The sequence below is a fragment of the Symsagittifera roscoffensis genome, chromosome 3, assembly GCF_963678635.1.
Source record: "Symsagittifera roscoffensis chromosome 3, txSymRosc1.1, whole genome shotgun sequence".
NCBI classification, from domain to species: Eukaryota; Metazoa; Xenacoelomorpha; order Acoela; family Convolutidae; genus Symsagittifera; species Symsagittifera roscoffensis.
Genome location: NC_087064.1, coordinates 2,255,879 through 2,326,100, shown reverse-complemented (window position 1 = coordinate 2,326,100; position 70,222 = coordinate 2,255,879). Strand labels below are relative to the sequence as shown.

The following is a 70,222-nucleotide window of genomic DNA, read 5'->3' as shown; positions in this document are numbered from 1 at the left end:
AGACAAAAGAACATTAACCGGTTCCTTTTATTTCATTTTCTTTGGATCAAATAGAAATTTTTGAATGGAACTTCAATGTCAAATTGAAGACAGTTTTGTTGCCCGAAAAAGTTGTTTCATCAACTGAAATTTTTGGAATACTGAAAAAGATATCATTGTTATTCTTCAAAACTGGGTGCACTTCGCGCTTTGAAAGTGTTTACTTTTGAGCTATAAAAACAACCCATTACTTTCGTAAAATATTAGATTTTACACTCACGAGTGTTTATAGAATGAATGCAAATTTAATGTTGAAAAGATTTGGATTGCAAAAAGAATCATGCTTGAAATTATTAATTGTTTTTGCTTATGTTTTGAATGTTTACTATTTTTTCCCCTCCATCTTTGAGGTAGTCTGGTCGGCGATTACAAACAAAATTACATTTATACCTAGAAAAATAACCGAAGTTCATGGTTCGATCTATCCCCATGGATGACACTTCCTCAATTGTTTGTGTTTTAGAGTCTTCGTGGGACGTTCAAATGAGCTTAAAAGTTCCTGTGTGACTTTCAACCGAGCCTCTGAGTCACGTCTCTTTGCTGTTATTGTCGGTTTTCTAGCTTTTTCCGTCTTTTTGTGCATTATCTTCTACTGGCTTAGCTGGTCATCAAAACTGTATACCCCGTGTTGATGTTTTCGCTGGTGGCTGTCCTCCACTTTTGCTTCCGGTCTGTGGTTTTTCATTGGTTGGTTTGTCTGTCTTTTGTCTCCGTTTTTTCGTTTCTGGAGTTTTGCTATGTATGTTTGAGGTTTCATTCCTCGTGATTTTTCTAAGTAAGCCTGTTTTTTCATCCTTTTTAGAATCGACTCTTTCAGAGCGTTCCGCTGTTCTACAAGCCTAAACAAGGTCCTGTCCGTCTGGCTGATTTGTTGGAAACTTAATCATTTAGCCCCGAGGGTCTGCTTGGGCTGTAACTTCCCTGATGTGGACCAAAAATGAACCCGCTGTTTTTCAGACGTCTAGGTTGCTATTTGAGTTTGGACCAATACCGTGTGAATGTAAGTGTTTTCTTGTATTTCTAATCGAATGTTTCACTTTTGTAGTCACGTTTTTTAAATCAATTTGTCTCCGTTGGTGTTGAGTTAGTCGGCTGGGGTTCGGGTAATTCCTCCGTGGGTTTTCTTTTGATGATCGCCTCGTCCTCCGACCATTGTTGTAAGTCCCGCGCAACCTCTGCTGACAAGGGTGGAAGCTGTAGGTTGTTTTTATCTAAACAAGCGTGATTTGCATTTTCCCAATTCATGTTATTAGATGAGCTTTTCGTCGCTATGTTTGATCAGGTGGTATTCTGTTTTCGTTCCATATGTGCTTCAAAAGGTGATATTTTTGCTACTTCGTGTGGTGTTATTCTTGGCCTTTTCGCTGTTTTTACTTTTCCGATGCTACTTTGAGCGGTATGTTACCTGGGTCAATTCGCATCTTAAGTTTAAAAAATTGCAGCCTTAATCACAACCAGAGTATTAAGTTTGCACTGGGGTTGTAATAGGAAAGAGCCGAAATTATAGCTTACCTGATCTATAAGGCGCGGGAGTGGGGTGAGGGATTGACTTACTAGTGATTGAAATGCTAACACTTTATCGATGATAATGAAAATGGGTCTAGGACAACAGACTGTCGGGACTTCGAACCGAAGGGACTTCAAGCCGAAAATTGAGCTTTACAAGAACCTCAAACACTATTTTTTCATCTGTAAAACGTTGCTTTTCAAAACTTTAGGCAATTTTAGTCCATCAAATGCGTTATTCATGACAATGCACCACTTGGGATTGGCATCCGTTAATAACATCAGCCGGTTTTTGAAATGCATAAATTATAAACATGAAAAATGCCTTCAACCATGTTTTACTTTTCAATTTTCCAAAACATCCTTTGGTGGCTTAAATTTTATGAAAACGCCAATAACTAATGAAGAAAGATCATGAAATTCAGAGTTTTCAAAAGTTTTCTCATAAAAGTTTTCAAATTAATCTTATTTTATGACTTAATGAGAAAATTTTCGGCTTGAAGTCCCTCATTTTACGATTCGGCTTGAAGTCCCGTCGGCTTGATGTCCGGCACCCAATGAAAATACACTCCTCCATATAATAAAGCAAACAATTTGTTTAAAATTGTTTCCAATAAACCAAAAATTTATTTATGGAATTCTCCTCCAAGCTAGTTGCTAATAAGGCTCTTCATAATCGATTGTTCTGAAATTTGGCTCGGTGGTTATTGAAATTCTCCTCTGAAGTGTTCTCCAAGTTTGCTATTTGAAGCACGTGAACCAAATTGTATCTTGATTCTAGCTACAATGAGCTCTTCAGAAATTTACTGTGGTAGTCTACGAGTTTATGTGCTAGACTTTTGTTTCAACCAGTCAACCTTCAATGATCATAATTTTATTTTTAGCAAAATCTTTTATTTTAGCTTTAACAGACTGCTCAACTAATTTTGATAGTGAAAAGGCTGTTGATATGCGATGACAGAAAGTCGTGGATCTTTGCGAATTGCTTTCTTCAATTTATTGTTCCGACTTTCGATACGAAAGAAACGGAATATTTGTGCTCGGGGTAGGTTTTTTTTTCTTCAGACAAATTTTGACTTTATAACTAGCCATTTTTGACAAAACTTTTTTATATCACTCGAAAGGTATTGTTGTCCTGAGCTTAAATTTGAAAAGATATTTTACCTGTGCTCATTTTTCGTAAAGTTATGGGGGTTTAAAGATTGCCATTTTGGCCAATTTGGGACAATTAACGCGCGATATATTTCGCGCTATTAACGCTTAAGCGGAGAGTTAATCCGTCTTAGAAATCGTTCCAAGTTGGTTGAAAGAAGCTTATTTGCCATAACTGATTTGTTACAAGGAGCTAAATCTATCTTTTTGTACTTTATATGGCGTGTGGGGGGATGATTTTCATAAAAAAATTTCAAATTTTAGAAAAAAAAATTTTCATTTTATTTTATTACAATTATTTTTTTAAATGTTATTACTGCACCATAAAACCTTAAAAGGCAGTCGAAACCTTCAGGGCTTCGCCCTGAAAGGAGTAGTCTTGTTTCATATAAAATTATTTCAATTTTTCTCTGTGCACTATGTAACCACTGAAAGATTTTTCGCAAGCTTGTTTGTCGAAATGATTGAAAGAATCTACGAATACCAAAATTTTGCAGATTTTTTTGCGATAACTGTAATAATTACTATCACAATATCACAATAATAATTGCAGGGGCGGATCTGGATCAAGTTAACATCCTCCTCCCCCCTCCCTCCCCCAATAGACCAAGTTAACATCCTCCCCCCACCCAAATAGACCAAGTTAAGATCCTCCACCCCAGCGCTTAAATTAAATTAAATTTGCTAAGCGCTGCATGTAAAATGCTTGATTCTGATTGGCTGAAAATTCCCAACTTAGAAACAAGTTAACATCCTCCCCCCTAAACGTGTTTAGGGGGGAGGATGTTAACTTGGTCCGCGGATTAGAATTTTCCGAGGGCTTGGGGATTTCCAACAAAAATTGAATTATATATATTCTATTAAAAAAAAAATCTGGCCAAATAATTTCGGCCTATATTGTATGGTCTTAAAGTCCTCATATTGGTTCTTTTGACTGGAAAATAAAAGTACTTGAGGGTGAGGCAGACTTGTCAACTTTTCAGAAGTCTGAAGTCTTGTTGATTTTCTTCCGTTTCTGACAAGATATCTGCGGCCTTGTTACCACTGGGTACATTATCTTCCCATGCTTGTTTCACATTCTATTGTCTTGTCATGTGTTTGTTTCACAACTAGCCTTTTTCATTTTATTAGAATTAGTTTTTTCACCTTTTCGATTTTTTTTTAAATTTTTTTCTCCTTATTTTGTATCGCAAGTGGTGCGAAACTCAGCTTCGCCTCTGTAAAATTGTCATTTTTGGGCACTTAGGAAAATTTTATCAAAAAAAAACGTTTTTTTTTCTATGCGCGCTTTCTATCAAAATTAGTATTTATTGGCGCCCCTCTGCTTACTGAGGTCAAATCACTGAGAAGAGGTCAAATCCCTGAAAAAAGGCGTTCAACCTTCCGCCCCCCCCCCCTAAATCGCCCCTGATTAATTGTATCAATTAAAATATAATACACTTAAATTTAATTTTGCTTATCTTTCAAACTTTAGTAAATGATAAGAGCAGCTCCGAAAAACCCTTGTCTGAATAATAATTAAGCGCACTGTTTTTTCTAGTTTGTTATGACGGAATTTTGCTGAAGCAAGTTCGAAAATTGCATTCAAACCATACATGTAGTCAGACAGCTGCTGAATTTCAACTAATTGGCTCCATAGAAAATTGAAATAAGACTAACTATTATGTTTGAATGTGTTTTTTGCCTTAACAATTGAAGACATGTGTCAATTTATTATGCAGATTCGCATCATTTCTCCGTATTTCTGGGCTTGGAATTGAAATTCTGAGCTGCTAGTTTGCACTGTTGAAGAGGTCTCAAGCTATGACGTCAGTGGTAATGAAGTTGATTGAATTTTTCATCACAAAAAAGTCGATTTATCTTTTTTCATCTAATTTGAATGAAACGATTCAAAGTGAAACAAATAACGGTTTGCAATTTTTATTTTCAGTCCACAATAAGAGCGAATAAAGCCAGCGAGTAGAGCAAAAAGCTGGTAATTAAACTGCGAACTGAAAATTTAGTTTTAAATCGTTACTGTTGCGATAGATATATGTAAGCTATATATAAGCTATATATAAAATCTATATATAAATTTTTGTAAGCTATATATAAAAGCCTGAATTCTTCAGCAAAGAACACTGGAAAGGCCCATACGTCTAACAAATAATTTTTTTTGAAAATCGACCAGATCGAAAAATATTTAGTTTTGAGCCTACTTCAAATGGTGTACGTAATTAGTAATTGACATTTGTCCCCATGCCATATTTTTAAACGAAAACAATTTTTTTTGAACGTTTTGTAGAAAACTGCGAAAATGGTGCGAAATGTTTAATACCGCTTCAACCAGGTATGAAAGAAATAGAAATTAGTATATCGTTTGATCGCTCTTGAAATTTATTTTGTTTGGTGATTTGGTAGAAAAAAAACCGAATCGCACGAAAAAAGTTGCTAACGAGAAAGTTTCTATACAATGGACTGAAAACTACAGGAGGCTTTGCAATTATGAAAGAGTTAACCAAATACTGTTATCTTACCGAAAGTACCTAAAAATATATGAAAATTCATAAGATATATACATATTAACATATATATATTTAAAATGTTCCCGTTTGTTAAAAAAACTCCTGTTTGATAAATGAAATGCACGGGATTTTTTTTTTTTAATATATTTTTTGAAAAAGTTTTACGTGACGCTTTGAAAAATTTTTCTTTTTTCGTAAAAACAATTTTTTTTATAGCTATTTATCAATAATCAGAACAGTGGTACCGATCGAGTGACCGGATACTACTTTGCGTGCCTGCATAATTTCCTCGTCATTCGGAAACTTTAATAAAGGAAATTTTTTAAAGGTTTTCACAAAAAATTCCGAGCTGAAATTAATAATCTCCAAACAATTGGGCCAAATTTGAGATCAATGATACAATAGAGAGAATAGATAGAGGAACTTCCCCTGCATAAGCAGATGTGGTCTATTTTCTATAAAGAACAAAGTTATGGCCTCGAAGTTAGGACATATTTTGCTCGTTTTTTAACGATTTGCCTTTCTCAAAAAACACTTTACAAATTTAATATTAACGGTTTAATTTTTAATTTTGATTTTTTTCTATAGAAATTGGGACGTAGTTAGTTACGCAAGGAAACAATTAATAACAAATTTTTTCTTTATTGAACCGTTAACATTAAATTTGTAGGGTACTTTTCTGAGAAAGGCAAATCATTAAAAGAAATGAGCAAAATATGTCTTTGAGGCCATAACTTTGCTATTTATAAAAAAAATAGACCACCCCTGCGTATGCATGGGAAATTCCTCTATCTGTTCTCTCTATTGAATCATTGATCTCAAATTTGGCCCAATTGTTTGGAGATTATTAATTTCAGCTCGGAACTTTTCGAGAAAATCTTTAAAACTTTTCCATTTTTGAAATTTTCGAACGACGAGGAAAGTATGCAGGCACGCAAAGTAGTATCCGGTCACTCCATTTGTACCACTGTACTGATTATTGATAAATAGCTGTAAAAAATATTGTTTTTATGAAAATAAAAATTCCGAAGCGTCACGTAAAATTTGCTATACTATAATTTTAGATAAACTGGGGTTAAAGGATCAGTCGAGGGATCATATTGTGGAAACTCTCTCAGCGTAAGCAACTACACCCTCATTTTTGTACTAAAAATAATGTGGCCTTTAAAATGTCTACTTTCTTTTAATTTTTCTCGAAAACGAACCTTCCAAATCAAGGTTTCAGTCAAAACAACTGCTTATGGAAAACTTCCCTGGAAAAGCGGCTACCGTTTTTTGGTGCTCAAAATGTTGACAGTTTTTGGAAACTTTCCGTCTTTTCTCAAAAACTACCCTTCTACTTTTAGGTTCAAGATTTCAATCGAAAAACTTGGTTGTGTGAAAACCTTGGTTGCTTTTAAGTTTCGTCAAGGTGCATAAAAACTTGGCATAACAAAGTTTTATAGTGTTTTTTGAATCACCTCGGAAATTGAATTTGGTCGACCTTAAAAGAATTGTAAAAAATTTTTAATTTTTTTCTAAATACACTCAACTTGAGAAAACTTGACATTGGTTGGAAGAAAAAATGAAAACCTCTGACAAAGAAATGCTATCAGACAGTTTATATCGAGAAAATTATGACTAGCATTTTTTGCTTAAATTTTTAAATAAGTTTTGTAAAAAAAACATTAAAAACCTCTCAAAAAGCTTAAAATAATGTATTCTTTTAAGAGCTGTTTCGACAACTTGAAAATAATTCTTTTTATCATGTTTTTGTTTCTTCTAAATTTATTGTATAGCAAGTTTTACTTGACGCTTCGGAAACTTTTTTATTTTTTCCTAAAAACAATATCTTCACAGCTATTTATCAATTATCAGAACAGTGGTACCAATGGAGTGACCGGATACTACTTTGCGTGCCTGTATACTTTCCTCGTCATTCAAAAACTTTATTAATAAAAAAATAGTAAATAAAGATTTTCTCGAAAAGTTCCGAGCTGAAATTATTAATCTCCAAACAATTGGGCCAATTTTGAGATCAATGATTCAATAGAGAGGACAGATAGCGGAATTTTCCCTGCATTCGCAGGTGTTGTGTGTGTTTTTATAAAGAACAAAGTTATGGCCTCAAAGTTAAGGCATATTTTGCTCGTTTTTTTAACGATTTGCCTTTCTCAAAAAAGTACCCTACAAAATTAATATTAACGGTTCAATAAAAAAAATGAGTTGTTAATTGTTTCTTTGCGTAACTAGCTACGTCCCAATTTCTATAGAAAAAATTCTGGCCTCGGAAAGGCAATTTTACGACAATCTTACAGTTTTGTGATTTTTTTGACTTTTCTAAAATAAACTCTCTCTAAATTTGGAGTTAAAAGTTCAATCGAGCGATCATATTGGGGAAACTCTCTCGGCGTAAGCAACTACACCCTCATTTTTGTACTAAAAATAACTTGGCCTTTAAAATGTCTACTTTCTTTTAACTTTTCTCGAAAACTACCCTGCCAAATCAAGGTTTCAGTCAAAACAACTGCTTGTGGAAAACTTCCCTGTAAAAGCGGCTACCGTTTTTTGGTGCTCAAAATGTTGACAGTTTTTGGAAACTTTCCGTCTTTTCTCAAAAACTACCCTTCCACTTTTAAATTTAAGATTTCAATCGAAAAACTTGGTTGTGTGAAAACCTTGGTTGCTTTTAAGTTTCGCCAAGGTGCATAAAAATTTGGCATAAAAAAGATTTATAGTGCTTTTTGAATCACCTCGGAAATTGAATTTGGTCGACCTGAAAAGAATTGCAAAAAAAAATTTAATTTTTTTTTTACAAAATACACTCAGCTTGAGAAAACCTGACACTGTTCGGAAGAAAAAATGAAAGCATGTGACAAACAAATGCTATCAGACAATTTTTATCGAGAAAATTATGACTAGCATTTTTGTTTAAATTTTGTAATAAGTTTTGTAAACAAACATTAAAAACCTCTCAAAAAGCTTAAAATAATGTATTCACTTCTAATGTATTCTTTTAAGAGCTGTTTCGACAGCTTGAAAATATATCTTTTTATCATCGTTTTCTATCTAAAATTATTGTATAGCAAGTATTTTTCTTTCAAGGAGGACGACATGAAAATCAATTTTTTTCCTTTTGCGTCAGAACAAAAACATGCCTCATTCAGGGTTCATTGATTGCTTTTTTTCAAGGTGTAGTTAACTGTTTTTATTTAAAAACCATGGTGATGGCATGACGCAAGGGATTTAGTCTTCTGTTGAAAACGGTTCAATCTACAGTTTGTTGCGTTGAGCTCTGCGTGAAAAATGGCGCCTTATTTAAGTTTGTTCATTTTTCGAAAGGAAGAAATTTAATGAAAGTTACAGACACGGGAAATCCATTTAAATTAGACTAGATACCAACCCGGCACAGTCGGGCAAAATTGTGAGAGTAGTTCAGGTTTCACAAGAGATAAAATTAGATTGATGAGTATTGTACTTTTTCCCGTGAAGTGCCACCAAGAAAAGAAATGGTCGGGGAAAAAGACAATATCAAAGTGTCTTATCAAACAATTTCCCAAATGACAGGGTTACGGGGCCCTATTTTCACTGCCTTCAAACGAATAAAACTGAGAATTGAAAGTAATCTGTTTTTCCGCTTCCCGGAAATTGAAACTAGCCTCATTTCTAACTAGAATCCTGACGCTCGCTATTTAAGCTCAAAACAACTGAAAATGACTTTTTTGGGTTAAATAAAATGTAGCCGACAAAAAACGGCAGCCAAGTCATTATTTTTATTTTTTTATTAATAAGCGAAAAGGAAAAAGGCTCATTCTAACAGCGATTTGAATTATGCGCGCTCACAAAATTGCTACCATAAGCATTTTATATTTCTAGTGTATCATGTTTTTTTTCTGACTTAGAGAAAAAAATTGTTTTGGGCTTTATTGCCCAAGGGGTTTTGTTTGACAACATTGAAATTTTTACGGAGCGCGCTTTCAATATTATTGTATATTGGCAACTAAAAACCAAGCTAACGGCCAAGCAAAAAATATTTGCTACATTTTAGCAGCTACCTAGATTCTGTTTTTTTTTTAAATCTAGTTGCTTAAAGCATATCGCTGGATGGTTTCATTGCATTGCTATTTTTCTTCTCTAAAAGCTTTCGGCTAAATGGCCTGAACTGAGCTTTCTTTCCCACAACGCCGCGATATTTTGATGTTGCATTTTTGGTTGAAATATACATATGTTTGTATTGGTACACAAGTGGCAAGTATATTTTCATCGCCATTCTCCCCTTGTTAAAAAATATATATTTCCCTCTTTTTTCCCGAGGGTGGTAAAAGCGAGAGCACTGAGACATAAAACACTTAAACACTACTCTGCTTCTGTGTATATAACGGCAGAGCTTTTTATAGGAGGCAAGAGTCTTTTCTGCTGAAATGAAATAATCGAAGCTGAAGTAATTTCAAATCCATATCTGATCATTCGTGTTTTCACGTGGAGTTTGCCATTCATTGATGGACCAAAATATATAATTGAATAAACGCGACACAAGCCATGGCTGAAAAAACCTGAGCTACTGCATTTAGCTTCGTTAGTATATAGTACAGTATTTCTTTTTAACCTCCAAATACAAACCATGTATAGATAGGCAATCATGTATTTTTGGCCTACCTTTGAAACTGCTGCTACTATTACTATAGTAGAATAGTACCATCGCTTGATGGTATAACTTCAGCCAACCGCTGTTTCCAATCAACTCCCCTGCCTATTGAAGCCCTGCGATTACATTCCTGTCTTTACAGAAGCGTCATACAATTTTCAGCGCAAATCAATCTATTTGAGATGTAGATGTTGATTGAATTTCAATTTTTTTTTACGAAACTCCTAAAATAAGTCAAAACAAAACTTCAAATTTCAACACCACCTTTGAATGCCATTAAAAACCAATGCTATACAAATTTTCGATTCACTATAAAAAGGTGACTTTTTTAAATTTATGACGATTCTGTTTATATCGAGCAATTGTTGTTTCTTGTCAAATCGCCTTATAAGGAGATTGTGATAATTACCAAGTTTTCTAGTGCTATAACAGTTATTCAGCCGCATTCCTCTTAAGTTTGGCTGTCAATTTGCCCGCAACCAGCTTTTAATCACCATTATTCAATTACGTTGCGCCATTTTCAGTCCCCTCACTTCGAGCAGTTTGGTAATGTCTCTTTGAATCACCACACTAAAGCCATTATTCTTCAAAAGCTTCCATTTTTCTGAATTGGAAAGCAATTTAAGCATCTTTATCTTTGAACAGTCAAGTGGTTTTGTCTCCGCTTTTCACGCTCGAAATGGATTAAAACCCATAAGCAAATCACCACTGATTTCCCCCGCCCCTATGCATACTAAAAACCATTTTGCATATTGCTGAGAATCTGAATCTATCGCTTTTCAATTACCAAAATTCCATTATCATTCGTTCTTACGAGCCCCTATAAACACACCCAAAATCAAACGAAAAATTCCTACAAATTCTTTTGTTTTCGAAAAAAAATAAATTTAAACGTCACAAAATCAGCAAAAAGCTCCTTATTCAGGAAGCGTTGTTTTTAAATATAATATATCATTCATACTTGATGTTATTGTGTTTCATAAAAGCGCGTTTTCCTTCCATGTATCGACCGCAAACTGCAGCAATGGTTTTGACTGAAACTTACTCAATTTCGACTGTTATTGCAATTTCAATAGTTGAACTCTCTTCCTCTATATTACCTGTAAATTAGAGTTATTCCCCTGCAAGGAAGTTATAACAGAAGAGTTTGAAAGGGAAACTTAGAGTCCGATTTTTTTTTAAATAACAAATTTGCTCCTATGTTTGTTCATCCATTTCATCTAGCTTTAACTTGTTAACAGTCTTCATTATGTAAAATTCAAACAAATCGATAGCTGACAAACTGTTTTAAATCATCATTTACCCGTTATTTTGACACCAAACAAGCGTCTGGCAAAAATTAAAATCGTCTCTGGATTCAACCAAGAAAGGAGATGCCATTTAAAAAGAAGAAGAAGGGTTAGAAGACCTATCAAATTGATTTTTTAACAAACTGTTGTGACTGAAATCGACTTTTACTCTTTTTATATGTTAATTCAGCTAGGATAACCTCTAGTTCTGCAATTTTCTATCACAGTTGCTTTTTAAAAAACCAGCAAGAAATTTAGAACAAAATCGATAGTTATTTGAAGTTCAGTTTTTTGTAAAGATTTTTTATTTTGCGTCTTAGTTTTAAATTTTCAGTCTAAAACTATCATGATGTGAGCATTTTGTGTTACTTGCAGAGCAATAGACTGTTGCTTTGTGAGGCCTTTTGGTTACGGTAGATTTACCGTAAAAAAAAAAAGAAAACGAATTTTGGATAAAGTTTACAATCCTTCATATCAACTTTTTTGGGAAACTTTTTCAAACATTGGTAGACGCGATATTGTTCAAAAACTTTATAGATAATTTTAATGTTTTTCTTTCTGCATGCTTTTTTAAGCTTTAAACACTCTGGAGAAGTTTCTTTGTCAAAATATTGCAATAGTCAAGATTGCATTTTTTTCTGCATACTGAAAATTTTGAGAATCCCTATAATATCTGAAACTTTATGACAAAGTTTAATGATTGCATCGTATTCTTCATTTGCTACTTTACTTCAAAGGGAACGCAAGATTTGATCACCGTTTTGATTTCACTTAGCGTTTTAGGTAATATTGCTCGGTATATGTTGATTATCATTAATTTTTTTCTTGGTTTACTTCACGATGTCGACGAAATTAATTGTTTTTTGGTATTTTTTGTCTCTCGTGGCGAATTGTCCGAAAGTTTCTTACCATCACCTTGGTTTTGATTTTTTTGCCGTTTATAGAAGTTTTTGGCTAAATCTGTAAAAGCTTGTATGATTTCTGCTTCTTAGCACTTTCACATTTTTTTTTCAAACCTATTTCATGTTTACCCTTGCGATAGGCATGGGTATTGCATCAGACTAATTGGCTTTTTCCAGTATTTTTCTTTTATTTTGTGCCATTCATTTCATAATTTGGTTAGATTTTGTCAAAACTATTTTGAACTTAGTTTTTTTCTGCCAGCTGATATTGTTGAGAGTCCGTCGAAGCTGTGAGATTTATTGTGAAAATTTAATGCGTTCATTGTATTTTTTATTAGTTACTTCATAGAAAACGCCTTAATTGAACACAATTATCTTTTTTTGGAATTAAATTCCGTTCTTACTGTTTTAAATAACTTGGGCGCCAGGTAATTGTTTTTATTTAGCGTTTTCGGTGACATATTGCTTAGTATGTAATGATTGTCAATGTTTTTGATTTTGATTTTCTTCACGATGTTGACGAATTTATTCTTTTAATGTATTTTTTGTCTCTCGTGGCAAAATTTCAACAAGGTTCTTGCGATCCGTTTGATTTTGATTCGGTTGCCGTTAATACAAGTTTTTTGCTAAATCAGTAATTTTTTTTGCTTCTTAGCACTTTCACAATTTTTTTTTCAAGTCTATTTCATTTTTTTGTTTAATTTCGCGCCTTTCATCTCAAAATTGAAAAATTTTGGTAAAATTTCGTCAAGACTACTTCGAATTGGGCTTTTAAAATTAACAAGTTTTTGCTTTACTTTTAGCTATGTTTATTTTCCAATTCAAAACTATTTTGAGTTTTGATTTTTCTTCGCGACTTGCTGAACAGAGAAACTAATTTTTGCTAGTTCTTTAAGCAGTGTTTTATTCAAGATAACAAGGTTGTATTCAGTAATAGAAGTTTGTTTCATTAATACGTGTTTTGAATTTCATTGTTCCGACTTTCGATACGAAAGTAACGGAATATTTGTGCTCGGGGTGGGTTTTTTTTTCTTCAGACAAATTTCGACTTTTTAACTAGCCATTTTTGACGAAATTTTACGGGGGTTACGGGGGTTTAAGCATTGCCATTTTGGCCAGTTTGGGACAATTAAAGCGCGATTTATTTCGCGCTATTAACGCATTAGCGGAGATTTAATCCGTCTTATAAATCGTTCCAAATTGGTTGAAAGAAGCTTATTTGCCATAAATGGTTTGTTACAAGGAGTGAAATCTATCCTTTTGTACTTCATATGGCGTGTGGGGGGATGATTTTCATTATAAAATTTTAAATTTTAGAATTTTTTTTCTTTTTGTTTTATTACATTTTTAATTTTTAAATGTTACTACTGCTCCGTAAACCTTAAAAGGTAGTCGGAACATTCAGGGCTTCGCCCTGATACGAGCAGTCTTGTTTGATTTTATTGCCTTTGAATCTGAAATCATTGGTTGGTTTATTCGTAAGATTGCTTAGATGTGTTTCAAGTTCTCAACAAATCGTGTATATCTGTATCATAGAGTCATTTAGTTTCATGTATATTTAGCAATAATTTTTATTTTTCATGCAGCTTTTCGTTCAAAAAATTGATTGTAATTTCCTTCCGTGAAAAGGAAAACAATAGGGTTTAAAATTAGATAAAGCAATTAATTTTTTAAGTTCATTTCCTTAACAATTTTCTCATCAAAGCATAGATACGTTTGAACACAAACATGTATGAAAAACAAAAACCCTTTTTCTTATAAGCATTTTTTTTGTTTTTAGTGGAGTATGCATGCAATTTCAGTTTTTCCAACAGTTGAAAAAAATTGAATTACTGTAACATCAAAACGGTTTTGCAAAAACAATAAGAATTATTTAAGAATGTTCATTGTTCTTTTTGATGGGGTGAGCATGCAAATTAATTTCAGGTAACTTATGAAAGCTTATTAAAATACTTTTTCTGTTCTTAGTGTGACTTTAGCTGAAAAATTTGCCCGCGGAGCAGAAAGATTGGTCAAAAAAGTCTTTATAAGCATTTGGGAGAGCTCAGAGAATCAAATTGGTCGACTAAAAAATTCAAAATTGTTTGGAAAATCCCCCTTGAGAAACCCTAGATCTGCCCCCGCAAGCGCAATAAAAGAAACCTAGCCTTAAAACAGAGCAAAACCATAGACATTTTAACAATCAACTTTTTGTCGGAAAATTACGGGTAGTTTTGAAGAAGAATTTGCCGGTTCGAAGTCGAGTATTTAGGATAGCGGTGCTGATATCTTAGGCCGGGGTTAAATACCAGCCGAAGTCGGAACATAGTCAAAAGAAGTCCCAAACAAAGTTTGTTCATACCCGAAAGAAGTCTCAATCGAATTCCTAACATATGTGAACAACCAATTCTGAATACAAATAATCTTGGACAAAATTCATAGCAAAAAAGTGACATAAAGTTTATTTAAAACGCTATTTAATAAATTTTCAAAAATGTGTGACATAAAATGACCCCACTTTTGAACCAATAGACCATAGACCTTTACATAAGTCATTTAAAAAAATTGAGCAATATTTTGAACAATATTTAAATAGCGTTATTCAAAATGGCAAATTTGTTCAAAAAGATATGTTTTGGCTCAAACCTATTTTTGAACTCTTCGAATACTGTTGCAATAGCAATAAAAGAGTTTTTTCGAATTAAGGATTAAATTTCAGCCATTGTTGATACTGCCTGATAAAAACAAAAAAAATTTCGAATAATTTTTCTGGAAACTCCGAGAATTTTTTGAAATATATTCTCGGAAACCAAAGCAATACGGAAACAACTTTGATACAAGTTTTGCTTAAGGTGCGTCTCATCACATAGAAAAGCACCATGTGCGCAAGTTTTTTCCCAAGATAAAAATCAATGATTTTCGAAGAAAAGGTTTAGAAAACTTGAACGTTTGATTGAAAATGCGACCATTTGTGACATGTTTTGAAAGCTGATATTTCAAAATAATGAAACCTAATTTTTGAAGGGAAGTTTATAAAAAAATTGAAAGCTTGATTGAAAATTCGACTATTTGTGACATCTTTTGAGACTTGATAATTCAATGCTCGATACCCTTGGCTCTTTCAACAGTCAGGTACTTTAACACGATCTCACACTACTCGTTTGCTCGAAAACCCCACAATGTTTGCCAAAGTGTTTCTTATCGGCGCTGAAAACAGATGACGAGTTAATGACTTCATAACTTTTCGCAACAGTGCTCAAATCTATTTTCGAGTTAGAAAAAAGTTTGTTAATTTATCTGAAAAAGTGACATAAATGATTACTCAAAATTCTGATCCCAGATTAATTATTTGTACCTATGACATTTGAAAGCTGGTTGTGCAATTTGAATGTGCTGCTTTAAATATAGATCGTTCTAAATTGTGTCAAGAAAAATACTGAAAAACGGAAACAATCAGAGTTTTGGAATTATTTCTCGTAAGTTTCTTGAGAATGTATTTTTTATACTTTTCTGACACTTTTAGGTCTTGATTGTTCCAAATACCCCTTAACTGGTATCAAACTGTTGTTGGTAAATGTTTTTTTTTTTTAAAACATACGTTTTGGACAATATCATAAGTCCAATTTTTTATTGCGACCAAAATTAGTTTGCCTCAATTTATTTTGGAACAATTTCCTTATGCGGGGTAATTTGCTGCGCATAAATAAATCGCATTAGATTTTCTGCATCCTATTTGAAGTCTTCACAGCGCTTATAAATTAGTTCAACGCATGACCAAACTGACAATTTTTAGACCCCCAGAGATTTACAAAATCATGATCGGAGGCAAAACATCTTTTTACAGTTAAACTCAGAGAGTGGACATCTTCATTGGTGTAAAAAATATGTTTGTTAAAAAATATTATTTAGATAGGCAAAAATGTCTAAATGAAATACAACCACCCCAAGCATAAAAATTCCGCATTTCTTGGAAAGTCGGAACAATAAGCCTGAATAAAGATGAAATTAGTAGTAGAATTTGATTGTAAGCTGGAAATTGTAACAGGTGATTTTTCACTTTTGGCGAAAACTAAAAACAAATAGGCGAAAAATTGTAACCAGCGACAATTCGTAGCAAGGCATTAGCAAGTTGCAATCGATTGTTCCATTACGCTCCGCTGCGCTTACGTTCGACACGAAAGGCTCGTGATTCAGTTTTTGCACCTATTTTACTGTAAAAAATTTTTGCCTGGTACGAATTTTCGGTCAGGTGTTTATTGGGGTGGCGCAGTGCTGGAATAACGATTAGACCGAAATTACGTTTCCGGTTGCCACTTTTTGGTCAGTGAATGCCAGCTTTCGACTTTGTTGGGCTTTGCCGGTCATTGAAAAGAAACGTTGATCGATTTCGTTCTTTTTTCCTAGACGTCGTTCTACTTACAGGAGTTTTTTCAATTTTGTTCAGTTTAACTTGATTTACGGGACATCGATCTATTTTGCTGGACTATATTGTTTATAAATTATGCTTTCAATTGAAAGTGACAGATCCGATTTAGAAATTTTTTGAGTTTTCAATCATTTCGACCATTTTAGGTTTCTCCCACCGCAAGATATGCACATTTTTTCACGTTCTTAACTTAAATGATGAACTATTTTTCATCTACCACAAAAGTTTTTCCTGAGTTTGAATTGTTTTTTCTAAATTTCTCTATAACTCTTGTTCGAATGTTCCAAAAAGTGAAAAGATAATTTAAATTTTGAGATTTTGTTTTTAGAAATGTTTCAAATGATTTTTGAAATCAAGCGAAACCAAAAAAAATGGAGTAAGCTGGTGTAACCAGGTTGATCTAAGCTTGTCTATTTATGCCTCGATTTTGTTTGACCCATGGTTTGATTTTGTTCGACCCTTGATTAGACGCTGTTCGAGTCATGATTCGACCCTGTTTGACCCATGATTTCAATTTGATTTGACCGGAGCCTTCGTTCGACCGTTTCAATTTGAGTCGAAAACCAAACATCGTTTGACTGTTCCGGTCATCTCATGAGCTGAGCACCTCAGTCCTGCATAAAAAAAAAATTGAGCACCTCAGCGTAACAAAAGGAATAATTTTTTTTTGTAGGGCAACATGTGAAATTATTCTAAATAATACGCGTACAGACTGGTTTTTCTCGACAATGAGTATCTGATTGGATTACGGATTCCAATTCACGTCTGAAAAGCTTGTACAAGGATGCGTCATTTTCTCTCATGAATTTTTTTATTTTAGCGCCGGATTTTTCGTGGAAAAAAAAACACCCCAGGTCATACTTCCGGTTGCTAGATCCTTTCCACTTCAAGGTGAACACAAAATAGTGGAATATCTTTTTTTCATCATCTGCCTGAATTTTGTTTTAAAAACTACCTTCCAAAAATGTAATTTACTCATTTGACAACATCGGTTGAAAATAGTTAAGATACAAGAAGAATAAACTTTTGAAGCAAAAAAAAAGTTGAACAAGAATTTATGGAAAATCGGATCTTTTAAAATTAAAAATTACAGGAATAAATCGAAACTCTTTCGTAATTTAGTAAAAGTAACTTGAACTTGAATAAAGTTTATGCTGTGCAAACTAAGCTGACAAAAACTAAGCAGATGTATAAGAACGAAAATTGAACTTTTCCAAGAAAATCTTCAGTATCAAGAGTACCAGCGGGGGATATGGCGGGCGGACGCTTCCTCCCCTCAGGAATCGACCCCCTGCCGACCCAAATGGTCCCACTTTGTACTATTTTGAGATATCCTTTTTTGTCTGACGGAGCCTGAAAATTTGAGAGGGGGAGCGCGCGCCGAAAAAAACGCGGTTTTTTGGTCGAAGTTTTCCCAAAAGTGCCTAAAAACGCTATTATTGGCCTGTTTGTTCAAAATTTTGCCTGCGGCGCAGAAAATTTAGTCAAAATGGGGTATTTATTTATTCATTATGATTTGGGCGAGCTCAGAAAATCAATTTGGTCTACCTAAAAAAAAAGGTCGACAAAATTTTCAAACTTTTTTAGAGGCCCCTCCTTCTTCAAGAAAATCCTAGATCGGCCCCTGATCAAGAGTTTTGATATAAATTGTAAAGCGTTTTAATAACAAACGGTTTTTTCTCAACTTTCCCCGTGCATTCGATTTTCAGTTTTGAAAAACAAACTCAATACGTTGTCGAAATGTAATGAAAATTTGCATGATGAAGACACTAACTATTGTGAACAAATTTATTCTTCACATCTTTCATCCTAAAATCACGCATTCAGACATAAAAACACGTAAGACAACTGAAAAACTGAAAGTTTGAAATGTGGGGCAAGAGTGGAAAAAAGTCCAGCAGTTCAGTGGTCTTTTAGATTTAATTAAACTTTAAGGCATTTGAACATAACATCACGAGGTGCCCAATCATTCAAATGATATTTCAAATCAAGTTGTTAACCTGAAAAAAGTCTCTTTTTTTCTGATTTGCTAACGCTTGCTAATCGCGATGGTAGTTATAATGCGTAATATGTCACCAACTCTCCAGTCAAATGTACTTTTTTGAGCTCGTTTCCATAGTTTAGATTTATTCCAACTTTATACTAACTAAGGAACGTAAAATTCGTTTCAGAGGAGCCTCCCCCACCTTCTGTATCGGAGGTTCCGATTGCCCTGCAGCCTATAGACTCCCGCATACCCCTCACCCACGGGGAGAGATTCACCCTACAAAAGACGTGGAAGGCCATGAATAGGAGGGGAAATGAAGCCATGATCATGACCTTCGCCAAGTATGTACCAAGGGTATTCAAACTTCACTAATTGTAACGCTTATTCGGATCTCTCCAATCCAACCCTCGCATCTCAATCATGCCACATTTGACGTACCCTAGGGCAAAACCACCCTTTATTCTAGCGCAAAACCACCATTTGTTTGTCCAACTAATACTTAGATGTATATCAGCGCTATATTAAGTTTTTCGAGATAACATGATTTTTTTCTAAAATTCTAATATATAGTAGCCTTGTGATTTATTTGAGTTTAATTTGATCATTATGACTAGAAAAAATACTTCAAAGCTAAACTAAAATTCTATTGAGACGCATGAAAATTGTTGCAGTTTTCATTGCTCACTAAATTGCTTTCATAGATGTTCTGGAAATGGAAGGGAGAAAAGTTTGCGTGACTTAATTTGGGGCATCATTTTATTATTATAGTTTCATTAATAATATTCTTTAATTAGATGATTACAGTACATAGTTCTTCAGTAAAACCAGAAACTTTCATAATAGTTTTCTTTGAACACAAGATTGCCTGAACTGACAAGAAATGGAATGCAATCGATTTAAACAGATAATGTAAGCGAAGGCAAAAAAAATTGATTTGAATTTGATACAAAAATGTAGCTTAAAAATCAACTTCAACCCATTCTAAGTCGATTTAAATCTTTTTTGTCAACTCTTTGTGTTTCATTTTCGTATTTAGAAACAAAAAAATCTATTTAAATCGATTGAAATAAAACTTTTACGACTTTTTTTCTATAATCATTTTATACAGACTATATACAGATAATAATCAGATTTTCTAGACTATCAAAAAAGAGAGAAAGAGTGGAAATAAAATTTAACGTTTGCTTTTTAATCGACTTTTAATTTTGATGTTTGACCTGAAAATAAACTATGATGATAACAAAAGTCAAATTTGTGATAATATGATGATAACAAATTTTCTGCATCAAAAAATAAATTTCTATTTGAGTTTTTTTAATTATTTGTTACTTGCTTACCAAAATTTAGCCCAGAATGTTGATAGTGAAAATGAAATTTGAAAACATTTTGCCTTAGTCTTACTTCTCATTACTGCGGCAACTCTTAGTTAGCACAGTTTAAAGGGAATCCCATAAACGCAATAATTAGTGGTAAAAAACTCTCCTCGAGTGACTCTTGCTATCTGCAGTTCTGATGGAGACTTTCTTCAGTAAAAAAATTTGCTCAAGCTCAGAAAAAACAGCTAGAATGCTTAAGTTAAATCAGTTTTGTTGACAATTTGATGATTTTCACCATCTTGCGAGAATGCATTTAAGTCCATTTTTTATGCAATAAAATTTATTTTTTTCTACAGTAAAAATCCATTCTATCCATTCTAAATCGATTTACGTATCTAAATGAGCTACCGTAAACCGATTTCTATACAGTATATTAATCTGTATGAAAATCGATTTTAACTGATTTCGATTTCAAGTTTGTCAGTGCTGGTATGACAGGACAATTTATTTGAAACTGATTAAAAAAAAACAAATAACTCTAAAAGTTCGTTTGAACAGAGTGAAAAAAAGTATGAAAAAAAGAGCAACTAAATAACCGAAAAAGACCAAAAATTGATGGAACACTGATTTATTTACCCGCGGGGCAACTTCTTTCATAGAGTATTTTCGGCGCAAGTTTTTCTCCCGAACGAGCTTAGTAATTCGTATTTCGGTTTTGCATCAAAAATAAATTGCTCTTTTCCACTCTCTTTTTTTCAAAATATCAATTTGTTGGTTGTTTTACGTGTTATTATGGCTAAACACATGATGTTACAATGTCAAGTATTAAAAATAAGTTTGTTCATAGCTGTCAGTTTGTTCATCATGCCATAATTCAATTCATTATGACGTTGAATAACCAAACAAATGATTTTATGATGCTTATCGAAAACTATTTTAGAGGAGAAATCATTATCTTGAAGAAGTTACAAACAAGAATTACGTCAGAAAATTATCTTTCAAAAGAAACCAATTGCGATTAAAATTCTGGAAAAAATGCACAATCAGTAAGTTTGGCTATCGATTGAGCAAAAAAATGAGAAATGAATGCATTTGTTAAAGTTTTTGTGCAGATACACAAAAAATGTATTTCTATTTTGAACAATTTTTCTCCAGTATGAGGTTTAAAAAGAGCCTTTATTGCGTCAGGTTTTCAGTCAGTGCCATTTACTTGTTTCCATTTACAGTTTCTTTGAGCACAAGAATTTATCATTTTAAACAACAAGACTGCTCATATCAGAAAAAGTCCGTGAAATTTCCGACTATCTTTTAAGTTTGATGGAGTTGTCCTAATTTTTCAAAAAAATGATAAAATTTTCTGAAAAACATGAAAAAAATTTACTTTTTTTTGAAATCATCGCTCCACATGTTATGTTAAGTGTAAAGTGAGTTATTTAGCATTTAGCGAAATATAGAATACATCAAATGACATGCCTCAATTCAATTTGAAATGATTTCAAAGACGGATTAAATCTCTGGTTACGTGTTAAAACCATAAAATTTATCGCGCATTAATTGTCCCAATTGGTAATCGCTGAACTTTCCAAAAACTTTACGGAGTTGTCCTAATTTTTCAAAAAATGATAAAATTTTCTGAAAAACATGAAAAAAATTTACTTTTTTTGAAATCATCGCTCCACATGTTATGTTAAGTGTAAAGTGATTTATTTAGCATTTAGCGAAATATAGAATACATCAAATGGCATGCCTCAATTCAATTTGAAATGATTTCAAAGACGGATTAAATCTCTGGTTACGTGTTAAAACCATAAAATATATCGCGCATTAATTGTCCCAATTGGTAATCGCTGAACTTTCCAAAAACTTTACGAAAACAGATCAAAGTGAAATATCTTTTTAAGTTTGAGCTCAGGGCAATAATACTTTTGAATGATTTTTAAAAATCCGGTCAAAAGTTGTTATTTAATAAGTCAAAGAATGTCCGGAGAAAAAAATTATTCCGAGCACAAAATATATATTCCATCACTTATTTCAAAATTTGGAACAAGAATTCATATATAAAACGTATCTCAACCAAAATTAAACAATTTATAAGCACATTTCTACCTTCAGATTTGCATCTTTTGTCATCCTATTTTCAACACGAACAGAATTCATTTATCAGAGAAACAAGTGATGGCGGAGAAAAAAACGCAATTAAATTTAAAAAAAATTACTACTGCTCGTATCAAGGCGAAACCTTGAATGTTTCCTCTGCCCTTTAATGTGTTTAGTTGCTTGTTAAATGAACCAACTAACTTGCCGCAGTCCAATTAGGAAGACTTCTGAGTCGGGAACAGTGCGTTAATTTAAAACTGATAAATTGAGAAGCGCGTTAATTATTTCAAATTGGTCAAATTAATTTTTCTTCAAATCCCCGTAATTTTTCAAGATAAAACGCTAGTTAGGAAATCTATTTAATTCTGGAGTGTGAACTACTCAAGCTGTTGTTTTGTCGTTTTTTTTTGCCGGAAGTGTCCGCAATTTCCCCACTTTGTATCTCAAAAAAATATTTAAAATTTGAGTTGACCACTCTGTTCTTTTTTAACCTGAACATGTTTTTATCATGTTTTGTTTCATTTGATGCTTTTTTTCTGCTCACTGTTTTTTTGCCTCTCGCATTGTCAAGTAAAAAGTGATACTTTCTGTTCTTGTAACAAATTGATTGGAATAAAAAAAGCTGCCTTTATTCAGTTTGGGTCAGTTGATTTACTTCGCTGCACACGCTCCAAGTTGACGAAAAATGGGGTTAATTGTCAACTTAAATCCTTCATTTTCTTAAAATTGATCTCAGGTGGAATGGTTTTTTTAAATGTTGAGTTCAGGGCATCCAAATGTTTTCAATTGTCATTTTTGTCAAAATGGCAATCTGAAAATTCATGTTTTGCCTGGAGAAAAAAACAACCCAACCTCAAATACTCCGTCATTTTTTCGAAGTGTAAACAAAAGTACTTAATTATAATGCAAACACCTTTTTGATTTTTAAATTGACTGGGTGTTTACTGACTGGAATTTACTAAATTATCGTGCTAGCTTGAGTGTTGTACATAAATTGTCCTAAAAAAGAAATTAAATTCTCCTAGAGTACTTGGAAATTCATGACAAAATTAATGAAATTACTTTTTTTCTAGTGAACTGAGGTTTCAATTGATAATTTAATTTTGAACGCCAAAAAAAGTTTCATTGAGGTTAACTTATTATTCTCCTCTGAATAATTTTCTTTTGAGGAGGGGGATTGAGACAAAAAATTTTATTTAATCCAAAAAAATTCTACTCCAATGAAAATGATTTATGTGAATTTGGCGCCAATAACTTCTAACTTTGAGGGGGAGCGCGCGCCAAAAAACGCAATTTTTTTGTCAAAACTTTCCAAAAAGTGCACAAAAACGGCTTTTTTGATCTGTTTTTTTTTTTTTTTAAAACATGCGTGCGGAGCAGAAAATTTGGCCAGAATAGCGAGCGTCTTTATAGTGTTTTAGGAGAGCTCGGAAAATTAATCTGGTCGACCTAAAAAAAAGGTCGTCAAAAGGTTGTCAAAATCGCTTCTCGGCCTCTTGGCTAAGATCATGCTGACACAACTGATGCCACCCAAGACGAAGAGCCTTCTCTCCACTGCCTTCACTTCACTGTGCACACAATTGTCCCAGGAACGCACTCTTTTTCAAGAGTCATCAGTCGACCAATAAAGCCTAAATAAAGGTGCTATTTAAACCAAGTCCCAAACCGGCATTCGCAAACCTTTTCAGGGGCGCAGCCCGACCTGGGTTCTGGCTTGGATTGGTCGCAGTCCTGATTGGCTTTTGTCCCTCCAAGAAGACAAGATATCTGTGTTGGTGCCGGCTCTCGGGCAGGAGAGGGTGTCACGGCCGCAGATCTAGAAGTTGGTTGGTCCCAATAATACCCTAGTCTAAGCGACACATTGCGAAAGCGGTGCTAGCATTCTAGGAGGCAGAGATACGTTGGAACCGGGTCTGACTCGAACAACCTATACTCTGTCATTATTGATGGACCTACCAAGAGGCGAGCAGCCCCGCTCACATAGTGAGCGAAGACCGAAGACCGAAGACCCCGAGCCTGACTATCAGCCTCACCAAGAAAAGGAGACCACACAAGAGAACTGCTGCAGAGTGAGGAGCAAAGTAGAAGACAGCATAAGACAGCAAGAGACGAGCAACACTGCTCACATAGTGAGCGAAGAACGAAGAACGAAGACCCCGAGCCTGACCATCAGCCTGACCAAGAAGAGGAATCCACACAGGACAACTGCTGCAGAGTGAGGAGCAAAGTAGAAGACAGCATAATGCTCAAATTAAGTGGTACAACTGGAACAGTCCCTTTCCCTACAACTTGGCCTCTGAGGTGCAGCGACTGTGAGGCAACCATCAAAGAAGCTTCATTCAAGTGGGACATCATCCGTCACGCAAGGAAGAGGCACTCCATCGAGCTTGATAGTGTTCTCTTTGAATGCAAACTCTGTAAAGATACCTTTCCGGACCGGAGAAAAGCAACAACACACCAAGCAACGCATTTCAAGGACCCTCAGTTTGAGATCCAGACCTACCCCTGTAGCAACTGTAACCGGGCCTTTGCAACACAGAAAGCCTTGAGCAGTCACATCCGCCAATGTAAAGATGCTCCTTCAAACGATCCGGAACAAGAACCCCAGCTACTACCCAGCGATGATACAGGGACTGAGGTAACCAGCCCAATTGGACGACTAAAAAGGACTCCTGACCTACAGACCGCAGACGAGCGCCATCCAAATGTAGAAAACGACCAGGACGACCTCAACTGGTACCCGACACCAACAACACGAGATGAAGCTGTTCAGAGCGGAGCTACCACATTTAGCCCACCCATCGAGACTACTGATCCTGTAGACATGCCAAGCGCAAGCCACAACTACGACTGCCCAGATGAAATGAACAGAATTTTCAACGCTGACCAGTGGTTGACGTCCCTCATTCCAGCAAAGCCCAAGAAATAGAAGAAGGCGCCCTCACCACAAAACCCGTTGACGCCTGCCGAACTGCAGAAGTTGTACTCTCAAAACATGAAGAGAGCAATGGAATACATCGAAGGCCAGCAAACAATTTTCTGCAAAGTCAACCCGGACGAGCTAGAGACCCAGATGAGTTTCCAGGTGGGGTCCAAACCAGTACCCAATAGTCAACCGGACATCTGGAAAAGATGCTGGAAGGACAAGGACGCCCTCTCCAGACCATTCTCCGAAAAAGAAGTCAACGATGCTCTGGATCATGCATCATCCGCTCCTGGCCCCGATGGATGGACATACAGAGACTTGGCTCAACTGAGGGGATTTGTACCAGCTTTTACCTCCGGACTCCATCAGCTAGCAGCCTCCGGCACTACACCTGACTCCTGGCGGAACTATAAAAGCCTGCTCCTGTTCAAGAAGCCCAAGGAGTTCCAAGAGGGAATGGATATGGTTTTGAAGAACTTCCGTCCCATTGCCTTGTCTAACGTGACCTACAAGCTGCTCACCTCGATGCTCAGCAAACGGATGTCGTCATGGCTGGAAAAGAATGAGGGTGTCTCCCACGGACAACGAGCTGCTTTCTCCAGGAGAGGCATAGCAGAGAACACTTTGATTGTAGCGGAATCGCTACGCGCTAAGAAGGGAGTCCTGTACCTCGACCTCAGTGACGCCTTCAACGGTGTGGAGCATTCTGTCATCTTTGAAGCCCTCCGACAAAGCCAATATCCCGATTGCATCGTAGGAGTCATCATGTTGGTCTACACCAACTGCAGTACACAACCCACTGATTTGACTGGCAAACCACTCTGTGGTCCAGTAAAGGTCCCTAGAGGTGTCCGCCAAGGATGCCCACTTAGTTCTATACTCTTCAATTTGGTCCTGGACCCAGTTGTGAGAAGCGGCGAGACGACAACTTCTTTCTGCCTGGGCTACATGGACGACCTTGTGGTGGTGTTGGATGACCCCTCAGAGGCGCCTCAGATTCTCCAGAGCATAGTCAGCAGAGCACAATCACTGGGCTTCACCTTTAACCCAGACAAGTGCGGAGCAGCAAATATCCCTTCAACCCTCAGCATCGGAGTTGTGCCAGTTCCGGTGGTCACCGAGGAACGTGCTCACAAATACCTAGGAACACCAACCTTTCCGGGAATGATGGGCGGACTAGAGGCCTGCTTCTAGAGAGCATGGAACTTAGCAGAGCTTGTAGAAGACTCACATTTCTCTCCAATGCAGAAGCTACACGCCCTGAGGACAAAAAATTATCCCGATGTTGTACCACCTACGAGAGAACTCATACACAACACAGAGCCAACTTCAACGGATGAATCGAATCATAAGAAAGATGACGAAACGCATTCTGTGCCTGCCCGAGAAAGCAACGACAGCATATGTCAACCTGAACCGGATGTACGGCGGCCCTGGCATACCTGACTTAGTCCTGACAAAAGCAAAAATGACAATCAAGTCCTTTGTCAATGCCTACAACATCAAAGATGCCCTTGGGACACTGACCAGACGTTTGCTTCTTCGGGACTCAACTACCAATCAGGTGATACATGCAATCAACCAGAAGAAGAGAGCGGGACTATCGGAGATTGCAAAGGAAGCTTCAATGGCCTTAGATCGAGTACGCAAGTACCTCAAGATCAACATCAAGCTGGAGCTGCATGACGACACAATGAGCCTGCAACTAGACGGGATGAGCTATCGGAACCCATGGCCAATGCTGAACTCCGTTCTCACTAAAAGGAGTCTGGCCTTGCTACTTGAAGCGCGCGATCAAGGCCGTTTCTGGAAGAGCTTGAGTTCATCACCAGTCTCTACAAAAGCAATATACAGTTTCCACACAAAGTTCTGTGACTGGTGGTTCATCCACCGTGCGAGGCTGATCCTCACGCCCTTAAGAGGAGCAATATCTTGGTGTTCGAACAGGAACACGACCTGCCGCCGCTGCCAGCTGAACAAGGAAACTCTCAACCACGTCATCAATAATTGCCCAACCAGCCGGACAAGTGTGATCAGAAGGCATGACGACGCCAGAGACTTAATTTAAACAAGCTTACCCCCAAACTACACCATACTCAAGGAACAGCGTTTTGGCAATCTACAACCCGACTTGATTGTCCAAAACGAGGAAGAAAAGACCACCCGAATCCTTGACATCAAAGTTTCAGCAGAACTTGACAAAACCCATGTGCAACACGAAATGGCAATGGCGACAAAATATGAGGCGCTGAAATGTGCCTTCAACATATACGGCCACCAGACGTCTGTCCGTACAGTCCAACTCGGAGCACTGGGAGGAATACACAGAGATACACAAAACCTTCTCGAACGGTTGCTCAAATCAAGAAGAAAGAGCAACACTTGTGAGGAAACTGGCCAACCAAAACGTTCATCATGGAAGGAATATAGCAGTAGCCCACATCACAGGGAATATCCAGACTTATTGAAGCTTGACCTGCAACTACAAACACCCACAGCAAAATATCGGATACCACCAAAAGCAAAACTCGCTTCTACCACTTAAAACTCGACATGTCGTAAATTACATTTGATCTATTTGAGTGACTTAATAAATTATAATCCTTGTTTGTATATTTTGATTCTTCTGAATTAAATCTTTCATCTGTTCTTGTCAGCTTAATATCTGGTATGCTGGGCCTTGCCTGGCACAAATAATAAACTGATTTTCAATTCCAGAATTGACACCGAAGCTATTTCAGTTGACTCACGTTTAAAAAAAAAAATTTCGAATTTTTTTGAAAATCCGCCACCCCCTCGAAGAAATCCCAGATCTGCCCCTGATTGCAACTGTTATTTTCCAGACTTGATAGACATAGATGATTGAAAGATGCAGTAACGCCGTTGAGTCTGATTTAAGACAATTATTTTGCTCTTTCTCTAGGAATTTTTTTTTCTTTTTTGAGTCTCAAGTACTTTGAAATGAAACTGCGACAATCACTTTTACATGTGCAGTATGCATTTTGTGCCAAATGTAAGCGCAGCGAAGCCAAGCGTAGCAAGCGGTCTTTGAGTGCCAGTGCCGCGCTTGAGTAAATTAACGTTTCAAATGACTCATTGAACGTTATTTTTCGTCGCTCAGTTCCTTTTCGGAACTAAACGACGAAAATTCGGTCTGATAGAAAGTTTGTCTCTTAAAAGACCTGGTGTCGCTCAACAGTTGCTCTCTATTTTGCTCTGCATTTATTCAGCAACTGTTGAGCGACGCGTGGTATTTTAAGAGACCAACTTTCTAACAACAAGACTGCTCGTATCGGGACAAAGCCTGAATGCTGCGACTCCCCATTAACTGGTCTCAAATAGTTTTTGGCTAATAAAATATCGACAAACTATGAACTACAAACTAATAAAATCAAGTATTGTAAGGTGAATCGTGTTTGAAATTAATACGACCAATTAGCTTGCTTCAATCAAATTTGGAACAATTTTGTAGTGTGGGATAATTCGTCATGCGTAAATAAGTTGCGTACACTATCAGCATCAAAGTATAAAACGAGAAGTTCAGCAAGACTCGGTTCAAATTGCCCAAGCAGTCTGATATTGAAGCAACCCTCCAGCCCGAATCCCTAAATGATTATCGAAACCCTAAATGAGCTAAAATATATATTTTTAAATGGTCTCAATCAAAAAGCCACCCAAGGCATACGTTTTCCTCTCTTTAGTGCCACCCAAATCCAAATAAATTACCTACTTTGCTTGCTGCTTTCAACTTATTCTCTTCTATATAGTCTTTCAAAGGAAAAATTGGAACGAACTTATGTTGACACTGGTTTACCAATAAAGTACAAGAAAAAATAATTCATTTGACGGCTGGCGTCTTGTTTATTGAGCAAATTTCAATCAGGCGTGACAACTCGATTAAATTTTCAAAGATGTAAATTTTGCAATTTTGCAATGGAAAATGTTTGTTTAGTAAACGGTCACATTAAAACAAAAATTTTCATTTAACTGTTATCTAACTTTTAAGTAGTGATTGACAAAACTTCATCTAAAGCACTTAAAATCAATTTTAAGTTTTATCTCAAAAAATGTACCAAAAGTTTGCGGCATTGGATCTAACTCAGAAAAAAACATCACTTCCAAAATTAAAAAGAAAATGATATCGGTTGATGAAGGAAAATGAGCTTCATTTCATTAGTGTGCGACAGCTGACACCAAGCAATTATCCGTCGTTTCAATTTTTCAGCGAAAAACGAACTTGACAAGACTCAAACTAAATTGGCAAAAAGTATGACGCGCGTGGTTTTAAAAAATCAGACAAAATTAGTTGAAAATTGTCGTTGATATATACTAAAAAGTTTTTCAATATGACCTATTTTTGAAATAGTTGATAAAGCACTGAACAAAAAAATTGTTGGAAAATTAGACTGATAAGCTTTATTCGCTTGTCTTGCTAAGTTATAAAAGCGGTTTAATTAATCGGATCGGTTTTTCTAAAGGAAATTGGTGAAAAATTATGACGCGCGTAGTTTTAAAAAATCAGACAAAATTAGTTTAAGATTTCTGTTACTATATACGCCAAAGATTTTCAAGGTGACTTAATTTTGAAATAGTTAATAAAGCACTGAACAAAAGGAAATCGTCGGAAAATTAAATTGATAAGCTTTATTTGCTAAAATTTTTTCGATTTTTTTTTGAAAACTTATTTGATTTATTAAAACGCTTATATAACATTAGAAGCCACTAAGCAGACAGGTTTTCCGAATAGTATTTTGCAAAAAAAAAGTTTTCAGCCAAAAAAAAATGACAATTTGCTCTTCCGAAATTTTTAATTCATTTGTTGCTTCATAAAATATCTCAAAAATTATGCCATGTGTAACAATAAGTTTCCAAAAAAGTGTTGTAAAAGTATCATAAAAAATGCCGTAAAATGTTACAAAAACTATTTTTAACAAGAATTTTTGATTTTTGTGCCAATTGAAGGATAGAATTTTAACATATTAGGATTTTGTCATTTTAATTTTACCTAAATTACGTCTGATCTGAAACAATGTCAAAGAGAATATCTGAAGTTTGCCATAAATTATTCGATAGTGCTAGTAAACTGTGGCAAATTGTTCCTCCGGATTATTATTTTTTTTTTCGAATTATTTTATGGTTGAGTTAATTTGTCTGTTCATTGTTTTTTTTAATTACACAAAATAAACCTAGGAGAGCGTATTTATCAATATGCGATGTTTTTGCTCTCCATTATTTTTTGCGCAAGTCTAAAAACAATGAAAAAGTAAAGTAACTTAAAGTTTTTCAGCCAAAGTGTTGAAGTTTGTTCAGGCTCAAATTTACTCTTTTTTTGGCTTGATTTTTGATTTCTATATAAGTTTGCATCTTTTCTTTTGGTAAAAAGAACGCCAACTCAACATCAATAAAAAGTAAAAAAAAGTGCTAATTTTGAAGATGGAATTTAATTATCAGACCTCCCAGCTGGAATAAAATTTTACCTATTGATCTTGTTTTTTGTACAAATTAGAATAGTTTTATCAAAAACATGCAAATAACAAATTGTTCCTGAAATTCGAATAAGTTTAACGCTATCTTTTTGTGTATTTTGAAACTAGAACGTTTTTTTTTCTTCAAAAAACTCATGTTATTTTTTTTCTGTGTTCTTTGCGTTCATTGACTCTTTTCCAACTGTCCGTTGGCTATATTTTTTCAAGATTGGTTTTATAGCTGAGTTTGCTCGTCATTTTTTTGTTTCAAAAAATACTCAATATGAACTTATGAGAGTAAATATACCACAATTGCGACCTTTTTGCTCTTCTTTGTTTATATTGACTAATTTTAAAGAAAACAATGAAAAGGCAAAACTAACTCAGCTGCTAAAAATCAATAATCTAAGAAAAGTAAGATTCCATCCGGAATATGAACAAACAGGGTTGCTAACGGCTTAATGAATTCTCTGAAACTTTTCATTGCAAAAAGTCTAACAAGAAAAACTATCTTTTTGTTGAATTCCCTTTCACTTTGAATTCATAACCGGAACTTGCTATTTTCCTTATAAGAGAAAAAAAAATTGCTAAATTCGAAAGAAATTTTCTATTAAGTTGTTCAACACACGTTTTCAATCAATATGCAATACAGCACTTCACAAAACTTCAATTTTTATGCAAAAACGACCCGAAAAGAAAGCAAACAGTTTCAAATTTTAGTTTTTATAATTTTTCGTAAGTTTCCTTTCTTTCTACCGTGCAATTGAGCAAATTCAAATTAAACGCAAATACGTTAAGTAGACAGCTTGGAGCAACTAAATCATATTAAAAAAACAGTGAAACCAGACAAAATTATCAAGTTTACTTCTACCAAAATTAGGATTGTTACCGATTCTTTTTGTAGTTTAAAGTTTCAGATAAAACCGGGGGCAGAATGCTCCATTCATATTAATAAAAAAGTACAAAAATATGCAATTTTTCTTTTCTTCAAGTTGGTGCCGTTTTTCTTGCGTGGTCAAGAGAGAATTACTTAATGAAAATAGAAAGTTAGTAATTAGACATAAACGACAATACTTGTCTCAAAAATGAATAAATGTTTCTAATTGTTTGCACCATGATTTTTAAATTTTTTCTAAGAAAAAAAGTGTTGCCAAAGAAGCGCTGAATGATTATTCAAAAACTTGTTTTTGTTAAATAAAACCAACTTTTCTTAGCCTAAAATATCAATTTTTCTGTAACAAACAATCGAAATTACATTCGCTCGAAATTATATTTCACTCGCTTGCGTGAAATATAATTTGAATACTTCAAACAGGTTTTTCTCGACCTTGGGGTAGCGTTTCGACATTACTATTGTCATTCGAATCGAAAATTAAAGGGCTTTAATATGATATATCACTCGACTCATTCCGATCACTATTTGTGGTACCTGATTTTGCGTGGAAAACTAAAAAACTCGGTTACATTCAGAATGGTCCAACGCTTAAAATCTATGAAAAACATCAATAGTGGAATATCGTAAAAATTTCATCTAGAAGGCTGTTTTCACTGAATTATAAATTTACCTTAACCAGCACGGTTTTAATGCTAAAAATGGTTAAAAAAATCAATAGATTCTTTTTAATTTGAGTCGACTCAAAATCAATTGACTAGTCCTTACACCCCTCTATTATGGAAAATCAATGATAGCATCGTAAAATTAATATTTAATTCGCATGGGAGTGGGTTAATGTAGAAGAGCCAAGAAATAAGTTTACTGATTGCAATGATTGTTTCAGATTTTTTGCCAAATGCCCTTCATCAAGGCAGTACCTGTCCCGACATCTGCAGACACTATCCCCCAATGACGTCACAAACCAGGACAAACTGGCAGACAGTGACGATTTCAGCGCACATGCAGACACTGTATTTTCTGCACTGGACACGTGTGTGGAGTCCCTCACCGAACCGTGCAGCTTCCTGGAACACTGTCAGTCACTGAGGAACGAAGACCTCCTCATCCCAAAGGCAGGTCAAGGAGACCTTAAGGTAAGCAAGTCTGAGGAACGAAGACATCCTCATCCCATAGGCAGGTCCAGTAGACCTTAAGGTAAGCAAGTCTGAGGAACGAAGACATGCTCATCCCATAGGCAGGTCCAGGAGACCTTAAGGTAAGCAAGTCTGAGGAACGAAGACATCCTCATCCCATAGGCAGGTCCAGGAGACCTTAAGCTAAGCAAGTCTGAGGAACGAAGACATCCTCATCCCATAGGCAGGTCCAGGAGACCTTAAGGTAAGCAAGTCTGAGGAACGAAGACATCCTCATCCCATAGGCAGGTCCAGGAGACCTTAAAGTAAGCAAGTCTGAGGAACGAAGACCTCCTCATCCCATAGGCAGGTCCAGGAGACCTTAAGGTAAGCAAGTCTGCAGTGCGAAGACCTCCTCATCCCAAAGGCAGGTCCAGGAGACCTTAAGGTAAGCAAGTCTGAGGAATGAAGACATCCTCATCCCATAGGCAGGTCCAGCAGACCTTAAGGTAAGCAAGTCTGAGGAACGAAGACCTCCTCATCCCAAAGGCAGGTCCAGGAGATCTTAAGGTAAGGAAGTCTGAGGAACGAAGAACTCCGCGGCCCAAAGGCAGGTCCAGGAGATCTTAAGGTAAGGAATTCTGAGGAACGAATATCTCCTCATCCCAAAGGCAGTTCCAGGAGATCTTAAGGTAAGGAAGTCTGAGGAACGAAGAACTCCGCGGCCCAAAGGCAGGTACAGGAGATCTTAAGGTAAGGAATTCTGAGGAACGAATATCTCCTCATCCCAAAGGCAGGTCCAGGAGATCTTAAGGTAAGGAAGTCTGAGGAACGAAGAACTCCGCGGCCCAAAGGCAGGTCCAGGAGATCTTAAGGTAAGGAATTCTGAGGAACGAATATCTCCTCATCCCAAAGGCAGTTCCAGGAGATCTTAAGGTAAGGAAGTCTGAGGAACGAAGAACTCCGCGGCCCAAAGGCAGGTCCAGCAGACCTTAAGGTAAGCAAGTCTGAGGAACGAAGACATCCTCATCCCATAGGCAGGTCCAGGAGATCTTAAGGTAAGGAAGTCTGAGGAACGAAGAACTCCGCGGCCCAAAGGCAGGTCCAGGAGATCTTAAGGTAAGGAATTCTGAGGAACGAATATCTCCTCATCCCAAAGGCAGGTCCGGGGGGGAACTTATGGTAAGCAACTAAAGAGATCAGCCCAAAAGTAAAAAAAAGCAACTGAAGAGGTCATTCCGAAAGCCGGGGCCGGTCCAGGGAACCTCAAGGTAAGCAACTTAGGAGATCATCCCAAAAAGCCCATCCAGGGAACTTTAATGAAGCAACTAAAGAGATCAGCTCGAAAGTAAATTAAGCTAGTAATGAGATTATCCCAAAGGCCATCCCGTCCAGGGGACAGTAAGGTAAGCAAGTAGATATTTCAGCCCGAAAGTAAAATGCAACCAAAAAATCATCCCAAAGGCCGGTCGAGGGGACAGTAAGGTAAGCAACTAAAGAGATCATCCCGAATGCTGGTCCAGTGAACCATAAGCTAAGCAATTAAAGAGATCAGCCCGGATGTAAAGTAAACCACTAAAAGTGTTTTCCCAAAGGCCGGTCCAGGGGACTTTAAGGTAAGCATCTTAACAGATCAGTACAAAAGTAAAGTAAACAACTAAAGAGATCATCCCAAAGGCCGGTCCAGGAGACCATAAGGCAAGCAATTAAAGAGATCAGTCCAAAAGTAAAATAAACAACTAAAGAGATCATCCAAAAGGCAAGTCTATGGGACCTTAAGGTGAGCAACAAAAGAAATCAGCCCGAAATTATAGTTAATGCCAAATTGTTGGCAATTAATATCCTTTTCGGTCAACGTATCTGAACGAAGTTAACTAACCTAAAAATGCTCATGCCGATGTAGAATTTTAGTTCCTCGTTGATTTCCAAAAATTAATAAACATAAAATGGTATAGTTGTGCCCTATTTAATTTCCAAAGGTAATCGATATTGCCTGCAATGTGGCATTAAGTATAAATTATCGAGGCTTATCTGAGCTATAGCTGAATTACAGAGGTAGACATGACGGCTCACGTGCAATTTCGAGCTCGCAGTTATAAGATTACTAGGCAAGAATTTTTACCACTGCGCTAGAAATGCTAGAACCCCTGTCACTGTTTCAGTTTTTCAACTTTCTCAGTTTTTGGCTGGATGTTTTACTTTTTTATTAAATTTCTAGTCAACACGGTAAAATCTTCGATCAACTTTTGGTTGTTGTCCAAGAACACTAGTGGGAGTTCAAGCATAATCATTACGAGGGCAAACTGTAAATTGTGTGAATTGTATTTAAGACAATTTGTTGAACATATCTTAAAGGTCACTTTGTTGAAGTCAAATTTATTACTCATTAGTTCGGAACAAATCATGCTATTATTAAAAGATTTTACCGCATTTTTCTTTAATTCATGTGAGACAAATCATGTCATGAATATCCTCGGGGGAGGGAGATCTTATTTGGAACCGAAGGGGAAGGAGTTGAGTGGTTCCTCGGGTTGCGTCCATTTAGTCCTTCTGATGAGAGTCGGAGCGTACTCTTTAAGTAGACGCCTCCAGAAGCTGTCAAGTCTATCTTTTGCTCGCTTCCAGGACTTGTTGGACAGTTTATTTTTAGATGCTTCGTAGAAGGCTGCTGCTGGAGCGTAGACGAATGGACGACCCATTAAGAAGTGGTTGGGTGTCAGTGGAAGGTCGTCGTCAAGGTCGCTACTGACATGAGTTAGCGGACGTGATTTGAGGATTGCCTCGGTCTCGGCTACGATAGTAGCAAATAGATCTCTTGATAGTCGATCAGAACCGAGATTTAGTAAGAATGCTCGTTTTATCATTGAGACGAGTCACTCCCACACGCCGCCAAAATGGGGGGCAGGCGGAGGATTTAGGCGCCATTCAACATTGTGGATTTGTAGCGTTTCAGTTAGGGTGGTTTCGTTGAAGTTGATTGGTTCTGAGCGTAGTTTTTTACGCGCGCCGACGAAGTAAGTAGCGTTGTCAGAGATTAAAAGCTTAGGTGTGCCTCTCCTAGCAATAAAACGTCTAATTGCCGTTATACAGTTGTTCGTAGTAAGGTTGTCTGTCGATTCCAGGTGAACCGCGCGAGTAGAGAGGCTTGTGAAGAGGCAAATATAGCTTTTTTCAGTTGTATCCTTTGTTGCTATGTAGAATGGCCCGATATAGTCAATTCCTGTGTTTTTGAACGGAAATGGGTCGTCAGACGGATCGTCGAAACGAGTTGGCGGCAAGTCGGCCATGAGTGGATGTAGCCCTTTGCCTTGGAATCTTCTGCAGAGAAAGCAGTTATGTCTTATCTGTCTGAGTGTTTTTCGGAGCCCAATGATGACAAAACTTTGTTGCAGGTAGTTGCGAATGTACTCAGTGCCGTGGTGCATGCAGCGGCGATGAGCGCTCTCGATCATCATACGCACAATTAGGTCCTTTGCGTTAAGAATTATTGGATACTTTGTTGCGTCCGGTAAAGGTGAGTTTCGTAGTCGTCCTCGCTTGTGAATAACACCGTTGTCGAGAAAAGGTGACAGCTGTTGCAGTTTGTCTTTGTTTTCAACTTGTTGCTTGGTTCGTAGTTGATTGTAGGTGTCACCAAAGGTTTCTTGCTGGTACTGTTGATAAAGGAGGAGCTTAGCTTTTTCTAGGTCTTCCATAGTGGTAGTAGAACGTTTACTGTTTCCCTTAAGTGTATCGACAAAAACAATAGCCCGAGCTGTGACCCGAACTAATCGAAACCAATCTGAAAACCTGGAAGAATCGATTAAGGGTGTAGTTGAGGGGCTAACCGTTGTTGCATTACTTTGTTCCATTATTTCATTGGTCCCCCAAATAAGCCCATTGTTGAGTAGAAATTGTGGTGCATCCAACCAGAGCTTTGCTACGTCTTTAAGTTCAATTCTTCGTGTAGCACTGTCTGCTGGGTTGAGTGTACCAGGGATGTGTTTCCATTGTTCGGCTTTGCATCAAGTAAGTATTTCACCAACTCTGTTTGCGCAGTAAGTTTTCAGTTTACCAGGTGAAGCGATCCAGGACAAAACAGTAGTGCTATCCGTCCAAAAGTGAGTGGAGTGGGGCTTTAATCGCATTTCATCAGTAGCGAACTTGCATAGCCGAGCATCCATAAGGGCGGCTTGTAATTCCAGTTTAGGAATGCTCTCTTGGTTCAGTGGTGCTACCTTTGTTACGCCAATCAAGAAAATAGCGTGTATGCCAGAGCTACAAGCAGTTCGGAAGTAGATGCACGTAGCCATTGCGTCTTGCGACGCGTCGCAGAAAACATGAAGCTGTATATCACTAGGTGACAGCTGTGGACCAACTAAGCGCGCAGTCTAACAGGGGGTACTTGTTTGCATCGGTCAACCCATTTGTCAATTATCGGAACAAAGTCACTGGGCACGGTTTTGTCCCAAGAGATACGAGACTTCCACAAGTTTTGCAGAAGAATTTTGAGTTTTATGACAAACGGCGCTAGGATGCCTATGGGCTTGAAAACCCCTGCTACTGTAGAGAGAGCTGTTCGGAGTGTAGATGTTGTAGTATGATTTAGCTTGGTTGTTGGTTGCACGAATATCGTATCGTCAGTTGTGTCCTATTTGACACCCAGAACACGATGCACTGTAGCATTAGTAGAAACTTCGCCTCCATCAATGGAGTAGATCGCGTCATTAGTGTTAGATACGAACTTAGTTAGGTTGAATCCCCCCTGTCTTTGGGAGGATTTTAGTTGCGTAGTAGAGTCTCTAGCCTCGTGTGTCGTGTTGAACGAGTGAACAAAGTCGTCCATTTAAAAGCTTTTGTGAAGCAGTTGAGCAATAATGGGTTTGGTTACGCAGTAATCGGCAGCTGTTTGATGAAGCGCAAAGATGGCAATGGATGGTGAGCATTTTGCACCAAAGATAAGTCGCGTGTATTGGTATTGTTTGCTACCATTTTTAGTAGGCCAAAGGAAGCGAAGCGCATTTTAATCTTCATCTTTAATACCTATTTGCATAAACATACCTTCAATATCCGCCGATACAGCCACAGGTTTTTCCCGGAATCGTAGTAGAAGTCCAAACATGTTGTTCAGGAGGTCAGGTCCAGTTTCGAGGCAAGAGTTCAGCGAGACGCCCTTGTAGGTTGAGGCAGCGTTGGCAACTCTGCGTACCTTTCCGGGCTTGTTTGGATTAGTTACAGGGTGATGTGGGAGGTACCAAAGTAATTCAGGTTGTGGGTATTGGAAAGTAACGGGCTTGACGTAGTTATTTTCCAGGTCGGTAGTAAGCGATTTCTCATAGAGTTGCATGGTTTCAGGGTCTTTTCTGAGCCGTTTTTGTAGCGATAGCAATTGAGCTTTAGCTACCGGATAATTGTTTGGCACTTTTATTTCGTTTTTCCAGAGTAGATTTATTTTGTAGCGATCTCCATCGTGCTCAATACTTTTTTCCATAAATCTTAGTTGTCGTTTGCTTTTATCAGAGTATGTAGCTTTGTTATTTTCCTGGTTGCCTGATCCTTCTACTTTCCAGAAAGTTTCCACTAATTCAGTGAGATTAGCGTCTTCTTGATCATTTAAGTCAATGAAATTAGTTGAGTGTGAATTTGATCCGAGACTATTAGATTTCTGGTTGAGTGGGCCAGTGATCGTCCATCATAGTAGGTTTTTTTACAGCGTAGGGGGTGCCTGTAGGACCTTTTCTGAAATCGCGCTCCACAATATTCCAGAGAGCATCTACGCCAAGCAAAATTTGAACTGTGTTGTCGCCTAGTTCAGGAAAGTTGACATGTCGAAGGTGATTGTAGAGCGAGCACGTTTTATTAAGGTTGTTTGCGTCGATAGCGTCAAAACTCAGAGCTTCAACTGAATAGACTGATTGTAGGGTGAAAGTAGGTTTTGTAGCATTATGTGGTCCGATACTAAGCCGGACCAGCGAGGAAGACACTTTGTCCTTACTGAAAGCACCTCGGACGCTAAGCTGTAGTTGTTGGCTTGGTTTGCACTGAAGTGTTTCAGCTGTTTTGTTGAGGATATATGAGCAGCTGCTGCAGTTGTCGAGTATGGCGTAGCAATCTAGTTTGATGCCATTGTTAAACAGTGTTACCGGCATAAATTGTAACTGATTTCTGATGTTGTGCATATTTTGGATTGGATCCTCAGCTTGTTCCGAGGGCTTGGTTACTGTAGTGCCAAGCTGCATGTTATTTGATTTTTGGTTGTGCGTTTGAAACGGTTTTTTGTCGATGTGTAGAGTTGAATGGTGTTTCCCTCCGCAGTTGTTGATGAAACATCGCTTAGACGATGTGCATTCACTAATTCTGTGTTGGCCTAAGCAGTTGAAGCACAGCTTATGTTGCTTCACCAGCTCTGCCCGTTGATCTACGGGAAGTTTCAAAAAGTCCGCACATTTTCAAAAGTAGTGAAATTGGTTATCTATTGGACATGTTAAAGTTGTTGGTCTTGCTGATACGCCTGAAGATTTGTCGTAGTTTTGCCTGGACATAGAAGTAAATTGGTTGGGTCGGCTGTCGGGTTGTTGTTGCTTCATAGGTTGGCGATTTCGTCCCGCTTGGTTTGGAGTCGACGGCTCTATGTCCAGGTTCTCGCATGCTCGCGAGTAGTTATTGAGGTACTGCGTCAAGTCTTTGAGTGTAGCATAATCGAGATCGTGCAGCACGCAGTGTTCTTCCCACTTCATTAGTAGACTTAGTGGGAGTTTTGATCGAGCAAGTCGGGTCAGGTTACTAGAATTTAGATCAACGGTGTAGCCGTTGAGTTCGAAGTTGTGGATTAGTTTCTGTAGGAAAGCAGCGTATCTTATAAAGCCCTGTGATTCGCTTAGTATCAATTTGTCAAACTTTTCAAGTTCCCTGATGAACGCTGACACCACATATTTTGGGTTACCGTATCTACGCACTAATTCAAGTATTGCCTGTTCATACTGAGAAGAATTGGTTCCGTAGCTCTCTATTACAGATTTAGCATTATCAGTGCATAATGACTGCAAGTAAGTTATTTTTTCAACCGGGCTTAGGCGTGGGTTGTTGCCAATCGCAGTCTGGAAGAGTTCGAACCAGTTGTTCCACTCCAGTGGGTTGCCGTCAAACTTTTTTAGTTTTATATCTGGTAATTTGAATCCTTTCAAACTGTAGTTGATGGCAGTGGTCGGATGACTGGTAGTGTGGTTGGTGACTTATCTTTGTTCATTATCGAAAAGGCTGTTGCATTGTTGTTCCTGTGATTGTAGGATAGTCCTATGATGGTCGTTGAAGTGGTTGGTAACGAACTGCTCAGATGTAGTAGCAGGACTCTTTTCAATTGAAGTTGTTAGCAGACCATATCGGTTATTGCCAGTTGACATCTGGGCTTCGTGTCTTGAGTTGTCGTTCCAAATGTGAATTTCATTGAAAACTGGTGGAGGCGAGAAGTTGTATCGTAGAGGAGCTCGAAAGTTGAAAGTACATGGGTTTGCAGACGATGAGACTGATCTGAAATCACTTGTAGAAGTAGTGATGACACCGTTGATTGTCTGATCGATAGCTCTGTTGGTTCCCGGTAGAGGTGGGAAACTGTAGCGTTGGGGAGCGTCTAAGTCAAATGTACTCAAGCCGTAGGTGGATGTGTAAGTTGAGAAGTCGGCAGCCGTAGTACTGATGAAGTTGTTGGCCAAGCTTTCAGTAGTATTTGAGCTTCTTTTTGGTCCACTGGCTGTTGCAGATGTGCCTTGCACTCTAAGTGGGCTATTTGACCTTGTGGAAACTGAACCATCGTTTGTTAAGACCTTTTCGTATTTTCTAACATTGATTAGTAGGTCGCACTTTCGTTTTCGTAGCGTTGAAGCAGTGTTGAGGCTTCCTGAGTAGAAAACGCGGCTAAGTCGTCTGCGAGCGTATCAAGCAGGTCAAAACAAGTGGTTATCTCCTCAAAACTGAGTTTAACATACTCGATTTCGCTTGAGTTGGCTATTTGCATCACTACTTCTTCCTCAAGCTCCTCGAAAGTACTGTAGCGGCGTCTCCATTGATTGAGTAGCTGTTGTAAGGTTGGCTTCGTTGGAGCCACTCAAGAAAGTAGTACAAAGAGTAGAAAAGATGTATTAAAAGTTAACGAGCTCGGATGGCAGCGATCGCAAAGTAGTTTCGGTAATGAAGCTTTTTTGAGCTTTCTCAAGATTTTTACTATAAGTTACGTTTAATTTTTTGTTAAAGTCAACCAGCCAGAGGGTTAACCCGGTGGTTAATTAAACAAAGTGAGCTACAGCTCACGCTGTTATGAGCTTTTTTAATTATGGTTAAGGACTAAGCGGTGAAACTTTCTTTTTTTTACGGTTTTTTTTAAGAGTTCAATTGAGTAAAAAATTTTGAGACTTTCAAAATTTTTGTAGAAAGTTTTGTAGATGTGGCTAGTAAACTATTTGTAGTTATGGGTTTAAAGAAAACGTTTCAGAAAAAATGGGCTTTTGAAAATTCGCAGCAGCTAGTTTTGGGCTAGAAGATTTTGGCTATCGGGTTTTGGCTATCAGTATTTTTTTTATAAGTGGGAACCTTGTTTTTTTTGTGTGTCTTTAGGTACTACCTTAATACGCCGAGGATTAAAATTAAATTGACCAATTCTAATATTTCACATTGGAGGTTGTGGATTTCTTTAAAAAAAAACAGCACAAAAGTTTAGCGCAATTGTTGTAAATTTTAGCACAATGTGGGTTTTGCTATAGCACGAACTTGAATAAAGCTTTCACAATCGACTATGGGGTTGAAATTTTTGTAGCAAGATCATGAATTTTTAAGTTTAAGCACAAAAATGTTTTTGAAGTAAAAAAATTGTTTTCGAAATGGATTTAGCCTGAGTTGTGATGTAGGACCCTTGGTCAGGACCTGTTGTTGATGCAGCCTTTGTCGACTCAGCGGTTGTTAGTACTGCAGTGGTTGGCGCAGCCGTTGTTGGCTCAGCTGTTGTTGACTCAGCTGTTGTTGGCTCAGGTGTTGTTGACTCAGCTGTTGTGTTGGCTCCGGTGTTGTTGGTACAACTGTTGTGGGCTCAGCTGTTGTAGTCTTAGCTGTTGTTGGCTCAGCTGATGATGTCAACCAAAGAGCCTATATTCTTCTGAGAGAGCTTTGACTTCGAATGCTCTTTGATCTGTGGTCGCCAAATATTTAAGACAATTTGTTGAACATATCTTAAAGGTCACTTTGTTGAAGTCAAATTTATTACTCATTAGTTCGGAACAAATCATGCTATTATTAAAAGATTTTACAGCATTTTTCTTTAATTCATGTGAGACAATTCATGTCATGAATAAATTGTAAGCGGATTCCGCCAGAGGCTGTAAACAGATTTGCCGCGGAATCCGCTAACCGGCTATTCAGAACAGTTTGCGGAATTCAAAAACAAATATGTATTCATCTCATTATAGATTATATTTTTGCGGAATCCCCTTACATTTGCGGAATGGTCTTAGGATTCGCGGAATCCACCTACATATTCGCATTTTTCAATAAAATTTTGTGTTATCTTCTTAAGTTTGCATTAATTTGGAGACAAAAATTAAGTTTCAAGTAATTGTGCGCGCAATCGACAGATTTTTGTCAGTGGAATCCACCTACATTTTGGAACCTGGTTGAACAGTTTTTTTCTGGTTTGCAGGACCTTCACACACGGCACCAAACGATTTCACTGATTTGGTTTTCTATTGTTCACCTTTTGACATTTTTTATGGTTTTTACCATATTTTATCAAATTTATTAAGTTGGAGTTCAATTTCAATCTTTTCCCAGAAAGTGACGGAATATTTTCATTTTTTCCATTCATTGCCAATTTTGGCTGAGCATTTTAGGCTACTTGTAGAGCAAGTGGCTAATCTAGTTCCAAACATATTAAATTATGATTTTGCCGATAGTGAATAAAAATTACACTGGTCTGAACGAAACAGTGAAATTACAAATGAGCAAAACAAACAAAATGAAGGCATGTTGGCGGGTGATTGAACGAATTATGCGGCAAGCGAAAATCTTTTCACAAATTTGCTTGTCAAGAAACAGAAAAAAAAAAATAGACAAACGGCTGTAATAAATAGCGATTCAATATTCGGCCAAACAGTTTATTCAAATTGGGTGCCTTATTTTTGTTTTTTTTTGGCCTACTGTTTCTCATAACTGCCTATTAACTTCACTGTCTGCGTTATACTCATCTCCTTGTCATTCACCAATGGAAGAAGTATGTTGTAGGATGAGCTTATTTTTTGACGTATGAGCAAAGCTAATTACTATGCTGAATGTAAATTTTTATTCATGACGGACTGAATGGACACAGATTTAAAATCTTTTTAAAAAACATCAACGAATAAAACAAAATTTGCAAAAAAAATGCGTGTGATATTTCACAATGAGCGGCTACCTTTGTTTTGCTTTGAATTTGTTTTTTATTAAGTTTCTCTAAAAAATTGACATTCGACTGCAAAGTAGCCAAGTATTTCACTGATAAGACAGTATAGAACAAATCCAGATGACATTCAATATCATAACAACTCTCAAAAGTTATCTTTGTTCCTACTATTGAAAGTGTTGAAGAGCTTGGTATTCGGGTGTTTTAGTTTTTTTTTGTTTTCCACACAAAGTCTGCTAACCCAAATAATGAATGGGTCGAGTGATATATCATTAAAAAAATTTTACGCCCTGAGTCAAACGACAGCAAAAAGGTAATTAGTTGCGTTGTTTTTGAGTTGTTTTAATTTTAGTCTAATTGTTGTTGTCTACTTTTGAGCGAGTGTAAAACCTCCTCACTCGCGTGACTTGTTCAAAATCAGACTAAAAAATTTTGTTTTAGAAGGTGTCAAAATTTTAGCTTACGAAGGAAAAACTAATTTGGAAGTTTAATTTCGTATTTTTTAGCAATGATTTTTTTCACATAGAAAATAAGAAAATTTTTGGAACAATTTTTTGAATTAATTTTTTTAAAGCTTTATCTGTAGGTTTTTCTATTTTTGAATAGAACCGCTGTCGATTCTGTCTTTTTCATTAACTTTTCTCTTTAACTGTTCGTACAATTTTCTCATTACACGCGCACAAATTAAGACACAAGTTTGAAAAATATATATATATATATTTTTGAATGAAGTTTTTTCTACGATTTGCTCGGAACATTCTGTGCTATTTGCACATGATCGGCTTTTTTTGTTTTGGATCTGCGTTAGCTTAATGCCGGGCAGTTTCTTAAGGAAAAATTTGTCTTTTGTTGACATTGTTTGCTCTGACCAGCGAAGTTTTGGAGGAACTATAAATTCAGGTGTTTTCGCATCTTGGTCTATATACCTGAAAAGAGCATCTTTTGAGTCCGAGTGGTGTTTTATGTTAAAACTGCCTTGTTCATGCTTCAAACTAAGAAAAAAATTCGAAAAAAAAACAAAAAAGGAATGATCGGAAAAGATTATCTGATTATTTTAGTTTTTGGTCATTTGGAGTACAGAGCGAAATTTTTTTCAATGAAATGCGTTTTTTGCCGCAAACAATTCGTTAAGAGACTGAATTAACGTTTCATATTGGAAATAGGCTGTTAGTAAAGGGCTACGGCGAAGTTGAAGTTAGCCTTCCTGTATGACCATGACAAAAACAAGCAAATAATTCAGTAAACCAACTGATATTTGGGTCTTTCCCAGGTGGCTGTAAACTTATCGGTGTTGCGAGCAGTATTTAAAAAAAAACAAACGGAGCCTTATCACTGTTTTTTAAGATTAGGAAGGACTATTTTAATGAAGGAGATGATCAAGAAGCTCGTTGTTCAGCTCATTATGACTAGACGCTGTTGCGCGCCAAATTAGGAACAACATTATTGTTTTGATTATTTTTTGGGCTGATTTACCTCAACCTTAGAAAAGCACGAGTATCTTTTTAAACATATCTTTTTAGAGCCGTAAGGGTCGAACTGAACTTGATTTGTGTCTTCCTACCATATTATTTTCTTATCCAAATAAATCATTAAGACAATTTTAAAAACATTTACAAAAAATTTTCATAGATGATAAGTCACAAATTCTGTTTTTATTTTGAAGATAATTGAGATAAAACATTATAAGTGTGAAGATACCAGCTGAATTTGAAACGATTGGAAAATAAACAGATGAAATTAATCGGTGAATCCTGAGCCGTTAATGTTAAGAAACCTGTATTTTTTTTTCAAAATTGTAATTAGTGGTTTCATAATTTAAGTGTTTTTAAATGCTCCATGTGTTCGGCTAGTTTATGTATCCGACCAATCTCGATGAGCGGAAGGGAACTATGGCTTAGGATGCGCGATAAAAAAAATTCCAGCCACTTTTGACTACTTCAAGGAAAATTCATAGGGCGTCAAATTTGATATCATAATATTTCCCCAGTGGTCGTGATTCGGATTCTTTTTGGATGCTTAAAAAATTTCGAAAGTCCTCTCAATGTCAAGGAAAACCGGCCTGATTTTTTTTTCGATTTTCAGATCAAATAAGATGAAATTTGCTTAGGCTGACCTCCAACGTTTAATTTTATTCGAATTTTTACGCTTTACTTAAATATCCGAAAAATTTCAGTAATTGCAATTTTTTCGGGCTTTTTTCATCTAATTAATTTGCATATTATAGAAAAAAAGTAAGAAAGCAAGACATAAGAAAACGCAAAAATAAGTTTCAAAGTTTTAGTTGCCTTTTTTTCTTGCTTATTCTCTAATTCAGTCTTATATTCTAGAAAAAAAGCAACAAAAAACCACGAAAGTTTTTCAGATTTTTTCTAGAATATAAGACTGAATTAGAGAATAAGCAAGAAAAAAAGGCCAGTAAAAGTTTCTAGGTTTACTTGCAGAGCAGCTAGCTTTCCCTGTTTATTTCAGGACTTCGAGTCATGTTTACTGGACGTAGTTGAATACATTCTGGAGGACCGATACAATGCCAAAGTGAAGGGCATCTATTGGAAATTCTGGCCATACTGCTTCAAAATCACATTCCCAGCCCTCAGCTGAAACTAACCCCCCCCCCCCTCTCACACCTCACGCCCTTTTTCATCTGCATTTTCATTATCTCCCGGCTCACTGCCGGCCAAATCCACCGCGCAAACTATCTCTTTATAAATAACTACTCAATTATGTTCGAAGTTTCTAAGCTCTTCTACTTCCTTCGATTTCGCTTTTTGTACCAACTGAAAATTAAGTTCATTTAAACTGAATGGCATGACTTAATAATTGGAAGATGAACAGACATTAAGTACAGTTTTATTCACATCAATCGAATGATCTTTAAACTATGACATTTTTCTTCTATAATTTGGGCGGAGCTGAAGGAAGAAGAGCTTAAATCGCTTACAGACCAGACACAGATTAATTATTTCAAGTGATGACGATCGAACCGTACGCTATCTTCTAATCGGCACAGCTCACTTTGTCTCAAATACAAGAGTAATCAATCAAAAGAGTAATGAAAATAATTCCCAAAAAATTCGATTGTTCATAGCATATTTCATGTTGAAATCAAACTTAAATATTTTTTCTCAGAAAAGAAATGCTCCTTCGGGTTGATTCGCTTCTTACATGTTTTATCAGGAGTTCATCCTCAGTATTTTGGGAGAAGTTTTTGATAACTTAAAATTTTTGATACCAATTTTTAGGATGAGCAAATATTGATTTTCCTAGAGAAGTTTATAGACTCCAAATACAATTTTTCCAAAAATGTCTGCATTTTCGTTGATTTTTGAAGACGTTGTGCCAAAACGGCGTTTTGTCTAAAACATAATTGGTCAAAAAGGAAAAACCCGGATGATGAAAAGATAAGACCAAATAAAAGAAAATGTTGATCGGTTGGAAATTCCAAAAATTGCAAAAAATCCGAAAAGTCGTCAAAACACAGGAGGGGCAGAATAGGTACTAGGGGTTTTTTAAGGGCTGGACCGATCAAAACTTTTAAAAAAATTTTCGACCTTTTTGTTCGACCACTTTGATTTTCTGATTGCCCCCGGAATACTTGGAAGCCCAGATTAGGCCTAAATGATCTGCTCCGCTGCGAATTTTAAAGCAAAAATCGAACCAAAAAATGACGTTTCAGCCCAAAGTTTATATCGTTCAGTTGTATGAAAAATGTACTTATCAGAAAAGTTAAACTTAAACAAGGTTGTGCTGTGTCGATTTGATAGTTATTATTTTTATCATATCAAGTTTTGTGAGCATAATTAACTCATATGTGGTTGAATTCACTTGAATTTTTTGTTTACAAAAATGGTATGTTGAAAGTGACTGCTGGCGGACACTTCCTACTTGTTTTTGGCTCTCTTTAACTTCCCATCACTGCTGTAACAACAGGCGGGGATTCGTTACAAGGTACAAAAATTATATATGCTAGGGGTTAGTTGAAGAGATCCCTGCTTTTAAATTGGCTCAGACGTTGTTTAGGGGGTAATGCTTCATGTCAGAACAATTGAGCGCCCGAAAATTATGCTATTATGCTAGTCAATCAAAACGAAGTATTAACCCCCGAAACCCCCCCCCCCCCCCCCACCCCACCCCCGCCCCCACAGCTACAGGGAGGGAAGTTGTTAAGGAGATCGGTTCTTTTTCTCTTCACCTATTCCTTAGTGAATGCCATTACTTAGCTCACCATGTTTTGTGATGTATTTTACAAGTTCAAATGAAATTGATCTATTCTCAAATGCGCCGAACCATCTCGACTTAATTTCTTTATTTATGCTTTCAACAAGTCATTCGGATAACCATATTTTTCGGGCAAGTGAGTTATGACTGGGGTGTATAACTCATAGAGTAATTTCGGATAGGGTACACCGTCTGCTCGTCACGCTATCTTATTTTCGGCCGGATAGATTCGTGCAACTTCTTAGTCTAATACCGATCCTAATCTTACTCTTATACTATCTAGTCTCAGGTTGTTTAACTAGTCTCTGCTAGGCTCAATAGATCTAGGGTATACTGGTTTATTGCGGCTGCTGAAGTGCTCGGGAGAGTCCAACTAATTTCTAAGTTAAATTCAAATCTCTCTGGTGCTGAAATTACAAGTAACTTCAGCACTTACAAATAAGTGGGTTGTTAGTTAGATGGATCATGATTGGTTAATATTAAATACTTTACATTGGTAAAACATTTAATTTATCCAATCATAAAATGTAGTTTAGATCAGGTTCCACCCATCCGGGTTTTACAGAGTTTTTTAGAACAGTTCTTCTGTAATTCAAGGATGGATGATGGACGTTGGTATTTGGCGAATCATCATATTTCTTTGTTTCCTTTTTGTTTAGGAAGTTCCAGGAAACTGGAGTTAGAGACATAAGACGTTGTGTTCTTCTTGTGACAACGACTGAGTCTCTGCAACAAAACCAATTCTGATTTCAGAATGGTTGGCTATGTCAGGTTTTTCTGTTCTTCGGGGAGAACTTCTTTTGTGTCTGATCTAGCTTGGGAATGGCGTGGAGATTGTGCGTGGAGGGGATGCCTGGTTACTCGGATCTGTACGTATACTTGGGTCATCGAGGTGGTCATTGGTCTAGTTCAATGAAGTCCTTTTCTGCGAGGTCAAGTCGTACTCTAAATCCTTTGAGTTGTGATTGTGAGCGGCATATCGATTGTAGTTGGTCATTCTCTCTCGAGTGTAGTGAGGTCGTCTTGTCTTTTGATGTTCGTCCTTGGTGTTGTATTCTGATCTATATATTGCATCATGTGATTTTACATTTTATAAAACTTTTATTAGTTTAATATTTTTTAATAATGATTTTAGTTAGTTGTTTTCACAAAAGCTTTTTGTTTTAGTTCGGTTATTTTGAAGAGTTACTCACCCTTGAGTAGCTCTTATTAAAAATAAAGGTGTGGTCACAAAGCGTGGATGTAGCGCGGTGGGTTAGGCCGGCTATAGAGCATGCTCAGGACGTCCTTCCTGGTGGGTTAGGCCAGGTGTGGGAGTATGATTTCATGCGGTTTTTGTGAGGGGTCCTGTTATGTGACAACGTTTTATGTTGGGTTTGTTGTGGTTTTTCTTATGTTTCGTTGGTTGTGTCCTTTTTTCAAAAATCAAATTGTTTGTGGTATGGGTTTGTCTTTCGACTTTTTTGTGTTTTATTATTTCTTTCTAAGACTTTGTAATAGTCTTCAAAAGAATAATTTATCCAGTTTTAAACTGGGTTAATCCCGTTTGGGTACCGTTGGTTTCCTTTTCTTAGTCATGCTGTTATTCTATGATTTGTGGTATTTAGTAAGCTGCGTTGGTTAGTTTTGTTTAGTATATGATTCCTTTCCAACCGGGTTAAAGGAAAGTTTGAAACATGTTATTATATGTTAGAGTTGTTGAGTGTGAAAACTTGAAACTGAAATTCATTATTTTAAACAATTCTTCGTGGGCGAGCTGTGCGAGTGTGGATAGAATTTCTGTGCGAATGAATGAAAATATCAAAAGGTTAGTACTGCAATTGCATTTTATTAATTTACTGCATAGAATTTTGAAATTTACTGCTAGTTATGGGGGAATTTTAAGATACAAATTTTCATCATAATTAGATTTACTGCTTTTGGGGGAAAATTTTATAAATTAATTTACTGCATTGGTATTATATTTATTTAATTGTTGGTGCACAAGTTTAATAGGGTTTTAAATAGTTTTGAAGAAGTTTGCTATTTTTTATTTTTCTTTTGTGAATTTTTCAGATGATCTAGGATGAAGGCTAAAAATCTAAAGAAAACATGAATAAAGAATGGTGAGTTTTTTAATATTATAATTAGTTAGTAATATTCATTGAATTCATACTTACCTGTTAGTCGTCGGGGAAAAAACCGTGGGGGAAGATATCGTGAATTAGTTCTGAAGTTGTTAGTAGTTTAGCTAAGATGCGGATGATATTTTTAGTTTGAAGCAGTGGCCAAAGCAATTGAAGTGCCTTAATAGTGGTTAGTTCTTCAGTGCCTACTGCAAACTCATAAGGTGTGTTTTGGATTAAGTTATATAATTTGTGGTTAAATTTAGTGTTGTGGATGAATTCTAAAATTGGGATTTCTATAGGTTGTAGGAATTCGTGCGGGATAAGGAAGGGTCGGGATTCTTCGGCGTTGAAGGTCTTGGTGATGGGGCAGAAAATGTACATTTGGGTTATGGGGTCATAATTACGAAGAATACCATGGAGGTTAGTGTCTTTAATACAATATGTGAAATTTAGGAAATACGGTGAAGTGTATTTTGAATTGATGAATTGAAAACGATGGTGTGGTTGTCTAGAGGGTGTGTGGAGGTCAAAGTGATTTTGGATGAAACGATAGTAACTGTATGTATGTGTTTGTTTAGTGCGCAACATAATATCGTGTGAGCAGTGTAAATCTCTTTCGTGTGGTGTAAGGAAATGAAAGGTTAGTGAAAAGATTTGGAAGCGTTCTTTAAAACTTTCGTATGCCTGTGTGTTTGTTAGTGCTTCTGAAATAATGTGATCAAACTTTCGGTCGAAGATGTTTAGTGTAAATACATATGGTGTCTTGATGAAAAATTTCTCGGTGATTTGTGGATTAGCGAAGCGATCGTCATCTAAGAATTGATCTTGGTTAGCTCTGATGATGTTGTGATCGTAGTATTCTAGCGTATATTCATTAGCTCTAGGTGCAGTGTGTATTTTTAGTGATTTTTTATATCCAACGTAAGTAAACTGTCTAGCGGTTAGTGGTGTAGTTAGTCGATATAGCATGTCTTTGTTTCGGTCTATATCGATGGAAGTGCTGGATAAAGGTAAGCAAAGAGGGTTAGTGAAATGATAGTATGAGGTCCAAGAGAGAGTGGGCATTAAAACGTATTCATCTACGAAGTTGCGTGTTTCGTTAGCGTCGTGAGGGGTGTTTAAGGTGTATTGTGGAAATGAGGGTAAAGTGATAGCTAAAAATTCTTTAGTGTTAGTATGCTGGGGGTGGTTGATGTATTCACGGGCTGTTCCTGGTTTTGCTGGGAAAGGATGGTTGGGGAATTTTCTTTTAAAAGTGCGGTAAGCTCTATTAGTGTTTAGTGAGGATATAGTGGATGTGGATGATGGTGTTAATGATTCAGTATAATTTGAAGAGGGTGTAGGGGGATTGGATGAATTTGTAGTGGAGGAGATTTGGTTTATGGTCGGGGTGTTAAGGTGGTAGGGTTGTTGTTGGAGGGTAATAAAATTATCTAGCTCTGGGGAGATTCGGGGGGTGTCTGGAGAATGAGATGATTGGTCAGAATGGTATGAGGAGTAGGTTGGGGTAACTTGGGAAGCATAAGAGGGTGTCGGAGTGATGGGGTCAGGGTTATTGGATAATATGGGTTGAAAAGGAGGTTGAGAAAAATTAGAAGGGTTATGAAAATTATTGGATGGAGATGGTTCTGAGTCGGCAAATTCATCGGGGGTTTCAATATTCGGGTTATTTAGCTGTGAGATGGAGTATAAAACTGAAATATGTGAGTTAGTGTCGGAATTCATGCCTGATGTTACATTGCTAGATGGAAAATCGGGTGGCGGAAAAGCAAAAAGTGGTATGATTGGGATTGAAGAGGTAAGATTGGTTGGATGGGAATTTGATCGATGTAGTGATCCAAGTTGGCGGCTCATCGTGGGCTAAAAAAATTATTATTTTGAGATTGAAAAGCGGTGGTATGGGGCTGTTCAATAATTTATTCATAAGTATTATCATCTTGTGATTGATGTGTCATTATATGTTGGACGGGACTTTGCGATGTATTGAGTCGAAAATTTGGATTATGTGTGATTGCTAAATTTCGGAAATTTCGTGGGACTAGGGATAGTGGATGGTTATTGGGTAGGGGTGGTAATTGTGGTGCCGTTGGCTGTGTGTCGACATTGTTATGTTCTTCGTCGTATGTATTTTGTCGTGTTGTTATTTTTGTGTTATATTCTTTTATTTGTGCGTCTAAAAGAATTTTGTTTATAGATGTGGAAAAAATTCCAAAAAATCCTGCAAAGAGTATGCGTGCTACGCTTGCTTGTCTGTTTACTTGTGTGTGTATAGCACATGTATTGTAGATTCCTTTTAAGAGTGAGAAAAGAAATCCAATAAAGTTAAACATTGCGTATAAAATAGTCAATTTTTCTAAGATGTAGTAGGGCCATCCTAGAAAATCGAGGATCTCATTTTTGAGTGTAACAAAGCTAAAAATGTTGATTGGTGATATATCTTGGGGACGGTATTTTTCGCCGTTTAGATATATATAATCTTTAATGTCTTTAAAATATCCGCTATAGTCTTGCGTGTAGATATCGGCAAAACCTGCGGTTTCTGCAAGTTTGCGTAAGTTTTGGTCAATTGATTGTCTTTGTATTGTGTCCATTTGTGTTAATAATTCCTGGAATTGTTGTGTTCTAATGTGATGTTGAATATCTGATTTTGAGTATATTCCTATTGATTGTAAGTCTATATTTGGGTTTCGAGCGATAGCGCGAATGCTTTCTGGTGAAAATTTTTTGAGTGATTGCATTAATGTGGGATATGGAGTGAGAAGGTAATATTTATTTTCATCAGGGTTTAGTTGTACTACATTGTGGCTATTTTCTGATCCACATGGGACTGCGGTATCCCAGAAATAGGTTCTTCGTGAAAGTGTATCCACGAAATGTACTTTATTCTTATAAAAGATAGGGATTCTTTTATAACATCGTTTATCTTCAAAAACGTATAGTGGTGATACTTTTTTGGTACAAGTATAAAACCATAAGATGTTTCCTTCATAGTCTAGAAAATTTGATCTATTTCCTGATAATAAGTATCCTGCATAGGGTATTTTTAATACTGCTAGTGCAAGTGATTGTAATATTTGTGTTCGTTCTAATTCGCATAGTTGGTGTAGTGTTTCTAATTCGGAGAGTGACATTTCTTGAAAAATTCGGCTAATTGTATAATCTAGTTTCATATCTAAATGAATATCATAGTGGATATTACCGAAATATGTAGTATTCATTAGTGATAATTCTTGTAAGCGTGTGCTTCTGGTGTCATAAGGTTTTAGATGTCCACCAGGTTGTCCGTTGCTTTTTTCAAAATTAACTGGTATATAGGATGTTCCTTCGTTTAGAGGATGACCTGTGGCATATGGGTCGATTTTTACTTTTCCAGTGGTCATGTCGAATCCTTTTTCGTATTCAACTAATATTTCAGAGTATTGTGTTCTGTGAAGTGGATTCCTGTATTTACATGCAAGTTCTGTTTCTTGATATATTTGAAAACGTGTCAATTTATTTTCTATATTGTCTATGTTTCTAAAATCAGAACTTAGTTTTCGTGATGGATGGACTTGTTCATAAGGGATTGATTGTATGAAATATTTTTCGTGAAATTTTATCATACGAGCGTGTATTTTTGCTACTTGAAATGTTGTACATGTATCTTCGGGGAACCAAACAATTGTTGCTTGTGTTCTCGTTGTAGGGTCGCAATATCCTTGATCATTTTTACAAGGTAGTCGGATTCCTTGATAGATCATTGTATTATCAGATAAATCTCGTGTGAGTTGTATTTTTTCGAGTTGTATTTTCCAATCGAAAAACATTATTTCTTGGTATCCTTTATTTTTCGTGTCTGCTTTGCAGTTTGATGGGTTATTTATACCAATGTGTGGTATCCAATGTTTATCATGTAGGTCATAGGTTAATCGTCCGTGTGCGCCGTTATACGGGTATTTTTCGTCTAGTTTTATATGTCCTTGGTGTCTTTCAAGTTGTGATTGGTGTACAGAGTCTGAAAAAACTTGAAAATTAACTAATTTTCTTTGGGAGTTTTTATTTTGTGTGATGTTTAGTCTAAGTAATTCATTTTTACAATCGTCGGGATTGAGATGTAAAAGACGTTCTATATTACTTTGATAGAATGATTCATGGTCAAGTCGGTTTTTGTTTCCGTTCGAGACTTGTGAACAATGTACTTTCTTTTCGGAAAATGTCGCTGTGAATTTATAACCTGTAACTGTTGTTGCTCGGGCTTTTGAATAGAGTGTTGCTATTATATCTGTGGTTTCTATAGCTTGTGGTTCTGTTTCACATTGTGATACTTGATTTATTGCATATTTATGTAGTGTTTTTTGTTCATTTTCTTCGCAATCGTAATGTGTTACTAATAAATCTTGTGGTCCTGTACGAGGGGAAGGGTTTATGTTTTGATTTGAGGTTACTAGAAAAAGGAGTTGGAGAAAAATTAATAATTTTAGAATATACATGTGTATGATAATCCTGAGTATGGATTATAAAATGTAATGTAACCAATTGTGTTTTTGGTATATCTGTCGTATTTATATATTACTTCAGTAGTTATAAACGGTGGTGGTAGTGATTGAGCTGTTATGTTAGGTGGGTTTAATGGATAGGGATGTTGAGTAATGTTATTTAACTTAACTGTGATTTCAAATTTTAATTGTAAACTGTTTTGTTGGAGTATTTGAATATTGTGATCACGGATATCGTTGTGAATATCTTGGCGATATTGTAATCTATTAAGTGCCCAGTTATGAAGGCGGTTACTTTCTTGATGTTGTCCAAATAATGGTGGAGGTGCTGTGAATGTATTCCAATCTAATCTTAAAGGAATATTTATTGATGATTGTTCTCGATATCTGGCGTCGAGATTATTTGGAAAATTTAAGTTAAAGGGTGGTGGTGAAAATTGGCTTATTGATGGTGTTGATGGTAGTGATAATGTTTCTGGTAGTGATGAGGATGTTGTTGTATCCGTAGAAATATCTATGGGGTCATTGACTAAATTTGGTTCACCTTGTGTAAATGAATGTGTAGTCCAATATGGAAATCGTGATGTTTGGTTTGGGGGGTTAAAAGGATTTTCACGTATTTGTTCAGATGTTGGTGTTGAACCTAAGTAATCTGATGGTAAGCTTGAGGTGCTACGTTGTGAAAGAAGTGTAGGGGTTTCTGGTAATATACCAGTGGTGTTTTCTGGAGTGGTTTGTGATGGGGATTGAGGTATATCAAAATGAACTCGGGGAGTTTGAAAATTTCTATTTCGTCGAGGATGTATAATTTGTCTATTTATTTCTGTTGTGTTTTGGTTTTGACTAAGGTTTCGTATTCTGCTTAGTTCTTGTGGTAGTGTTGGGTAAAGATTATATGTTGGTTCACTTAGAGATGCTTGTCGTTGAACTGGTTCTAGTGGTTCAGATAAACGAGCGTGCCGTTCTTCAAAAGTGTATGGATTGTCTTGAAAAGAAATTCGTGTAGATGTTTGAGGATTTTGAGTAGTTGAAGGTGGTGTTGGATTATCTTGGGATGATGTCGGTGAAGACTGATTCTGTGACTGTTGGGTAGCAATTTTTGATGGATTTTTGAATTGTTACTTTAGTGGGAAGGTTTATGTTTATTATAATATTCTTCCAAAAAAATAATTAGAAAAATTGTTGCTAGGGCAAATGTGATGATTGCTTTCTTTATACATTTACATATGGTCAAAATGAGGGATGATAAAAATGTTATGAAAATTACAAACAATAAAAAAATATCAGTTCTACTGAAAATTGTTCGTATCATTTAGACAAGTTGTGAAAATCGTACCTGTGGATATATTCAAGGGTTTTGGAAAGTTGGAGGAATAGTTCGAGTATAGTGTAGAAAATTAAAAAAATGTTACAAAAAATGATTAAGATTATTAGAAAAGATTCAAGTATATCAAAAAGAAATATTATAAAGGCTTCAAGTATTGAAAAAAAATGTTTAAAATTTATAAGTATTTGAGCAACTGTTTGAGAGAAAAGCATTTAAGAAATGATCTCTTGGTCGAATATTTTTTGCTGTTTGAGGCGATTTTCTAGTGTGGTCGAATTATTTATTAGTTTTTTGACAAGTGGGTTGAGTTTTGTAAAAAATTGTTGGGGGCAATTTTCATGGTGACTGGGAGGTCGTCTTTTTCTTTATTTTTGTTTGTCAAATGATCCGGGGTATGGTGAGATTTTTATACTTTAGGCTAATTAAAATCTTCATTTTGTTACTTTAGGCTAAGTTATCAAATTTGTTTTGGGGGTATTCGTGGTCTGAGTTGGGGAAATATTGTTGATCTTTGGGTTATTAGATAAGGGAGGGGTACGGTATTATGGTGATATTTATTTTAGCTGTCAAGTTGGAGTGGTTTGCTTATTTTTGACCTGGAGGTTGTAAAGTTATAGTTAGAGATGTGCCTGGAGTTCTAGATTATTCGTCTAATTGATCTTAGTTTGAGTTAGAGAAAGTGGCGGATTGGATGAATCCTATTGGTCTATTTTGAACTAGAATTATTGCGTACTTGTGAGCATGTTATTTTGAAAAATTAAAATGAAAAATGTTACGGAGGTTTCAAGATTGTGAAGTATAAAATCTTAAAATTACTTTTTAAATTCTACTTTCTTTAATATTTTAGATTGGGGGATGAACATTTTGTAGTTTTTACGTGGTTGATTTCGGAGTCTTGTTGTTTTTCTATGTTCTGATTTGTCTATTTCTTCTTGGGGTATTATTTGTTCTGTCATTTTTCTATTTTTTCTTTGTTTTGGAGATTCTTTATGGTTTTGTGTATTGTTTTTGGTGGCGGTTGGTTTTGTGTTTTGATTTTCGGTGGGGTTATCATTTTGTTCTGTGTTTTTCAGATGTGGTTCATTTTGAATGATTTTTAATCCTGTGAAAGAATATAATTGGGTTAATTCGCGGAGTGCGTATTCTTTTGGGTAATAAGGTAATAGGTTGTTTCGGTGCTGAACGATTTCTTTTTTATTGGAGTCGGTAATTTTATAGGTGACATCAGTGGGTCTTGCAATTATTTGGTAGGGTCCTTTTCGGAGGGGTTGTAATTTTTTAGAAATTCCTTTTTGAGTATTAAAATTAGGTATTAAAACAAATGTTCCAATTTTTAAATCGGAAGCTGGTGTAAAACGTGAATTGATTTGTTCATTTATGTTTTGTCTTTGTAATAACTTTTTCGTTATTTTTTGGTAAATTTCATTGTGTTTCTTATCTCTATTTAAAATCCATTCGGTGTGTGTACCGGAGGCTAGTTTAAGAATTTGTGGGTGATGAAAATGATCTTCATCGTGCGTATGTAATGGGAGGTTATAACAAATTGAGTCTTTATTTGGTTGACAATAACCTTGTGCGTTTTTATGGGAATTTGCTGTAAACATTATTGGTTTGCGTGGCTTTTGGTTAAAAACCATTTCGTATGGTGACATTCCTAAAGTTGTCGTGATTTGTGAATTATATGCTAAGGGAAATAATTTTACATCTGCTGACCATTCGGTATATTTTGTATCATTTCCGTTGATGATACATCTAAGATATTCTTGTAGTGAACGGTTCATACCTTCGACTAAGCCGTTTGTCCAAGGTGCATGAGATGTACGTGGTTTGTGTTTAATGTTGTATAAATGACATAGTGTTATTATTTCATTATTTATGAATTCTGTACCATTGTCTGTAACTAAAATTTCTGGTAGTCCAAATTTTGCTATCCAGTGTTCATAAAGTGTTGTATATGCGTAATAAGCATTACAATGTGGTACTGGGTTAAGTGCTACATAGTGTGTGAATGCGTCAACAATTACCATAATGTAGGAGTTTCCTTCTGATGAGGGTGAAATTGGGCCTTTAGTATCAAATGAGATACGGTGATTAAAGTACAAACTTTGTCCTTTAAAATCTTGTTTTTGTGCTATTTGTTTTTGATTTGGATAAGGTTTATTTAGTTGACATACTATACAATCATTGCATAGTACTTTTATCCAAATTGGTGCATTTGGGAAGTAAAAATTTTGTATAAAATTTGAATATGTTTTTTCTGATCCAGAGTGTCCTTTAATATTTTGTGTATGTGAAATATTAAAAGCTATAAGAATCATACTTAAAGGGAGACATGGAACTGTAGATTCATTCAGGTTATACTCTAAAAGGTCTGTATTTTCGTTAATTGTTGTGTTGTTAAATTTGCGAAAGTATCGGAGGAGTGTTTTGTTGCCTAGTATGGTTGAATCTGCTTTGATAGGTTTAGTTTTATATTTGTGCCATGATTTCAGTTGTCGAATTACTGGGTCAAGGTTTTGATATTGTTTCAGTGTTGAAATTGTAATTGTTTCTGTTGGGGGGAGGAAAATGTTTTCGATTTCTAATTTAGATAAGGGTATTGTATCAAGTGGGTCATGGAGGTCAAAAACTTGATTTATTGTGTATTTTGAATCATTTGTTTGTGGTCCTGATAAATTTATTTTATCAGTTAAATCTTCTTTTTCAATTAGTGGAAAATGGTCTTTTTTAGGCGGATGTTGTTTTGTTCGTTTTTGTTGGGTGTTATTTTTTATCCATTGAGAGTATGGGATTGGTTTGAAAGTTGATGTTCCAAGTAGATCAACTTCATAATGATTATTTTGACAATCTAAATAAAGTGGGAAATGTTGTAAATTATTTATTTGTGATTGTTCAATATCAGTTTTTACTGCATATTTGCATTCCAATCGGGGTGATGTTTCGTTTTCTGCAAGGTAGAATTTTATGTTTTTGGGTATTTCAACTGTTGTTTTTCGTGTAAGTAATTCAGGTGGTGTATTTCGACTTAAGGTGTCTGGTAATGCAAGATTTTTTCCTGCAGTCCAAACTATATGTAAGTTTGGAAATTTCATTAGTATTAGTTGAAATCTGTAAACTCGGTGGTTTGGGTTAGATTTTTGTGTAAAGAGAAAGATGATTGGTTTGTGGTCTGTGAATAAAACTGTGGGATGTTTTGATCCAAGTATCAGAAATTCATATTCTGTCAGTGTATATATTATGGCTGTACATTCTCTCATTAGAGTTGAGAGTCGTAGCTCTGCTTGAGTGAATAATCGAGAATTTGCTGATATGAGGTTCATTTTATTTGTACCATTATGTGATTGTAATAGTGCTGCGCCGATGCCAAAGTTCGAAGCATCGCACATTGCATAAAATGGTTGATCAGGGTCTGGAATTGTGTTTGAAATTTGTTCAGTTAAAAGTTTCTTTATTTCTTCGAATCGTGCTTGATGTTCTGTATTCCATTCAAAATTATTTTGTTGTCTAAGGATGTTGTAAAATGGTCGTAGATATAATTGCATTTTATAAACATATTTACTTAAAAAGTTTAACATTCCAAGGAATTCTTGGATTTTCTTTTTATTTGTTGGTGGTTGAAGTTTTTGAATAGCGTCAATGCGTGATTTCAGTGGAATGATTGTTTTTCTTTCTATGTTATGTCCTAAGAATTTAACTCTTGTCAGAAAGAAGTGTGATTTATCGGGGGCGGCCTTCAGATTTTCGTTCTGAAGTATTTGGTGATATTTTTCTAAAACTTTGAACATTTCGTCTTTTGTTTGTGATTGCATAAAAACATCGTCTAGATAGGTGATTGCGTTTTTCTTGAGTATTAGTGGTCTAAAAATTTTGCTCATAAAAGCTGAAAATGCTGCTGGTCCTATGGATATTCCATAGAATAAGCGGTTAAATTCATATTGTTGGTTTCCGATAACAAATTGTGTTAAACGTCGTGATTGTTCATCTAGTGGCATTTGATTGTATGCACTATTCATATCGGCGGTTGTAAAGTATTTGCCGTTTATTTTTGTTAAAATAACTTGTATTGGTTCAATGGGCCAATTACATTTTGATTCATCTATGAGTGAATTGAGGTATCTAGCGTCGAGAACGATTTTTAATGATTCTCCTTTAGCTAGAATGATAACGGGGTTGATGAATGTGTTGCCTTTTGGTTGTTCTTCTTTATTAACTGGTGATATAATGTTGTATTGTTCTAAAATATCGAGTAATCTGTTTACTTTATCGTGTAAGTGAATTGGTACTTTACTTGCTCTCTGTTTTTTGAAAACTGCGTCTGGTTTTAATGGGAGATGTAGTGATGAACTGATTTTGCCAACATCGAATTTTGATGTTGCATAGACTGATGAATATTTAATTAGCTGTTTGGCTAATTTTTCGAATTCGTCTTGTGTTATTTGTGAATGTTGGAAATTAAACATTGTTAAAAATTTTTGTTGGTCCTCTGTGTAGTTACTTATGTTGAATGTAGGTTTGAAATATGGAGTTTTTGTGAAATAATCCGTATTTCTGTTTTCGTTACTTATTATATTATTTATAGATAATTCTTCATTAAGAATTGTAGATTGGCAAATATCTAGTAATTGGAGTATATTATTTACGCGATAGGCTTTTTCGTGTATTGGTGATATTGTAGCGTTAGTTTCACAATATCCTAAAAGTCCTAAAGGTAATGTTACTTGGTAAGGTGTGTTGTTATAGACATGTAAGGAAATGATATCGGAATTCGAATTTTTCAAATATTTTATTGAAGAGATTGTGATTTTGAAAAATTTATGAATAGGTTTGAATTCAAAATCTGACATATAAAATTTTTGTTTGTTTTGTTCTTTATCATATTGGTGAACTTGTTTGATTGAAAAATTATAGATATTTCCTGATAGTGGTTTTAGGTGTTTTCTTTGTTGGTTATATATTGGATAAAATTTTGAAAAGAATGGTGGTTGTTTGTTTAATCTTTGAAAAAATGTTAGGGATGTTTCTTTTGTTTTTGTATATTTATCTTTGATTAATATTTTACTGTTTAGGATGTTAATTGTTGGTATATACTTCGAAATAAATGGTATTCCAATGATATTATATTTAATATCAGTGATATGGAATATTTGTTTAAATGGCTTGTTTAGAATTTTACTTTGCTCCATTGTTCTGGTAGGGAGGAGAAATAATTGGATTTTTCCGTAGTTTATCAATGTTGATCCTTGTGCTGTTGCTAGCTTACTGGAGGTTTCAAGAGGTGTTAGCTTTGGATGTAAAGTTTTTATTTCATTCCATGTGGGAATGTTTATTATGTTTGATTCTGCTCCTGAATCAATTAAAAAATCTATTTCAAGGTCTGGTGGTTGAAATTCTTTATTTCTTGGGCTTTCTAAGAGAAATGGTATTGTCCAAATTTTTTCTTTGGGTTGTTCTTTTTGTATATTTTGATAAATGTGGTTTGTATTCAAGCATTTTGTTTTGGTATTTTTATTGGTTTGATTTGTAGTGTTAATCTCGTTTGTTTCTTGCGTCGTTGGTGTGGAATTTATGGGTGTAGTGTAATAATTTTGAAGAAATTCTGATTGATTTTCATATATATGTGATGGAAAGGGTTGTTCATATATGACAGATTCATAGTCATTTTCGACTTTTATCATATTGATAGAAAGAGTGTTTTCAGTATCACTTTCTGAATCTGATGATGTACAGTTTACTTGATTGAGTTGTAACGTATTAGTTACTGTGTCATCAATACCTGGGGGGTCTGATGTTGTTTCTGGGTTAGCTTGTACTTGATTGATTTGTCTTTGATGTTTAGGTGTACTGCTTCTATGACGATTATTAGAGTTATTATAGTTATTATTATTCCGGTGTGGTGATTGGGAATAATTTCTATAACGATTATTATAACTTGGGTGTCGATTTTGTGAATTATTTCGCGATCTGTTTTGATAATTGCTGTTTGGTCTGTTATAGTTTGATCTATTATATGAGTTATTCCTTGATCGACTGTTCGGGTAATTCTGATTTCGATTGTTTGAATAACTTCTATTTCGATTATAGGAGTAGTTTCTATTCCTATTGTATGATGAATTTCGTGATTGGTTGTTTGGATAGTAGTTATTTCTTGATTGGGAATTAGATCTAGAAACAAATCGTTGTGTATTTGAATTTGATCTGGAGTAGTTATTTCTACTATTTGGTCTATTGTAGTGATTTTGTGATGAATTATACGTGTTTCTTCGTTCTGGTGATCTTCCTCTATAACTTGAGTTATATGGGGATTGGTTTCTTGTATAACTTGTATTGTTCGGAAGTGGCTTTCCTGAACTGTTGTTGCTGTATACATTTTTGTTTGGTAGATTTTGATCTTTTTTCATGTATTGATAGAATGATTTATTTGGTTCTTTGTATTTTTGAGGTTTATTTTGACTATCTTGCTGTTTTTGTCTACATTCGGAAATACTATGTCCGTATCGTCGGCAATAATTACACCATTTTTTGAAAGATGGTTTGCCTTTAAAGTTCGGGTTCTTTTCGTAAATATTGAGTATTTCAGTGATTTTTTCAACGAGGTCTGTTTCTGATTCCTGTATATTATTAATATTAGTGGGAGTCGTTTCAATTCTGTTAACGTATTGTAATTTCAGATTTTCCGTTTCTTCTAGTTTCATCGTGATTTCTGCTTGTTCTAATTTGTCTACTAGTTTTCGAAAATCTAAATCGGGTTCTCGAATTGAAGAAGGATGGGATGCTCTCTTTTTTATTGCTATTTTCCTTAATTGTGGTGTTAAGGTCATCATTAAGATTTCTGTCATCTTTGTGTTTTTATAGTCGTGTGTATTTAATGAATATGCTTTTCGAACTAGTGTTTCGATTCGTACTGCTATTTGCTTGATGGTTTCGTTTGGTAATCTGCGAATTTCATTACATAAAACTCTTTGTTGTTGTTTGTTTCTTTCAGAGTCAAACATTTTTGAAAATTCCTGTGTAAATCTTTTCCAGTTTGATTTTATTTCTAGAGGTAGTACTGAAAACCATTTTTGGGCTGCGCCATCTAAGGTTGTTTGTATTAACGCTGTGCGTCGATGTATCCAGTTTTGATGTAGTGGCGTATTAATTGGTTCAGGTCCTATGTTTAAAATCAAATTTGCTGTTACTGCATTTAAGTAATCTTCTACAGAGTATTCAGGGTCTGTTCCTGTGAAAACCATTAAAGGTTTGTTTGATGTTATTGATGATCCACCCATTAGGTATGGATTCATTGTCATTTGTAATGATTCTGCTGCATTTGGCATTTGAGAAAAATTTGAAAGTTGGTTTCTTGTTATTTCATGTTGTTGAAGATAATATGGGAGTGGTATTTCATTTTGCATTTGTGATGGTTGATACGAGTGTGCAGTCATTGGATTTTGTTGTTGAATTGGTTGAAAAGATTGTGTATTAATTGGATTTTGTTGTTGAATTGGTTGTTGATGTTGTGCATCTATCGGTTGTGGAGAAAAATTCCTATGATTTGTACGTGTTTTCTGTATTCCTTGTCTACGATATTCTTGAGTATTTGGTGCAAATATATCTGGTTGTAAGAAATCGTCATCTGAGGATAAATAATCCATTTGATAAGATGTTTGTTTTTTATTTTTATTTTGTTGAAAAAATAGGTAATTTTCACTGCGATCCTGTGGAGGATTTGGTTGAAAATTTTTGGAATTATATTGGGCCGTTGGGTTATCCCAGTTTCGAGGTTTTGTATATTGATTAAAATTCCTTTGTGGTTGATAATTTGTTTTTGATGGATGTGTATGATTATAATTATGGTCTGCAAAGTTGTTTCTAGTGAATGTTTTGCGTGTTTTTGATGGTATTGTCATGGGTCTGTATGTTTGGTAATCCATATGTGAATATTTAGGGGCAACCGAAGGTTTAACGGTTGATTGTAAGGTTACCTGTGTTTGTGAAGGATTTGTATTTCTTGGTGTTGTTAAATTTGGGCGTATTGGTGAAATACTTTGTTGTGTAGTTGTTGTGTGTACAATTTCTTCATTTATGAAGTGTGATGGTGTCTGGATATCTTGTTGAGTAAGATTCCTAGTTCCATTGAGGTTTTCGTTGTGTATGACTGTAGAGTTTAAACTATTATTTTGTGTATCGGGTAAAAATGTATTATAGTTTAATGGTGTTGCATCAATTGTTAATGGTATTACTCTTACATAATCTCTTATGTAAGATATTGTACCTATTGCTTGACTTGAGATTGATTGTGGGAAGCTTATAAATGCGGGATGAGACCATTCGGGGTCCCAAACATAATCTGATTGTTCTGTGATAGCGGTATCATCGTTCGAATTTTGGGGTCTAAAATTTTTTCTTGCTTGTGCAATTAAATCAATATTGTGTGTGAAATAATCTATTATGAACCATGCCAAAATTTTTTGTAAATCGTGTTTGGTATGTTGTGAAACGTCGTCTTTCGTGAAATTTTCTTTAATGATGTTTAAATAACTAGAGAGTAGTGTGATTTCATGTCGTACTCTTAAATGTTTAGATGTTTCTGTCGGTGAGACATTTGTTAATGGGATTTCGTTTTCTAATATCGAAATATAACTATATATTATTGCGAAAACTTCATTGGTGAATATGGAGTTTGCTCTTTGTGAGTTTTGATATTGGATGCTTTTTATATATTCTGAAAAAACTTTTGAAAATTCTAAATCAAGATCGTCTGTTTGTATAGTATATGTTCTATTATTGTGGTTTGGGGAGGTGAATTCTATGGAGTAGATTCCATACTGTTGTGTTATGTTGCATATATCTTTTAAGTAGTGGTCTATGATTTGTCTTTTGATTTTTACATCTGGGAACTCTGTTTTACATGGACTGATTCCGGGTTCAAATAAATTTACGAGTAAATTTTGACAAAATATGTGTTGTCCTCTATCAGTATCTGCATCTACTATAAAAGGAAAGATTTCATCGTCATCTGGAGTTTCGTCACCTGGGGTGTGTGTTGAACTCATTTTTCCGTTCGATGACTGTTAATATGTAATTATTAATGTGTCGAATTGGTTGATTCCAATTGTATAAATGTACTGGTTTGTGTTTATACTGCTTTTTTATTCTTCTTTTTCCTCTTTGTGATGAATTTGAAGTTGTTTCTGAGTCAGAAAAATATAATTGATCGTGTTGTGGGTAATTTTTATCTATTGATTCTTTTAGTTTGTAAAGTTCGTCTAAACTGTTGGTTTCTGATTCTGAAAATGCGTTTCGATTTTTTGAAAATCTTTTTCGTGTTATTTGTCTTTGTTTAGTTATTATTTTCCTCTTTAGTGTTTGTCGTTTTGTTCGAATGTATCCAACTGTTTGTGTATGAGGTGTGATTACAAGGTCGTATTTTTTGTTATCTATTTCACAATTGTGTAAAATGATTGTTTGTTTATTTCCTAGGTTTTTAAATGACATAAGGTTTAGAATGACGGATGCAAAGGTTGTTAAATGATTTCTATTTTCTTAAACTGTTAGTTCTTACGATTTTTTGGTTAGCTTAACCTGGGTCTATTTGTTCAGGGTTGGAGAGAAAAGTATATCGATTCCGAAGAATGATTTTTACTTTCTCGTGACTAGTATAAGCTAAGGTGTTAACTTACTTAATCTTACTTAGGGGTAGTGATTGTGTTCAAGGGTTGGAGAATAGTAAATCGATCCACAAGGTTCAGGTATAATTAGAACGCGAGTAGTTCGTTAGATACTATTTTAAACTTACTAAGTCTAAGATTTATCCTGGGTCTGGTAAGAGGGGGGGTCAAGTGAAGGATGAATAACCGAAGTTCTTCACTGTTTATCCTAATTTGAATGATTAGTTTTGTGTAAAAATTTCTATTAGTCCTGGGTTTTTAGAGAGGGTTGGATAGTGAATCGACGTTTGAGGTCGTTAGACACTAATTAAGTGGGTGGGGGAGAACAAAGTTGTTCTGTTTGATCCAAGGATAAGCCTTGATGATCAAGTTTGAAATTTAATTAAGTAGAAAATGATTTAAGATCCAAGGATAAGCCTTGATGATCTGGTTTTAAATTAAGTGACTTTAAGTTTTAATAAAGTTTTAAATTTGTGTAAAGGAAAGATTTAGTGTTTTATGATGTTAGTGAGTTGATGATTGCTGTTATGTTTTAGGTGATGAAGCTGGAACAACAAGATGATTTATGATTACTAACCATTTATTGTCATGCTACTAATTTTTATTTTTATTTTCCAATAAATATTTTTCAAACATGTTTTGTATAATACTGCAGAGTTTTAGGAAAACGATCTTAGATCTTTTTATCAATCGTTATTGTATAATATTAATTTTGTTTAGCGCCTGAAATGATTTTGAAGATTAACTTCAAGGTTTTATGTTTGCAAATGGAAATCTAAATTCATTGCAAGTAGTATTCGAAATATAAAAGTTTGTTCTGGCTTTTGCCGAACTATCATATAACTATACGGCAAGTTTCTACTTTGTCGTATGTCGTCTTTGGTTCGAGGTCTTCTTCCAATTCCGGGTAGTTCTGTTATGGTTCGGAATATTGGCTCTGATCTATTGAGTCGGAGAGACATTTCAATTAAATTATTGTCGTATAACATTTTGTAAATGTTTTTGTCTAATTTCTAATCTATTTTTGGTTAATTCTAATCTAGTAAGGTCTTGTTCGAGACTTATGGTCGCACCAGATGAGTTATGACTGGGGTGTATAACTCATAGAGTAATTTCGGATAGGGTACACCGTCTGCTCGTCACGCTATCTTATTTTCGGCCGGATAGATTCGTGCAACTTCTTAGTCTAATACCGATCCTAATCTTACTCTTATACTATCTAGTCTCAGGTTGTTTAACTAGTCTCTGCTAGGCTCAATAGATCTAGGGTATACTGGTTTATTGCGGCTGCTGAAGTGCTCGGGAGAGTCCAACTAATTTCTAAGTTAAATTCAAATCTCTCTGGTGCTGAAATTACAAGTAACTTCAGCACTTACAAATAAGTGGGTTGTTAGTTAGATGGATCATGATTGGTTAATATTAAATACTTTACATTGGTAAAACATTTAATTTATCCAATCATAAAATGTAGTTTAGATCAGGTTCCACAAGGCTGCTTGAGAAGTTTGGGGAAATCTCCGTTTCTTAACCGATATTATAAAGCTTGTCAAAAATAAAAACGAACGTTCCTTTGCCCTTTTTGTGGTAAGAATATGAGGCGATTGTGCCACAATTCAAACATGCGACTTGCGAGCGCAGGTATTTTTTTTAACTCGGGGGGTGTCGCTGAAAACTCGGGTGGCACCCGTTTTGCCATTAAATGCATCAGCCAGCACATAAAAATTTTATGATAAAGTTTAGAATCAAAATAATCAAGAAACAGACATAGCTGTTAAAGAAAAGTCGTTGGATGGAGTGCAGTTAATTGAAGTTTAGTTACAACTTTTTTCCTAAAACCGACCAAAATTCTGTAGTTTATTTGTAAATTCAAATTAGGCTAAAATCAGCGACGTGCAAGCGAAGTATCTATTATCTCGCCTCTTATTTTCTAGACTTAGTTTGCTGTGCAATTTCTGTGGCCAGTTGCTATTTCCCAGAAGAAATCGTTTTAAAAAAATTCATACTTTAATTTATCTGTTTTTCTCAAATTGTTTTTTTTTCATCGAAGAGCCAAGTAGGACTCGGAAAAAAATAGTTGTCCTGATAAATAGCTGATAGGCCAATATTAAACATCCAAATAAGAGTCAATGAATCTTGCTAAGTACCCCCTCCACCCATTGCAAAAGGGGGAAATCATTACAAGGTACAAAGTTCACATATTCTTAATCGTTGAATTAGTTCTTTATAGGGGTCGCAACTCTTCGGTAGGGGGAATATTTAACAAATTCCAAGTCATACTCAATAATAAACAATGCCTTTATTCGAAAATTCGTTAGAGAGAAAAAAAATGATCGTACCTCAGCTCCCACACAATGCCAAGTCCATGAATACATTAGCATTAAGCCTCGTTTCGTGCGAGAAAGGCAGTTGGAACCCTACAAGATCGATGAGTCCCAGCAAAAATTTAGAAGCCATGAACAGCTTTTGGATCTGTCTTTTGGCTAATTTGAGCGTTTTCTTAAAACAGCGAGACTCATTTTTCATACTGTTTTTTTTCTAGAGACCCAATTATCAATCATACTTGTTGCACTTCTCGCTTGTGCCATTTTTGGAGCGAGAGTGATTTAAGTTTTTAACAAAACTCGCTGGCCGAAAACCTGAAAGCACTATATGAGTTTTGAAAAACTCAGTAAAACCGAGTTTCCATTTTGACGATTACCTGGATTCGGCTGAAATATTCTTTTAAATCGTTAATTTGAGGTTAACGTAAAATCATTAAGCACGAGTTATTTTTCCGACCATTGAAAATGAGAAGGAACTTTGTATTTGCATGAGTTTTAGTTTCTTTTTCTTTCTTGCTAATTTTAGTATTCAAATGTCTGGCATGGTTGACTAGAATGAACTTTTATCGAGACCTACGAAAATTTTAACTTTGGTAAATCTAATTTTTTCAAACTTTTTTTCTACTTATATTTTTTATTTTGTGTTGTATCGAAAATTATGGGAAGCTCCGCTTCGCCTTTGCTTAAAATAAAAGTGAATCTTGAATGTGAAAAAGTTTGCACTTCCCATTATACTACCGCAGACTGCAAACGAAAAGATGGGTCAACCGTAGGTAGAATTTTCTTGAGTACTATAATCGAGGCGTACCAAATCATTTGCATTGAACAGTCAGTTATACTCCTGAAAAAGTTATACTCCTTTTAGTCGTGATTCGAAAGAAAATTAAAATTTTCAAAAAAACAACTAGTCTCGAGAAAAATAATAGTTTGAAAAATTTAGTTTTTTGTCTTATTTCGAACAAACAAAGTGACTACAACTTGTTAATTTGGTCATTTAGGCTTAAAAGAACTTGGATTTTGAACTATTACAACTTGTTAATTTGGTCATTTTGGCTGACAAAAAAACTTAAATATGAAAAAAACTTCAATTATCTCTCTATGAATAATTACTCTTTTTGTTCGAAGTTTCTAAGCTCTTTTACTTCCTTCGATTTTGCTTTTTGTACCAACTGAAAAATAAGTTCATCTTAAGTGAATGGAATGCCATACTAATTGGAATATTAATAGACAATAAGTACAGTTTTTAATCATATCGATCGAAAGACCTTTAGACTATGACGTTTTTTCTACTATAAGTTGGGCGTATATGAAGAAAAAAGAGCTTTAATTGCTTATAAAAACTGTCTAATTAATGTAAATGATGACGATCGAACCGTAGGCGATCTTATCGGCACCACTCACTTGGTCTAAAATACAAGAGTACTCAATTTTCGTGAAAGTAATTCCCAAAAAATCCAATCTTTCGTAGCAAAATTCATGTTGAAATTAAATATTTTTATCAGAAAAAAATCTTTTTCTGTTTGATTTGTTTTTCTTATCCTTTATTATCAGAAGTTCATCTTCAGTTTTTTCGAGAAGTTTTTTATCTGAAACTAAAATTTAGGTTGACCAAATATTGATTTTTCGAGATAAATTTATAATATGCTCCAAACAAAAATGATTTGGTCCGAAAATAAAAGCCAAATGATAAAAAAGTAGTGCAATAGGAGAAAAATACAATTGATTCGAAATGATAACCCATGATAAGCTTTGGATTTGTTAATTTGAGGTAACAACGAAAAAAGTTATCAAGCACGAGTTTTTATTCCGACCATAAACACTCACGCGAATACAAAGTTCCTTCACATTTTCAATGGTCGGAATAAAAACTCGCGCTTGATGATTTTTTCGTTGTAACCTCAAATTAAAAAATCCAAAAACCTATAATGGCTTCCAAAACATTAAAATAAGAAAGAGAAAATAAAACTCACGCGAATACAAAAATCCTTTCCATTTTCAGTTTCTCTTTCTTATTTTATTGTTCTTCACGCAAATTCAAGTACCACAGAAAATCGTCGAACTGGGTTCATTGGCAGACCATATTAAAACATTTTCAGTCATGTTTCGAAAGAAAATTCAAAATTTTCAAAAAAAAACACCCAGCGTCAAGAAAAACCGGTTTGTCTCAATTCCGGTTTTTTGTATGATTTCCGGTTTTTTGAAAGCCCTGTTTTTTGTCTTATTTCGAACAAATAAAGTGATTCATTTCATCATTTAGGTTTAAAAAAACTAGAAATTTTCCAAGCTACATTTGACATTTTCCTGGCAATAAAAAATTTGTAAAAATTTACTCTTAAAAAGAGAAAACTTCAAAATTTCTTATTTTTTCATTGTTTTATTTAATAACTTTTTAAAGTTTTGTCAATTATGCCTAACTTACTTTTTTCACGCGTATGTGTAGTTTTATCATCACTACGCGAACAAGAAGCCACTCTATTTTGAAGATCTTAATAATTTGAAGAACTTTTATTTGTATTTTTTTTTTAAATATGTCGGAACATTCTGTGCTACTTGCACAGCAACCGGCTCTCCTTGTTTTGTCTAGCATTGCCTTATATTAAATTTTAAGCTTCAAAACAAGACTATTCGTGTCAGCGCGACGCCCTGATACACTAGCATGTCCAATTTTAAATTGGAAGCACAGAAAACATATTTGTATCATTTTGAGCTTAAGAAATCAGTTCGTCAAAAAATGGCAACTTCAAAAGTCGAAACTCAGAAAAATTCTATCCAGACGAATTTTTTTGCGACTCAATGCCGTTTTCCTTTTCTTTATTTATTTCTCTCTCTCTCTCTCTCTCTTTCTCCTAGCGGTATCACTAGTGCAGCTGACTGAGGTAGATGGGCCATTGGTCGATTGAGAGCTCGTCCTCACTTGCTAGCAATGCCAATGCAGGGGGTCTCGAAGTGAACGCCTTACCACCGTTTCAAACCCCATAACTTCACACAAAAATCACAAGAGACATTTATTTTCAATTTTAAGCTCCGGACAACAATTTTCCAGATGGTACAAAACATATTTTGTCAAAAATCAAAACTGGCTGTCAAAAATCACCCCAAACATAAAAATTCTGTTTTCCAAATAAAAATGTTCTACCAGATGTTGTTCTACTGCAAAAACACGCATCTGGAAAGCCAAAGATTCCTGGATCGAACCGCAATTTTTTTTCTGCCAAATTGACCTTATTGGTAATTTTGAAACCCTCATAAACTAAAAACTTATATTGGCAAGTGAAATTAATCTTATTAATGTGAGCTACAAAAGTACTTTTAAGGTTATATAAAAAAATGTTTAAGAAAATGGCAAAATATTTGTTCTCGAGTGGGATATTCATCCGGGCAAAATTCAACTTTTTAGTTTACCATTTTTGACAGAACTTTTTATATAATCTTAAAAGTGAGAAGTCGAATTTTTCCCGAGAACAAATTTTTCGCCACCATCTTAAAAAGTTTGACCAACAAGAAAACT

The 70,222-nt window shown here is 35.5% G+C and overlaps 1 protein-coding gene and 1 pseudogene across 1 annotated transcript; both read left to right on the top strand.

The window, feature by feature from the left end:
* The first annotated feature begins 9,501 nt into the window (after nucleotides 1–9,501).
* Nucleotides 9,502–45,669, top strand: LOC134841873 (uncharacterized). Its single transcript, XM_063857916.1, has 4 exons — nucleotides 9,502–11,223; nucleotides 18,593–18,749; nucleotides 31,991–32,240; nucleotides 45,088–45,669. The coding sequence occupies exons 1-4, from the start codon at nucleotides 11,199–11,201 to the stop codon at nucleotides 45,214–45,216; spliced, it is 561 nt and encodes a 186-aa protein (XP_063713986.1). The 5' UTR covers nucleotides 9,502–11,198; the 3' UTR covers nucleotides 45,217–45,669.
* On the top strand, nucleotides 27,358–27,537 carry LOC134843012 (U2 spliceosomal RNA; annotated as a pseudogene).
* Nucleotides 45,670–70,222: the final 24,553 nt, after the last annotated feature.

Excerpts from the sequence above, each read along its gene's own strand:
- LOC134841873 (XM_063857916.1), top strand. The coding sequence starts at position 11,199 with ATGCCATTTAAAAAGAAGAAGAAGG. Across the intron at positions 18,750-31,990 it reads ATGATCATGACCTTCGCCAA|ATTTTTTGCCAAATGCCCTT; the intron begins GTATGTACCAAG and ends TGATTGTTTCAG. Across the intron at positions 32,241-45,087 it reads CAGGTCAAGGAGACCTTAAG|GACTTCGAGTCATGTTTACT; the intron begins GTAAGCAAGTCT and ends TGTTTATTTCAG.